The 72089-nt window shown below is 43.1% G+C and overlaps 3 protein-coding genes across 3 annotated transcripts; 2 read left to right on the top strand and 1 right to left on the bottom strand.

Moving 5' to 3' along the window:
• The first annotated feature begins 13667 nt into the window (after positions 1 to 13667).
• Positions 13668 to 16977, top strand: cdx4 (caudal type homeobox 4). The gene is made up of 3 exons (XM_041857818.1): positions 13668 to 14106; positions 15987 to 16132; positions 16249 to 16977. Exons 1-3 carry the CDS (start codon positions 13668 to 13670, stop codon positions 16477 to 16479), a joined length of 816 nt encoding a protein of 271 aa, XP_041713752.1. The 3' UTR covers positions 16480 to 16977.
• A 14579-nt stretch (positions 16978 to 31556) lies between these two features.
• On the top strand, positions 31557 to 40338 carry chic1 (cysteine-rich hydrophobic domain 1). The gene is made up of 6 exons (XM_041852563.2): positions 31557 to 31936; positions 33200 to 33254; positions 36325 to 36480; positions 36879 to 36935; positions 38476 to 38535; positions 38735 to 40338. Exons 1-6 carry the CDS (start codon positions 31794 to 31796, stop codon positions 38783 to 38785), a joined length of 522 nt encoding a protein of 173 aa, XP_041708497.1. The 5' UTR covers positions 31557 to 31793; the 3' UTR covers positions 38786 to 40338.
• Positions 40339 to 44023: 3685 nt separating this feature from the next.
• On the bottom strand, positions 44024 to 59282 carry lnx2b (ligand of numb-protein X 2b). The gene is given in 11 exon segments (XM_041852554.2): positions 44024 to 44860; positions 45284 to 45442; positions 45762 to 46002; positions 46276 to 46450; positions 47441 to 47545; positions 47547 to 47585; positions 47789 to 48226; positions 51500 to 51690; positions 52544 to 52728; positions 53683 to 54280; positions 58930 to 59282. Coding segments are annotated over 10 exon segments (2073 nt in total). The 5' UTR covers positions 54087 to 54280; positions 58930 to 59282; the 3' UTR covers positions 44024 to 44724.
• Between the last annotated feature and the right edge of the window lie 12807 nt (positions 59283 to 72089).

Here is a 72089-nt window from a genome sequence, read left to right as displayed (position 1 = left end):
CATTCGTGTCCGTGTCTACCGTTGTGTAAAGTTTTGGGTTAGTTTTGACAGTTTGAGTGAGTACGTCGTCAACTTATTCAGCCAGTTAGTTAGCTAGAATAGTTAGCATACTAGCTAGCCATTGCTCTCTGCCAACGAACCAACCCCTCCTCCCACAGCACGAACACACAGAGAGGCAAGCTAACGTTAACTAGTCACCCATGTCCCGAATTCCCTTGAACGACTCTGGTTACCAGTATGTAAAAACAAAACAAAAATAAATGTAAATGTAGGTTATAACTTACCCTTAGTAGCTACTGTTAGCTAGTTAAGTGCAAAGCTAGCAACTGAATCGATTCAGCCAGTTCATGTCTGTCCCAACGGAGAGAAAGCATCTCCAAATATTAAAGCTAGGTCATTCCAGCTATTGTTTAGTTAGCTATCCAGGTAGCAACAAGCTAGCTACATTTCGAGTACAGTAGCTACTAACTACCTAACATTAACGCTTCAGATAATGAGGTTAGAAAAACAGCTGAATGGTAGGTAGCTAGCTGGCATAATTACAGGTACTCTTAAGCTTGAAATAACATTGGAAACAACTATCCAATAGTTACCAGTAGCTACCCGCTAGCTAGCTAGCTTTATTGGTCCAGGTAGTGAGTTAGCTAGCCTCGTGCTTCACCGGGCTCAGCCAAATACAAAACGTACCTACAATAATTACCTATGATAACCTACAATAACTATCTAGATAAACTACCTACAATACCTAACTACAATACCTACCTACCTACAATCTAAATACATGGTTTAAGCTTTACTCGACACCATATAAGCCAAGCTTACCTCCCGCCAGAGAGAGACACAACCTCACCCGACGCTGTCCAGCCTGCAAAAATGGACATTAGACCGGTGGAAATCTGTCATTTGGTTTGATGAGTTCAAATTTGAGATTTTTGGTTCTAACCGCCATGTCTTTGTGAGACGCAGAGTAGGTGAACGGATGATCTGCGCATGTGTGGTTCCCACCGTGAAGCATGGAGGAGGAGGTGTGATGGTGTGGGGGTGCTTTGCTGGTGACACTGTCTGTGATTTATTTAGAATTCAAGGCACACTTAACCAGCATGGCTACCACAGCATTCTGCAGCGATACGCCATCCCATCTGGTTTGAACTTAGCGGGACTATCATTTGTTTTTCAACAGGACAATGACCCAACACACCTCCAGGCTGTGTAAGGGCTATTTGACCAAGAAGGAGAGTAATGGAGTGCTGAATCAGATGACCTGGCCTCCACAATCACCCGACCTCAACCCAATTGAGATGGTTTGGGATGAGTTGGACTGCAGAGTGAAGGAAAAGCAGCCAACAAGTGCTCAGTATATGTGGGAACTCCTTCAAGACTGTTGGAAAAGCATTCCAGGTGATGCTGGTTGAGAGAATGCCAAGCATGTGCAAAGCTGTCATCAAGGCAAAGGGTGGCTACTTTGAAGAATCTAAAATCTAAAATATATTTTGATATGTTTAACAGTTTTTTGGTCACTACATGATTCCATATGTGTTATTTCATAGTTTTGATGTCTTCACTATTACTCTACAATGTAGATAATAGTAAAAATAAAGACAAACCCTTGAACGAGTAGGTGTGTCCAAGCTTTTGACTGGTACTATATATATATATATATATATATATATATATATATATATATACACTACCAGTACAGTTTAAAAATATATGGCAAATAGAAATCTAATATGGATGGTGTTAAGAGATATATGGGTGGTATTCAGACCCTTTACTCAGTACTTTGTTGAAGCACCTTTGGCAGTGATTACAGCGTTGTGCCTAAGAATAGCCCTATACGAAACCCCCTCGGGCCTTATTGCTTAATCAATTTTACATTTATTGATAACCTAATCAAATACCATGGAAATGTAGGTGATGATAGGTCTCCATGAATCAGCAACCAGGAAAATAGGAGGGATGCTCAACAACAAGGTCTTAATCAAGAATAACTTTTTAATTGCTAAATAACGGGGTGAAAACAAGGACATGGGTCAACAGACGAGGGTGGGGATGGCATGGTTCCTGTTTTGTGGTTTCTGTTTCGCAAGCTACAATATTGCCTTTTCACTCTATAGCTGTCAACTACAGTGCATTCCGAAAGTATTCAGACCCCTTGACTTTTTCCACATTTTGTTAACCCTCAATCAACACACAATACCCCATAATGACAATGCAAAAACAGGTTTTTAGAAAATGTTGCAAATGTACCAACAAAAAAAACCCCGGAAATATCACATTTACATAAGTGTTCAGCCCTTTACTCAGTATTTTGTTGAAGCACATTTGGCAGTGATTACAGCCTCGATTGTTCTTGGGTATGACACAACAAGCTTGGCAATGCTGTATTTGGGGAGTTTCTCCCATTCTTCTCTGCAGATCCACTCAAGCTCTGTCAGGTTGGATGGGGAGCGTCGCTGCATAGCTATTTCAGATCTCTCCAGAGATGTTCAATCGGGTTCAAGTCCGGGCTCTGGCTGGGCCACTCAAGGACATTCAGAGACTTGTCCTGAAGCCACTCCTGCGTTGTCTTGGCTGTGTGCTTAGGGTCATTGTCCTGTTGGGTCTGAGGTCCTGAGCGCTCTGGAGCAGGTTTTCATCAAGGATCTCTCTGTACTTTGCTCCGTTTATCTTTCCCTCGATCCTGACTAGTCTCCCAGTCCCTGCAGCTGAAAAACATCACCACAGCATGATGCTGCCACCACCATGCTCCACTGTAGGGATGGTGCAAGGTTTCCTCCAGACTTGATGCTTGGTATTCAGGCCAAAGAGTTCAATCTTGGTTTCGCTTCCGTCTGGCCACTCTACCATAAAGGCCTGATTGGTGGAGTGCTGCAGAGATGGTTGTCCTTCTGGAAGGTTCTCCCATCTCCACAGAGGAACTCAGGAGCTCTGCCAGACCATCGGGTTCTTGGTCACCTCCCTGACCAAGGCCATTCTCTCCCGATTGGCCAGCTCTAGGAAGAGTCTTGGTGGTTCCAAACTTCCTCCGTTTAAGAATGATGGAGGCCACTGTGTTCTTGGGGACCCTCAATGCTGCAGAATTTTTTTCGACCCTTCCCCTGATCTGTGCCTCGACACAATCCTGTCTCTGAGCTTTACGGATAATTCCTTAGACCTCATGGCTTGGTTTTTGCTCTGACATCCACTGTCAACTGTGGTCCCTTATATAGACAGGTGTGTGACTTTCCAAATAATGTCCAATCAATTGAATTTACCACAGGTCGACTCCAATCAAGTTGTAGAAACATCTTAAGGATGATCAATGGAAACAGGATGCACCTGAGCTCAATTTTGAGTCTCATAGCAAAGGGTCTGAATACTTAAATAAAAAAGGTATTTGCAAACATTTCGAAAAATCTGTTTTCACTTTGTCATTATGGGGTATTGTGTGTATATTGATGAGGAAAATAATTAATTTAATCCATTTTAGAATAAGGCTGGAACATAACAAACTGTGGAAAAAGTCAAGGGTTCTGAATACTTTCCGAATGCACTGTAATTGACAGAGTGAAAAGAAGGAAGCCTGTGCAGAATAGTGCAAGAAGGCACTAAAGTAATACTGCAAAAAATGTGGCACAGCAATTAACTTTTTGTCCTGACTACAAAGTGTTATGTTTGAGGTAAATCCAATTCAATACATTACTGATTACCACTCTCCATATTTTCAAGCATAGTGGTAGCTGCATCATGTTATGGTTATTCTTGTAATCGTTAAGCACTGTAGAGTTTTTCAGGATAAAAAGAAACGGAATGGAGCTAAGCACAGGCAAAATCCTAGAGGAAAACCTGGTTCAATCTGCTTTCCACCAAACACAGGGAGATGAATTCACCTTTCAGCAGGACAATAACCTAAAACACAAGGCCAAATCTACACTGGAGTTTCTTACCAAGACGACATTGAATGTTCCTGAGTGACATAGTTACAGTTTTTACTTAATTTGGCTTGAAAATCCATGGCAAGACTTCAAAATGGCTGTCTAGCAATGATCAACAATCAACTTGACAGAGCTTGAATAATTTTTTTAAATAGGCAAATATTATACAATACAGGTGTGCAAAGCTTTTAGAGTCTTATCCAGAAAGACTCACAGCTGTAATCGCTGCCAAATGTGATTCTTACATTGACTCAGGGGGTTGAATACTTATCTAATCAAGATACAGTGAGCTCCATAATGCATTAGACAGTGACCATTATTTTGTTATTTTGGTTCTGTACTCTAGCACTTTGAGTTTGAAAGGATACAATGACAATGAGGGTGAAGTACAGACTGTCAGCTTTAATTTGAGGGTATTTTCATACATACAGTGAGGGAAAAAAGTATTTGATCCCCTGCTGATTTTGTATGTTTGCCCACTGACAAAGACATGATCAGTCTATAATTTTAATGGTAGGTTTATTTGAACAGTGAGAGACAGAATAACAACAAAATAAATCAAGAAAAATGTTATAAATTGATTTGCATTTTAATGAGGGAAATAAGTATTTGACCCCCTCTCAATCAGAAAGATTTCTGGCTCCCAGGTGTCTTTTATACAGGTAACGAGCTGAGATTAGGAGCACACTCTTAAAGGGAGTGCTCCTAATCTCAGTTTGTTACCTGTATAAAAGACACCTGTCCACAGAAGCAATCAATCAATCAGATTCCAAACTCTCCACCATGGCCAAGACCAAAGAGCTCTCCAAGGATGTCAGGGACAAGATTGTAGACCTACACAAGGCTGGAATGGGTGCGATTATTCGCAAATGGAAGAAACACAAAATAACTGTCAATCTCCCTCGGCCTGGGGCTCCATGCAAGATTCTTTGTCAGTGGGCAAACGTACAAAATCAGCAGGGGATCAAATACTTTTTTCCCTCACTGTATCAGATGAACCGTTTAGAAATTATTGAAGCTTTTGTACATGGTCCCCCCCATTTTCGGCCATCAAAAAACATTGGACAGTTTAACATAATGTAGAATAATGTAATCATTGTTAATATTTGGTAGCATATCCTTTGCATGCAATGACTGCTTGAAGTCTGCGATGCATCGACATCACCAGACGCTGGGTATCTTCCCTGGTGATGCTCTGCCAGGCCTGTACTGCAGCCATCTTCAGTTCCTGCATGTTTCGGGGACTTATTGCCTTCAGTCTCCTCTTCAGCATGTAAAATGCATGTTCAATTGGATTCAGATCCGGTCATTGACTCTGCCAGTCAAGGATTTTCCACTTTTTGGCCATCAAAAACCCCTTCGTTGCTCTACCAGTATGTTTAGGGTCATTGTCTTGTTGCATGATGAAGCGCCATCCAATGAGTTTGGAGGCATTTGGTTTTATCTGAGCAGATAAAATATTTCTGTAGAATTCAGAATTCATTGTTCTACTTCTGTCTGCAGTCACATGATCGATGAAGACAAGTGAGCCTGTTCCACTGGCAGCCATACAGGCCCAAGCCATAACACCCCATCCACCATGTTTCACAGATGAGGTGGTATGCTTTGGATCATGGGGATTTCTTTTTTTTCTCCACACTTTCCTCTTTCCATCATTCTGGTACATGTTAATCTTTGTCTCATCTGTCCACAATACTTTTTTCCAGAACTCTTGGGGCTCTTTTAGGTGCTTTTTAGCAAACTGTAATCTCGCCTTTCTGTTCTTCAGGCTTATCAGTGGTTTGCATCTTGTAGTGTACCCTCTGTAGTCCTGCTGGTGTAGTCTTCTACGTATGGTAGACTTTGACACATCTACACCTGCATCCAGGAGAGTGTTTTTGATCTGTAGGGCTGTTGTCAGGGGGGTTTTCTTCACCATAGAGAGTATTCTCCGGTCATCCACTACAGTGGTCTTCCTCGGTCTACTGGGTCTTTTGACATAATTGAGTTCACTGGTTGATTTTTTCTTGTTAATGATGAACCAAACTGTTGACTTGGGCATGGCCAGGGTTTTTGCAATGTTCCTGATTGATTGATTTTCATTTCTGAGCCTTATAACGGCCAGCTTCATTTGCATCGACCCGGCTGTCTTCCTCATGTTGTCACACCCCAACAACAACCTCCAAAGGCAATAGCAAAGTCTAGAATCAATACTATTCATCAACAGCTCTCCTGCATTCACTAACGACACAAATGAATACACCTGCCTAACGACACACATCTGTGAAGCCAATTTAACAAATACTTGTAGTACCTTAAAATGGGGGGGACCATGTACAAAGGTGCTGTCATTTCTAAACGGTTCATCCGATATGTATGAAAATACCCTCAAATTAAAGCTGACAGTCTGCACTTCACCCTCATTGTCATTGTATCCTTTCAAACTCAAAGTGCTAGAGTACAGAACCAAAATAACAAAAAAATTGTCACTGTCCAATGAATTATGGAGCTCACTGTATATTAGTGTTCTATTTTTAATTCATTCTTTACAAATGTTCAAATTGTTCTTCCACTTTGACATTACAGAGTATTTTGTGTAGATTGTTGACAATTAAATCCATTTGAATCCCACTTTGTAACACAACAAAATGTAGAAAAAGTCAAGGGGTGTGAATACTTTCTGAAGGATAGATAGATCTGGGAGAAATATGTAATATCCGGAATCCAGAACTGCTCTGCCAGTCAAGACAGAAACCAAATAAACCAAAGAAATGGAGTGGCGCTGGTCTTTCATAACAGAGCCTCTCAAATGAAAACATCCATCTTGAACGTACAGTGAAAAATTATTGTTGCCCCTCAAACAGCTTTACTCAAGGTCATGAAAATAGCACAGTATGTTGTTTGCCTGGTAATCTGAATATGACTAACGAAACAGCTAGACAGAGATGACCAAAAAATAAACATAAATCTGCCATCTGAAGTACCCAGGGCAGGATATGAGGAATGTGATGAAACATCAGTAATACAATGCGTTTACTGTAACTTACCCAACTATACCCAACGCAAAATTAGTGTATCCCCTCTGATGAGTCAGAGTTTGTGTGTTTCCCCAGGTAACACAATGGTCTGTGCAATAACACCAAAACGGACCTGTAAAAAAACCATCCCGTTGGCATCTAATTAAAGGGCCTCACCTATTGAGGTCTGTTTTCATTTCTTTCCTTTTGAAAATTGTTTTTATGAAAATACCTCCCTCCCCAGCATTCCCACTTCCACAGCTCCTTCCCAAGACAAACACAGCCCCCCATAGCAGAATGCTACATTAATCACTATAACAGAGGCGACACACTGAGGGCCTTCTGAAACCATGCCAAAACACATTCCCTTAATCAGGGGGAAAACAGCACAGATTGAAATCCTATCATGTGCATATTTGAAGCCATCCACCACACAATAATGCCCAATCACTACAAAAAACAACACAGGTTCCCCCCAAGCCCACTACTATACAATGCTATTCCGAGACCCCTTGCCCCAAGAAGGTGAACTGTAGGCCACGTCCAAACCTCCTCTCAACTAGAAGCAGAACAATGGGACGGATGCTGTTTCCACAGTCAGACTAGCTGGAGCTTCACCACACCTTTAGGAAGTATCACAGACCAAGGCAACAATAAGTACAGCTAAGTAAATAAAGACTACCCCGAAATTGGACTTGGGAACTCCAGGGGTGAGAAAGAAACACTGTGTGTTAAGACATTCAGAGTTCCAACAAACATTAGCAAGTTCCTCTCCCAACGGTAATGGAGGTTTGGGGGTTAAAGGGAATTTACATTAATTCACTTTTTATATTATACTGAAACTCCTCAAATATGTTTAGACTTCAGAGTGCAAGAGTGTTTCAAGGCAGAATGAGGTCCTCCCATTTATCATCTGATTCAGACCACAGAACCCCCCAAAAACTGTAATACTGTAACTGCATTGTCTTAAACAGACCTCCCCTGTTGCCTGACATTGAAGAGAATGGCCTGCAAATCAATACAAGGGAAAACAAGGGATGGGATTACACATGAATTCATTCATGAATGATGTGGTAATGTAAACCATACAAGACCGCTGCAAATGTTGCCACTGTTGCATTAGACCCAGACGAGTTGAGACTAAACCAAACTCTGCGAGTTCACCACAGATCTGAGGATGGCCTCTTGGTGCTGACAGACAACAGGAAGTTGTGATGTCCCAACCGACGCAGCCAGCGGGGTCCGGGAAACCAGGATTAGCGCCACAGTCTGCCACAAACATGTGTTTGTGCTCATAAAATGCCGCGTCATTCCTCTGAATTGATTATGGCAAAGTGGTCTCTGCATTTTTACCATGCCCCTTTGATGGTTTCAGCACTGCGTTCTTTCTGTGTTCTCTGCCCCTTTCTGATGCAGTGGTAACACGTGTGAGCTGGTTTCACTGAGCTTTTCATTTGAATGGCAGGGTCAGGGATAAATATGCAGACAATTCTCTCTTGGCCTAATGGTTGGCATACTTGTCAAATACATTTTCGGTGAGGACTAGGATGTTTTTGACAGATCTTGGACCAAATCCATCATGTACAAGTCCAGTTCAGACTGCAGTCTAATACACAGGCATTACATTGTTCTACTCGTCTGTTTTTCTAAATCTTTCTTTAAAAATCCTAATTGAACTAGAAATACCACAACACCCCCTGGTGGCTCTCCTGGGGGCAATTCCAGAGGGCACAGACGGAAGGGGTTAAAATTAGATTTTGCAGACTTTGCTCACAGCCGCCATTAAAAGCCATTACAATGAATTGGTTAAAACCCAACTCCCCAACGTATAACTCGTGGCTGCAAAAGGTTTGGGAACTGAATGAGACGGAATAAATAACACATTCACTTAGATTATAAAGCCCTACATTTATTAAAAGTTGGAGCCCAGTAATGGGACTATTAATATGCCATTTAGCAGACGCTTTTATCCAAAGCGATTTACAGTCATGCGTGCATACATTTTTGTGTATGGGTGGTCCCGGGGATCGAACCCACTACCCTGGCGTTACAAGCGCCGTGCTCTACCAGCTGAGCTACAGAGGACCATGAAATAAAGCCCCCCCTGCTCTTTTTGTTTATAATAATGATTATCTCTGGCTGGAAATGTTTTATGATTTCTGTTATGTTAATTTACCACCTTATATATTTTCACATATTTTACCATGTACCATGAACAGTACCAATCTGTACTCATATTTGTCTATATTAATCTGCTTTTTGAAAAAAAAAAGTAGAATCCTAATTGAACTATGTCCATCTCATCTCTCTAATGCACAACACATGAATGGAAAGGAACCTAAATAGAATGGGATCTTTGTTTTAGTTTATTTTTAAGAGCATTCAGTCTTGAAATGAGCATGCTCTACAGTGCATTTGTAGAACACATGCATATCATGCTCTGTTTTTCTGCATTCCCTTTAGCTTGTTGTCATTTTGTCATATCCAGCTCATTCTATCCTGAGCAACAATGGCCTAGTATTTAGACAACGCTATTTGATGGAATTCAATACTTGTAAAACTATTATTTACCACATTTGTCAGTAGCTTGTTTTACATGATGACTACAGCCTGTGAATAAGTTGTTTCTCTCACTTAAAACAGTGTACATTAAGTTTAATCAATCTATAGGTGACTAGGACATGAGTTAGTGGAAGTGCAGCTGTTGATACACATACAGTAAGTACATTGTGCTCTGAGAGGGATGTCTTCAGCTTGAAGTTTCCTGCACACGTTTCCTCTCTGAAAATCCTTTACTTCTTTAAAAAAGACATCTCCTGTCCTGTAGACACACAAAATGTTTATTGTAAATCTTATGATAACACACTGGGCTGTTTCAACAAGCTAGCAAACACCCTTTCCTGTTATCCCCTGAAGAAAATGATTGAAATACTTTAACCTGAGTTGGGCTTCAACAAGCATCCGGTTTGAACTTGAGAGTGCATGTGAAGATGTTACATCCAATCAACAAACTGAGAACCAGTGTCTCTTGCTCTATCAGTGACATATGGGTCAGTCAGAGCAGCATCTATAGAATTACTAGGTCACAAGGTCACAAGGTCATGTTTTAGCACTTATCCTGCAGTGAAGTCCTGTGGTCCATCTCAACATCTCTGGACTTATGCAACCAACAAAAAACTTGTGCTTCTCCAACCTCATGTCACTGCCTTTAGAATAATTTCTGGTCAATATTGTGATGGTTCGAGTTATGGAAGCAGAAACATACTTTAATATGAATCTATTGGACCTATGGAATTATTATTTTGAGACCACATTACTATATATTTTGTGTTTAATTGCCATAGTGATTTTGAGTTTACAAAGAGAGAAGAATCAAATGTGCAAAAAGGGGTTCACTCTGTCATCACCAGAGGGCAGTCACTGACAATAAGTAATGCAGTCACAGGACGCAGCACAAAGTACACTGCAGAAAAGAACAACAACGAGGCTATATACAAGGAGTACCAGTACCGAGTCAATGTGCAGGGGTACAAGGTAGTTAAGGTAATTGAGGTAATACAGTATGTACATGTAGGTAGGGGTAAAAATGACTAGGCAATCAGGATATATAATAAACAGAGTAGCAGCAGTGTATGTGAAGAGTGTGAAAGTGTTTCTATGTATGAGTGTGTGTGCGTGTGTTCGTGCGTGTGTGTGTGCGTGTGTGTGTGGCGTCAATATGCATGTGTGTGTGAGTGTATGTTATGTGTCAGTGTAGTATGTCAATAAACACCACTGCATACATTTTATATGTACATGTATTTATAACTAAACTCCTTACATAAATGTACAATCCAGTGGCCCAATAATATAGAAGTAACTCTGACACCTCCTGTAATTACACATTGTACAAACCTATGGAATGCACTTATCAAGGTACATACAGAGGGATATCAGCTGATGAGTTGGTTTCAGTAGGGGAAAAAACATATATGTAGATGTATTTAATGAAGATTCTGTTTGCTATTCTGCACTGGAATAACTTGTACACCACATAGGCCAACTGTAAAGCAATTCAGCTTGTATTGTAATATACACTCAGCACTTCAGAACTGTCAATGGCTCTGTAAGTGCCTTTGCTGAAGGCATCAGTGTTTTATGCACAAATTGCCAAACATACTATAGGGTGCACAGTATCTCATTCCCTGGTACATGGTGCCCTCTTGAGGAGACTACCTGGCAGTTGTTAGGGCTGGATTTAACCTCTGGTAGGCCACTAACTGGAGTTCTGTATCCATCCACAAGGGAGCAGTGGCTGTCAATTATCTCAGCTCAAATATCCTTCCACCAGAGCCTGGGGAAATAAGCAATTTTTTGGTTACAGTCAGTCAAGGCACCTGACCTGTGTCAATGTGGCTTTACTTTGTTTCGAGTTTTTTGCCTATTTAGTGTATGGTCAATGAGATTCAGAAGCCATACTTCACTTTGAAATATGAAATAAAATTCCTGTAAATGCAGTAGACCCAAATGGACAGATCTCTCTATCTGTAGCATATGTCCTCTGATTTTTTTTACATAAACCAAATATTTGCATTGCAAGGCACTGGCATGGTCATGGCTTCTTGATCACCTTTCCCACCCACCCAAAAAGGAAAACATGTCTCCTGTTCAATATCTGTTTCCTACCTTTAACACACAAAAAAGCACACTGGAGGTCAACCTTTATCTCCTTTGGGTTTATTTGACACTAGATGACTCCAACTGTCTGACTCCAACTGTCTGTTGTGAAAAAACTATTATCAGTCATATATAAAAACATCAAATGCTTTAAAATAAATAAATAGGCCTATTTGTAGGCCTAGTAAAGTACATGTGTTAATAGTAGGCCTGAGACTAGGCTTATGTTTGACAATTGTACTTCGATTCGTTTGGATTGTTTTACGATAGATATTGCAATTGATTTTAGACTTATTATGCCATCTCTTATGTAAAATAGGGACGGATAACAACTAAGATCATGCCTAATATATTGGCACGCACGGGCGTAAGACCACATTGTCGTTGAGCGGGTGTCATAGGTTAAACCGGAATTAGCTGTGAAGTGCGACCTTGAAGTGTCGAAGTGCGAACTAAAAGGAATGTGAAAAGTTCGCCTTGCTACAGGAGAAAGTCTCATCATACTTTCTACCTATTTTGCAAGTGAATATCTTTAACAAATACGATCAGCTTCCGAAAGCGTGAAACGTGTCTGGGGACATGGGAGACGTTGCCTTCCCATATTAGCAGGTTTAGCCCCAAATACATTATTCAACCAAAGTAAAGGAGAGTGTGGCGGTTGTGTTGGACCATCACCTGAACTGTAAATGAGGGTTTGGCCCGCGGGTGGTTTTATTTGTCCCACCAAGTTTTCAGAGCATAAAAAAAAAATGTTGGTTTTTTTTTGTTAGAATTTTCATTTTTGGACTCTAAAAACACCAGGAGATCAGCTCCAAGTTATTTTAATTTTAGAAATCTGTTCCCAAGTATTCCCATGCATTATATTATTATATATGTCATCATATAAGTCGCTCTGGATAAGAGCGTCTGCTAAATGACTAAAATGTAAATGTAAATGTAATTTTGTTCTGGCCCCCTAACCATCTGCTTAAGAAAAAAATAGGCCTGTTGCTGAATCTAGTTGATGATCCCTGCTGTAAATAGCCCCGTGTAGCTCAGTTGGTATAATAATATGCAATTTAGCAGACGCTTTTATCCAAAGCGACTTACAGTCATGTGCCCATACATTTTTACGTATGGGTGGTCCCGGGGATCGAACCCACTACCCTGGCGTTACAAGTGCCATGCTCTAGCAATTGAGCTACAGAGGACCACATAGCTCAGTTGGTAGAGCATGGCGCTTGCAACGCCAGGGTTGTGGGTTCGATTCCCACGGGGGGCCAGTGTGAGATTTTTTTTTTTTATGCACTCACTAACTGTAAGAGCGTCTAATAAATGTTTAATGCTGTTTGTTTTATTATTCTCTCACACAAAACTGAATGACATCAACACAATCAAGAAATTGACATCTACAATTGCACGTTATATAATAGCCTATATATATAATAGCCTATATAATAGCCACGTTATATAATATAATAGCCTACAAATAGCCTAGCTTATTATAGCACAGTAATAGTCCTGTATTAAAATAAGGCCAAGGCTGTCACATCTTTATTTCTAATAAAGAATAATGTATGCAACTTAATAGGCCTAAATAAAAAATATTGTTGAAAATAGAAAATATATTGCAAGCACACTTAAATTGGCCTGAGAGATATGTATAAGGCCTAACGTGTTCAGGAGCATATCCATTTAAGCATATTGTTTGTTGCAATTCACTTTTGCGATTATATTTTGATTCATGGCGCCAATATTTCAGAGTTGGGAGTGGAGTTTGCTCTTTTTGGGGTGATGCGTAAAACAGGCGCTAGAGGACAGTGGGTTTGGCAGCATTATTGACTCGTCATTTGAATGCAAATCTTCGGGATTTGAAGACTCTTCTGACGTCAGGAAGGAAGACCTTAGTATACCTTTACCACCACCACCACCTTGACAACAGAGCCACATCCTGTGAGAAAGTATCACGTCAGGAACTACTTCGCAATTCATTTTGGGGAGCACCATTGGACTACACACAACATAACCACAGCAAGAGGATTGTTATTAACATTTTTTGACGCAGTTGCAGGGCAACTATGTCCACTTGAAAGTCACTTTTGTCTTTTTTTTTCAAATCATGCATGTGGGATACCTTTTGGATAAAGAAGGCAGCATGTATCACCAAGGACCTGTAAGACGATCGGGCATCAACATCCCACCACAGAACTTTGTTTCCACGCCACAATATTCCGACTTTACTGGATACCATCATGTGCCAAACATGGATACGCACGCACAGTCTTCGGGGGCTTGGGGAGCTCCTTATGGCGCACCGAGAGAGGACTGGGGCGCCTATAGTCTGGGGCCTCCTAACACTATTCCTACGCCCATGAACAACTCCTCGCCAGGACAAGTTTCCTATTGCTCACCTGAATATAATCCCATGCACGCGCCAGGGTCAGCAGTATTGCAATCACCTCCAGATAATATTTCTGTTGCTCAACTTTCCCCGGATAGAGAAAGGCGCAATTCTTCTTACCAGTGGATGAGCAAAACGGTACAATCATCTTCCACGGGTGAGTAAGGTCACAAGCTTGAGCCAATAAATGCATGCCACTGTTAAAATCATTCGTGCAAGAGCACAGCATCAACTCATGCCAAACTACATCTTCATATTTTGCTAAGAAGAGACGAAATTGTTGTGTTTTTCTCTTGTGCTGTGAAATATGCTGGTGTTGGCTCATAAAAGTTGTGCAAGTGCAACAGGTAGTATTTAGAGAATTGATACAGTATAAAAAATAATTGCATAATTTAAGTGATAAAGCTCACCGTAAAAACGAATAACCTCATGCATAATGCGTAATGAGTGCATTTTGGTCGAATTTAGGAGAGATTCGTAAGGAATAAAAGGAAGCACTAACATTACATTATCTAATCATGTTTTAAATTAGATGTCACCAAAAGTACGCAGTTGCATGTAAAATGTTTGTATTAGGCACATTTTGAAAACTGTAAATTGCAACTTCAAAACAGAAGCGAAAGGAGGAAAATGATAGGCTCTAGATCGAATTTGTCGAATTCATTATTGACAATGCAACTGTAGGCCTACAATCGCGATACTAGTCTGATAAACTATGATATTAATTAAAACGTTAACATCTTAGTTATTTTCTGATACAGGCCTATAGCCTTATGGAGGAAACGATGAAGGTGTCAAGATCAGAAACGGCGCCAGGCGCACTTGTAATGCTAATTTCTCAACTCCCGTAAACTAGATGTGAGGTCTACTTTTCCTGCTACATTGTCTCAGGTTTTGAGGTTATCCGTCATATTCAGGCTGCGGCCTCTTTTAACACCTCATTTTACTTTGATATGCACCAAAGTGTCTTCATCGGCTCCCATTCTTCGCGTTCTATTGCCGGAAAGGGTGACGTTTTTCACAGCAAATAAAGAAAGGTCTTTGACGAATATAAACAAAGCTTTATAACTTGGCAATAAACCACAACATCTCTTAATTCTCTAGACATTAAATATGTAGAAAATATAACTCTTTACTTTAGGCCTATATTTCTCAATTAGACTGTTATAGTAACATAAACCTAAATTAACTCGTAGATGTCGTTTGATAGCTTATTAACTTGGCTATAAAACGAACCACTGTAATATCCAGAAAATATTTTAGCCTAGATGTATTGTTTTGTATTTTTATTATTAGGCTAGCTTATCAAACGTGTTGTCAAGTATTTAATTATAGGAGGCTATCCCTGGACTTGTCAAACGTATCAAGCATGACCTATGAAATCAACATGTTTCAATGTTGTTCAAAACGACTAATATTGTTGTCTACCTGATAAAAGTTTATGTATTTATAGTATATTGATCAACAAAAGCAACCTGATCCATGCTAGATAAATGTCTGAGATAGTATTGCCTTGTCACTCCTTTGAGTGTCCTGTGTTGCTTCTTAACACATCAATGGAGTTTAGGTAATATCTCTGAGACTCTTTGTTCTGCAGTTTGTTCAAAAAGTGAGATCAAAAGATCAGTGGCTCAATTTGCATATCTACCAACAAAGCAACACAATCTAGATTAACATGATAGCCACCACTTCAGTTGATAGAGCCTAAAGATGTTTCATACAAATTTTGAGATGTATTAGATAAACGAAGCATAAAGTTTAATAGGCATTTTGATAATTAACCTGTTGATTATCTTATTTCTCTAGTATTAAGCCCACTTGCTATAAATACTCAAAATTACTGCTTTAAAGGTGAATTTAAAACAAGAATGAACTTCGGAGTTTAAATAGCCTATTGCCCCTGTATTTATCAATAATTTGAAAACCATTAAAATTGCATTATTACTTTGCATCATATTCTATGTTCATTGTGACTAACCTATTTAAAAATTAGGCCTATGAAGCATATTGAATTCTCATAACTTCTCATAATTTCAGGCAAAACAAGAACGAAGGAGAAATACAGAGTGGTTTACACCGATCACCAGAGACTGGAACTGGAGAAGGAGTTCCATTTTAATCGTTACATCACTATCAGAAGAAAGTCAGAACTTGCAGGGAACCTTGGCCTTTCAGAACGACAGGTAGGTCTATACCGATTAATGATAGAGCATTAGGGCCCTAGACTTGACAAATTAAATGATGAATCAAATATAAAACGAAATACAAATTTTGACACATTTTTCTTTTACATTTACAGGTGAAGATTTGGTTTCAAAATCGCAGAGCCAAGGAAAGGAAATTAATCAAAAAGAAAATGGGATCTGATGGCAGCGGAGGATCAGTGCACAGTGACCCCGGTTCAGTCAGTCCTCAGCCGGTACCAGGCTCACTCAGTCCGTCGGATATTCACGGCTCTCTCTACCCACCCCCCGGAATGAACACCATGCCATCTATTAGGAACATACAGCAAGTTACTGTCACTCAGTAGAATCGAATTTGGACCATCCAACATAACTGAGCACTCCGACACGCTGAAAGGACAGTTCCGCAAGACTTGGCTCCCAATGGATTATTCAGACGTCCTGAAGCACATGTTGTGGATTACGAGAAGTCGAGAAACAAGATGATTTATAATTGCAAAGAAATGCTGGAGGCTCTTCAAATATAAATTTTATAGAATAGTTCTAATAATAAAATAAAAACATACAAAAATCAACTTATGGTTCAGAAATGTAGGCTTAATGCTTAACTTGTTTGTTTGTGTCTGAGTTATTGAGATAGGCAATATCATTTTTTATATGTGATTAGGTGTATAAGTGTTTGTTAATAAAATGAGAAATCAGGTAGGCAATACATTTTATTTTAAGTTTAACTGGACAGAAAATGCATATTATTCATTTGGAGCTTCTGTTTGACAAACTTTTTGCATTTCCTGCTCCAATTTGATTGCAAAGCACACTTCCTTAACCTTTTTCTACAGGGACAAGTGAGGCAGGTTTTAAGAGTGATACGGGTAGAACGTTTGTCTGATGGCAACGTTCAAAATGTAAATAAAATGTGTTTTTTACAATAACGTTATACCGTTTTCTACTTATTTCATTGACTGGAAAAGCATACTTTTGCAAAATTACAGGAATGTGAGTGTGCAAAGGCCTACTGTTTTCTAAAACACTATTGTTGATGTATATATTTGATATTTCACAACCATACAAATTATTTATCAAGAGCTTAATTCATTAAGCGATTACAGTGTACATGCTCTTAAATTGTTTATTACCCTTCTATTTCGTTTTCCAAACTATAAGGATGGGATTAAAGTAAATTCTGACTGCCCAGCATGTGTCAAAGGCAATATTTGATGATGATCTGTTATTGGCAGAGAGGTTTGGAACTCTCTTTCTTATTGGTCTATTAACTCATTTACAGCCTGGTGATGTCACCAAGCAGGCCAAAACTCCATCCCACCAAAACAGGCTGGTTTTCCCTCCCCACTCAGACCACTCCCAGACAGTCCTAGAAAAATTCTGTCTTGAGAATATGCTCTTTGCTAAGGAGCAATTTTTGTTTCTTTTTGACCATTTTAATTGAAAACAATCACAGTAAGGTACTTAATTGTTACCCAGAAATTATTTGATATTGAGATTTAAAAAATGGCTGCAATGGGCCTCTAAAATTGTCAAAAATAAACATAAATTGCTTCTTAGCAAAGAGCAATTTCTCATGCAAGAATTTTGCTAGGACTATTTGGGAGTGGTCTGAGTAGGGAGGGGAAAACTGAAAACGAGCTATTATAGATGCAGTAAAAAGGTCAATGGAACTCTGCCAAAACAATGGAATTGCCATGGAAACGCATGGAGGATAAGATACTGTGGGGGAAAGATCCCGAGTCTCCTCATTGCCCCCCAGCAAAATTAGCCCACATTTAGGCTATTGTTTATATGTGTATCTCACACTATGTTGAGGTAAAAATCTGAGTATAATGCTTGTATGGATGTCAACCCCAATACATGTTAATGTCATCGTCACCAATCAACTGCATTACAGTTAAAAATGACTGACTACCACCACCGATTTCTCTATACTAGCTATGCTATCAGCTTATACGAGCGGGAGTTAGCATTTGTCACTTCTTCTAAACCTGAAAAGGGACTACTTCTAAATGTTATGCAGCGAAAGCAACCAAATACATCAAAATCAGACTTTAGTAACCACATTGTGGAACTGTTACAATACATCAATCATGGCATATTTGATGAATATCCACTTTGTTAGATCAGATTTGTTGAATGTGTGCCAATCCAGCATCCCAATGGGCACACACTGGTTGAATCAATGTTGTTTCCACGTCATTTCAACGAAATTAAGTTGAAACAACATGGAATAGACGTTGAATTGACGTCTGTGCCCAGTGCAGTCCTTTCCTACTTCTATCCCCCACGGTCTGCGTTCCATTGACCTCTTTACTGCATCTACTGGCAGAGAGGTTTGGAACTCTCTTTCTTACAGATGTCACCAGGCAGGTCAAAACTCCATCCCACCAAAACAGGCTGAAATTCCAGGCAGTCTTTTCAAACAGCTCTTACACTAAAAGGGCATTATCATAATTTTCACAATTTCACAGTATTATTCCAACCTCATAGTGTGGAAATATAAAGAAAACACAGGAAAATCAAATTTTTGAGTGCAAAAATTAAATTGTTTTGTGAAGCTTACATTCAATTGCCACTCCCATGTTGCAATTAGTGGCTGATTTAAGATGAAATCGTCAACCTTGTTATGGTCAACCCTGTTACTTCATTTGGCAGTTAATAGGCACATACTATAGTCATATTTTATTCAACCTCTTGTTTTTTGTGAAGTTGAACATGTGCTCTTTATGACAAAAAGAAAAGGTACCAAATTGGTGGAATGACCCAGGGGCAATATGGGCATATGCCTAATCTATTTCCATGAAACACTATGAACACTATGTGAGTGTGTAGCAGAGGTGTCATGCCCATAGGGGGCACAGGGGCATGTGCCCCCTCTGATTTGCCCTGTTTAAATACAGTGCCTTCAGAAAGTATTCACACCCCTTGACTTTTTCCCCCCAAAATTTGTGTTACAGCCTGAAGTTAAAATTGATAAAATGTTGATTTTGTGTCACTGGCCTACACACAATACCCCATAATGTCAAAGTGGAATAATGTTTTTAGAAATGTTAACAAAAAAAAAAAAAATGAAAAGCTGAAATGTCTTGAGTCAATAAGTATTCAACCCCTTTGTTATGGCAAGCCTAAATAAGTTCAAAAGTAAAAATGTGCTTAACAAGTCACATAATAAGTTGCATAGAATCACTCTGTGTGCAATAATAATGTTTAACATGAGTTTTGAATGACTACTTCATCTCTGTACCCCACACATAAAATGATCTGTAAGGTCCCTCAGTCGAGCAGTGAATTTCAAACACAGATTCAACCACAAAGACCAGGGAGGTTTTCCAATGCCCCGCAAAGGGCACCTATTGGTAGATGGGCGATACAGGCGTCCTTCCTAACTCAGTTGCTGGAGAGGAAGGAAACCACTCAGGGATTTCACCATGAGGCCAATGGTGACTTTAAAACAGTTACATAGTTTAATGGCTGTGATAGGAGAAAACTGAGGATGGATCAACAACATTGTAGTTACTCCACAATACAGGAAAGGAAGACCCAGAGTTACCTTTGCTGCAGAGGATAAGTTTATTAGAGTTAACTGCACCTCAGATTGCAGCCCAAATATATGCATCACAGAGTTCAAGTAATAGAAAAATCTCAACATCAACTGTTCAGAGGAGACTGCATGAATCAGGCCTTCATGGTCAAATTGCTGCAAAGAAACCACTACTAAAGGACACCAATAAGAAGAAGAGACTTGCTTGGGCCACGAAATATGAGCAATGGACATTAGACCGGTGTAAATCTGTCCTTTGGTCTGATGAGTCCAAATTTGAGATTTTTGGTTCCAACCGCTGTGTCTTTGTGAGACTGAGAGTAGGTGAACGGATGATCTCCGCATGTGTGGTTCCCACATGAAGCATGTAGGAGAAGGTGTGATGTTGTGGGAGTGCTTTGCTGGTGACACTGCCAGTGATTTATTTAGAATTCAAGGCACACTTAACCAGCATGGCTACCACAGCATTCTGGAGCGATACGCCAGCCCATCTGGTGTGCGCTTAGTGGGACTATCATTTGTTTTTTAACACTACAATGACCCAACACACCTCCAGGCTGTAGAAGGGCTATTGGACCAAGAAGGAGAGTGATGGAGTGCTGCATCAGATGACCTGGCCTCCACAATCACCCAACCTCAACCCAATTGAAATGGTTTGGGATGAGTTGGACCGCAGAGTGAAGGAAAAGCAGCCAACAAGTGCTCAGCATATGTGGGAACTCCTTCAAGACTGTTGGAAAAGCATTGCAGGTGAAGCTGGTTGAGAGAATGCCAAGAGTGTGTAAAGCTGTCATCAAGGCAAAGGATGGCTACTTTGTTGGTTACTACATGATTCCATAAATGTTATTTCATAGTTTTTATGTCTTCACTATTATTCTACAATGTAGAAAATAGTACAAATAAAGAAAAACCTTTGAATGAGTAGGTGTGTCCAAACTTTTGACTGGCACTGTATATATATATATATATACAGTGGGGGGAACAAGTATTTGATACACTGCCGATTTTGCAGGTTTTCCTACTTACAAAGCATGTAGAGGTTTGTAATTTTTATCATAGGTACACTTCAACTGTGAGAGACGGAATCTAAAACAAAAATCCAGAAAATCACATTGTATGATTTTTAAGTAATTAATTTGCATTTTATTGCATGACATAAGTATTTGATACATCAGAAAAGCAGAACTTAATATTTGGTACAGAAACCTTTGTTTGCAATTACAGAGATCATACGTTTCCTGTAGCTCTTGACCAGGTTTGCACACACTGCAGCAGGGATTTTGGCCCACTCCTCCATACAGACCTTTTCCAGATCCTTCAGGTTTCGGGGCTGTCGCTGGGCAATACGGACTTTCAGCTCCCTCCAAAGATTTTCTATTGGGTTCAGGTCTGGAGACTGGCTAGGCCACTCCAGGACCTTGAGATGCTTCTTACGGAGCCACTCCTTAGTTGCCCTGGCTGTGTGTTTCGGGTCGTTGTCATGCTGGAAGACCCAGCCACGACCCATCTTCAATGCTCTTACTGAGGGAAGGAGGTTGTTGGCCAAGATCTCGCGATACATGGCCCCATCCATCCTCCCCTCAATACAGTGCAGTCATCCTGTCCCCTTTGCAGAAAAGCATCCCTAAAGAATGATGTTTCCACCTCCATGCTTCACGGTTGGGATGGTGTTCTTGGGGTTGTACTTATCCTTCTTCTTCCTCCAAACACGGTGAGTGGAGTTTAGACCAAAAAGCTATATTTTTGTCTCATCAGACCACATTACCTTCTCCCATTCCTCCTCTGGATCCTCCATATGGTCATTGGCAAACTTCAGACGGGCCTGGACATGTGCTGGCTTGAGCAGGGGGACCTTGCGTGCGCTGCAGGATTTTAATCCATGACGGCGTAGTGTGTTACTAATGGTTTTCTTTGAGACTGTGGTCCCAGCTCTTTTCAGGTCACTGATCCCTCACCTTCCTCATGATCATTGATGCCCCACAAGGTGAGATCTTGCATGGAGCCCCAGACCGAGGGTGATTGACCGTCATCTTGAACTTCTTCCATTTTCTAATAATTGCGCCAACAGTTGTTGCCTTCTCACCAAGCTGCTTGCCTATTGTCCTGTAGCCCATCCCAGCCTTGTGCAGGTCTACAATTTTATCCCTGATGTCCTTACACAGCTCTCTGGTCTTGGCCATTGTGGAGAGGTTGGAGTCTGTTTGATTGAGTGTGTGGACAGGTGTCTTTTATACAGGTAACGAGTTCAAACAGGTGCAGTTAATACAGGTAATGAGTGGAGAACAGGAGGGCTTCTTAAAGAAAAAACTAACAGGTCTGTGAGAGCCGGAATTCTTACTGGTTGGTAGGTGATTAAATACTTATGTCATGCAATAAAATGCAAATTAATTACTTAAAAATCATACAATGTGATTTTCTGGATTTTTGTTTTAGATTCCGTCTCTCACAGTTGAAGTATACCTATGATAAAAATTACAGACCTCTACATGCTTTGTAAGTAGGAAAACCTGCAAAATCGGCAGTGTATCAAATACTTGTTCTCCCCACTGATTATATATATATATATATATATATATATATATATATACTACCAGTACAGTTGAAAAATATATGGCAAATAGAAATCTAATATGGATGGTGTTAAGAGATAGATGGGTGGTGTTGAATGGAGTTGAAGGATGGGACTAATAACAACTAACAACAACTAATAACAACAAGATAACTAATGTAAAGCATACTGTGTCCATAATAAGTATATAGGTTATAGGTTGAGAGCTTTTGTGAAAGAGCACAGTTAGAAAGATATGGCATATAGAAGCAAACCGGATGGACATCATGAAAATGATCGGAGAGGTTGAGGGTAGAGGAAGTTCAGGAGTAAAAACAAACAAAATAGAATATTTGTAAAATTGACTGTGTCCATAAAATGTATATAGTATATATAAGCTGGAAGTAGAGGCCTAAGCATTGTTGTTCACTAGATTACTCCAATTAGGGAAGGGGTGGTGGGGTTGGAAAGTAATAAAGGGAAATATATATTTTTAAAGGATATGTATATATATATATGTATGCATATGTATTTATATGTATGTATGTGTATATGTATGTATGTGTATATGTATGTGTATATTTACATTTTACATTTACGTCATTTAGCAGACGCTCTTATCCAGAGCGACTTACAAATTGGTGCATTCAACTTATGATAGCCAGTGGGACAACCACTTTTTTTTATGGGGGGGGTTTGTAGAAGGATTACTTTTATACTATTCCAGGTATTCCTTAAAGAGGTGGGGTTTCAAGTTTCCACCATTGGGGTGCCAGAGCAGCGAATAGCTTTGACTGGGCTGAGCGGGAACTGTGCTTCCGTAGAGGTAGGTAGGTGGGCTAGCAGGCCAGAGGTGGATGAATGTAGTGCCCTCGTTTGGGTGTAGGGTCTGATCAGAGCCTGAAGGTAAGGAGGTGCCATTCCCCTCACAGCTCCGTAGGCAAGCACCATGGTCTTGTAGTAGATGCGAGCCTCAACTGGAAGCCAGCGGAGGAGCGGGGTGACATGAGAGAACATGGGAAGGTTGAACACCAGACGGGCTGCAGCGTTCTGGATAAGTTGTAGGGGTTTAATGGCACAGGCAGGGAGCCCAGCAAACAGCGAATTGCAGTAATCTAGACGGGAGATGACAAGTGCCTGGATTAGGACCTGTGCCGCTTTCTGTGTAAGGTAGGGTCGTACTCTGCGAATGTTGTAGAGCATGAACCTGCAGGATCGGGTCACCGCTTTGACGTTAGCGGAAAACGACAGGGTATTGTCCAGGGTCACGCCAAGGTTCTTTGCACTCTGGGAGGAGGACACAATGGAGTTGTCAACCGTGATGGCGAGATCATGGAGCGGGCAGTCCTTCCCCGGGAGGAAGAGCAGCTCCATCTTGCCGAGGTTCAGCTTGAGGTGGTGATCCAACATCCACACTGATATGTCTGCCAGACATGCAGAGATGCGATTCGCCACCTGGTTATCAGAAGGGGGAAAGGAGAAAATTAATTGTGTGTCGTCTGCGTAGCAATGATAGGAGAGACCATGTGAGGATATGACAGAGCCAAGTGACTTGGTGTATAGAGAGAATAGGAGAGGGCCTAGAACTGAGCCCTGGGGGACACCAATGGTGAGAGCACGTGGTGCGGAGACAGATTCTCGCCACGCCACCTGGTAGGAGCGACCTGTCAGGTAGGACGCAATCCAAGAGGAACTTATCAAGGCGTCAAGCTCATTGATGAACTCTCCAATGGAACCTGGAGGGCGATAAATGATAAAGATGTTAAGCTTGAATGGGCTAGTGACTGTGACAGCATGGAATTCAAATGAGGAGATAGACAGATGGGTCAGGGGGAAAAGAGAGAATGTCCACTTAGGAGAGATGAGGATTCCTGTGCCACCGCCGCGCTGACCAGATGCTCTCAGGGTATGCAAGAACACATGATCAGACGAGGAAAGAGCAGTAGGAGTAGCAGTGTTTTCTGTGGTAATCCATGTTTCCGTCAGCGCCAAGTCGAGGGACTGGAGGGTAGCATAGGCTGAGATTAACTCTGCCTTGTTGGCTGCAGAACGGCAGTTCCAGAGGCTGCCGGAGACCTGGAACTCCATGTGGGTCGTGCACGCAGGGACCACCAGATTAGAGTGGCAGCAGCCACGCGGTGTGAAGCGTTTGTATGGCCTGTGCAGAGAGGAGAGAACAGGGATAGACAGACACATAGTTGACAGGCTACAGAAAAGGCTACAATAATGCAAAGGAGATCGGAATGAAATTAACTAAACATCTGGGAAAGTGAGAGAGCGGGGCCTCCCTCACTTACGTTTCACTGAAACACTCAAATATAACTCTCCCAACTTCCACTTTAGAAATTATAATTGTTGTAAACTACATCGGTTCAATGTTTTCTAGGAATAGACTCTAACTTAGTTTATTCAGTTAGCTAACTTGGTACAGTATTCTTCCGTGAAAACCGCCCAGGGCACCGTATCCTACGCCATAGCTAACTAGCATGCTAGGTTCCAATAACACGGTTTAGCACCAATACTCGGTTACAACAAACTACCAATAGTGTGTTAACACGCTAAACAGATCATTTGTGTCCGTGTCTAATGTTGTGTAAAGTTATTGGGGTTAGTTTATATATATATATATATATATATATATATATATATATATATATATATATATATATATATATATTTGCGAGAGAAAAAAAAACATATGAGGGATTGGAATTGATGCAGACAATTACATTGATGGAAGTTACAATCTATTTGCAATATTAAAGCTGATCTACCCCCTAAAAAAATATATTAAAAAAAATAAATGTTGGTAGCGGTGCACTGAATAATTATAGCTAGTTGGCTAAGCTCTGATCAGCATGGATCTCCGAAAATGGCTGAGCACTGCCAAGAGCAAATAAACTGAGGACCACCATGTCGAGATAAATGCCAAGCTCACCACCCAGCCTGCAGGCCTGACCACCGAGGTTGATGAGCCAAGAATCAAATGCCCACCCCCCACAAAGCCTGCTGACCAACAAGATTGAGAAGAGCCAGGGCCTAGCAACATCAGCAACAAGCACCTGCACATCCGTTACCCCAGCAACTAGCACCTGACGACCTGTTGAATCTAACCAAAACGGAACCAGTGGAAGCAGAGTTTGTTGTGGCTTGCACATTCTTGCAAAGTGAAATCGCAACCACAGCCAGCAACAACAAATGGACCCCACTCAGTGTTCTTCAAAGATACAGCAAGCCTTTGTCAGCAATATCGACTGTGCTGTTGGCACTGAAACATGATTAACATTTTTGGGGCATCTACAGCAATGTGCGAAAATTCGTTCTCCACCCTGAAGAACATATTCCGTGAACACAGACTCTGAACACATCAAAGAAAAGCCCAGCTTGGCCAGCTGGCATTTGAGAGGGACCTGACAAGTAAACTTCTCTGGGAAGGAGAATGTAATCAGAAACTTCTCATAAGGTTCAACACAGCATCGAGGAGGCTGCAACTCGTCTAAATGGTAAGCTACAACCTTTTTTAATGTAACCTTTTTGAATGTAATGTATAGTTTAGGCCTTTGCTTTTTACTTCAATGCATATTTTAGATGTATCTGTGATTCTTAATGTCATTACTTCATTTTGCGGGTCTAATTTCTATTCATAGATATTTAGCTTTGCATTATTTGATTGGTATAGGGACAATGACCAATGTAGCCTAATTGGTTGTGCTGTGAGGTGAACCCTGGCACAGTGCTCCTGTTGTCCTGCTTGTCCACTCCGGTGGTGCTGAAATTGGCAGTACATCTTACATTATCCTTTCACCGTGCTGACTGGCGGTAGCCTTCTGTCCATGGTCCTGAATCGATGGTTATGGTGTGTGCTGTTTTAATTAGTGCATCTTGGGCTACCAGTCTTTGTGAGGCTTCTGTTCAACATGGCGTGCTTTCTTGTGGCAAAATGACAGTTGTGTGTATATGGATGCATTTCAGATAGGCCTCCATTTTGTTACATTTTGTATGTCGCACTAGTAGGACCAATACCGTGTGTAGCCTACTAAAATAAGTAGGCAAATGTTCACTCTGTTATCATTCATTTCCATTACACAGTCGTTGTGTGGTAGGCTACTGTAAAACCGATGTCAATACTATGAAAACGACACATAGCCTACTTTTTCACCCCCTCCCTGCTCTCTTGCTATAGAGTGTGTGTGTGAAACTCTCCCACACAGAAAATATTGCGCACCTGGAGAGGTGGCGGCTTGGTTACGTTCAATGCGAAGATAGCATAGTGTCACATATTTGACAGAAATATAGCCTATAGTTCTAATTATTTAAGTTTAAATCTGTACTGTGCATAAATCGCTCTGCCATTTCCTGGTTGCTAAAATTTTAATAGTTCGCCTAATTTCAGTTTATGTGACAAAACAAGCATGTATAGTGTAGAGAATCATTGTACCATCTAAACCGCTGTGAAATATGTTTTCCATAACCCAAAATATTGTATTTTCAGCTGTTTGAAGCTGGTGTACAAAACTGAAAGTAAAAGACAAAAAAACGAAAATGTAAGAAGGGGAAGAATAGAAATTGCGCACATAGAACATATCTACTGCTTCATAAACTTGCTTTCAATTAGAATGATATATCTATAACTCACATTTCTATGTGAATTTGGTGGGTCGCACAAAAAGTTACATATTACAGCTTTAAACTATGAAGCCTGCAAGAATCTTTGATAGCCTAGTGGTTGGTGCTCATTCTGTCGAGTTGATCTGTGCGTGTTGGTAGTCGCAAATTATGTGTAGGCCTACCGCAGCTACAGCTGCATTTCAGATACACATGTATGTCATAGTGCGGCACATACAGTGGGGAAAAAAAGTATTTAGTCAGCCACCAATTGTGCAAGTTCTCCCACTTAAAAATATGAGAGAGGCCTGCAATTTTCATCATAGGTACACGTCAACTATGACAGACAAAATGAGAAGAAAAAAATCCAGAAAATCACATTGTAGGATTTTTTATGAATGTATTTGCAAATTATGGTGGAAAATAAGTATTTGGTCAATAACAAAAGTTTCTCAATACTTTGTTATATACCCTTTGTTGGCAATGACACAGGTCAAACGTTTTCTGTATGTCTTCACAAGGTTTTCACACACTGTTGCTGGTATTTTGGCCCATTCCTCCATGCAGATCTCCTCTAGAGCAGTGATGTTTTGGGGCTGTCGCTGGGCAACACGGACTTTCAACTCCCTCCAAAGATTTTCTATGGGGTTGAGATCTGGAGACTGGCTAGGCCACTCCAGGACCTTGAAATGCTTCTTACGAAGCCACTCCTTCGTTGCCCGGGCGGTGTGTTTGGGATCATTGTCATGCTGAAAGACCCAGCCACGTTTCATCTTCAATGCCCTTGCTGATGGAAGGAGGTTTTCACTCAAAATCTCACGATACCTGGCCCCATTCATTCTTTCCTTTACACGGATCAGTCGTCCTGGTCCCTTTGCAGAAAAAACAGCCCCAAAGCATGATGTTTCCACCCCCATGCTTCACAGTAGGTATGGTGTTCTTTGGATGCAACTCAGCATTCTTTGTCCTCCAAACACGACGAGTTGAGTTTTTACCAAAAAGTTCTATTTTGGTTTCATCTGACCATATGACATTCTCCCAATCCTCTTCTGGATCATCCAAATGCACTCTAGCAAACTTCAGACGGGCCTGGACATGTACTGGCTTAAGCAGGGGGACACGTCTGGCACTGCAGGATTTGAGTCCCTGGCGGCGTAGTGTGTTACTGATGGTAGGCTTTGTTACTTTGGTCCCAGCTCTCTGCAGGTCATTCACTAGGTCCCCCCGTGTGGTTCTGGGATTTTTGCTCACCGTTCTTGTGATCATTTTGACCCAACGGGGTGAGATCTTGCGTGGAGCCCCAGATCGAGGGAGATTATCAGTGGTCTTGTATGTCTTCCATTTCCTAATAATTGCTCCCACATTTGATTTCTTCAAACCAAGCTGCTTACCTATTGGAGATTCAGTCTTCCCAGCCTGGTGCAGGTCTACAATTTTGTTTCTGGTGTCCTTTGACAGCTCTTTGGTCTTGGCCATAGTGGAGTTTGGAGTGTGACTGTTTGAGGTTGTGGACAGGTGTCTTTTATACTGATAACAAGTTCAAACAGGTGCCATTAATACAGGTAACGAGTGGAGGACAGAGGAGCCTCTTAAAGAAGAAGTTATAGGTCTGTGAGAGCCAGAAATCTTGCTTGTTTGTAGGTGACCAAATACTTATTTTCCACCATAATTTGCAAATAAATTCATAAAAAATCCTACAATGTGATTATCTGGATTATTTTTCTCATTTTGTCTGTCATAGTTGACGTGTACCTATGATGAAAATTACAGGCCTCTCTCATCTTTTTAAGTGGGAGAACTTGCACAATTGGTGGCTGACTAAATACTTTTTTTCCCCACTGTATCTTTCTTGTGTTCTTCTGGGTGCTTTCGTAAATTCAATTTGGAGTGTCAGAACGCGCTCATAGTGTGCTCTGGGCGTTTGTAAATTCAGAGCGTTGTCAGATTGTCCATTCGTAAATTCAGAGCATTTTGCTCTCGGGGTGTTAAGAGCGCACACTGGACGCTCTGGCGGAGGAGTAGGGTTGATCCGAGCGTTCTGACCTCACAACGGCAGTCAAGCAACGTTGGCTAACTTGCTAGCTACTTCCAGACACAAATGAGAGAACACCTCACTCTGACCATTTTACTCCCCCTAGCAGAGCTGGTTTGGCTTTCATGTTATCCAGAGCGTTGGTGACTGTAACTGTGCTGCTGGCAGCAATTTAATTACGCTTTTTTTGCTAACAACACCGGCCATATTCAATGGGTATTGAGCCTTGTAAATGCATCAGTTATTCTGCGCTCTGGCACACTCAGACGAGAGTGCGCTGAAATCGGAGTAGACAGACAGAATTAATTTACGAATGCACCCCCTATAAAACGACAGTTGTTGATGTGTAAGGCTACATTTCAGATACATTTTTGTACACTTGAACAGTAGTTGGAGGACCAATCTACCTTGTTTTAATAGGGCTCTAAAGCAATACTAGTTGTGTCCCCCCATGGATTTAAAATGCCCTCTCAGGAATGACATCCTGGAGCAGGGCCTGCAAAAAGCAATTTCAAGCCATCAATCAAGTAGCTAGCTTGTCTAACTATCTTAGCTGGCATGCCTGCTGGCAAGGTTGGTAGACTTCAGAAAGCAAGCAATTACTAAATGTACTGAATAAAACTTACATTCCTTTCAATCTTTTATGCAGATTTTAGAAATGATGCAGAGAAGCATATTTCGTTTCTTTAAAGGCCCAGTGCAGTCAAAAACATGATTTCCTTGTGTTTTATATATACTGAACAAAAATATAAATGCAACATGCAACAATTTCAAGGATTTTACTGAGTTACTGTTCATATAAGGAAATCAGTCAATTGAAAAAAAAACATTAGGCCTTAATCTATGGATTTCACATGATTGGGAATACAGATATAAATATGTTGGTCACAGATACCTTTAAAAAAACGTAGAGGCAAGGATCAGAAAACCAGTCAGTATCTGGTGTGACCACCATTTGCCTCATGCAGCACGACACATCTCCTTCGCATAGAGTTGATCAGGCTGAGGAATGATGTCCCAGTCCTCTTCAATGGCTGTGCGAAGTTTCTGGATATTGGCAGGAACTGGAACATGCTGTCGTACATGTCGATCCAGAGCATCCCAAACATGCTCAATGGGTGACATATCTGGTGAGTATGCAGGCCATGGAAGAACTCTGACATTTTCAGCTTCCAGGAATTGTGTACAGATCCTTGCGACATGGGGCTGTGCGTTATCATGCTGAAACATGAGGTGATGGTGGTGGATGAATGGCACGACAATGGGCCAGGATCGCGTCACGATATCTCAGTGTATTCCAATTGCCATCGATAAAATTCAATTGTGTTCATTGTCTGTAGCTTATGCCTGCCCATACCATAACCCCACCGCCACCATGGGGCACTCTGTTCACAACATTGACATCAGCAAACCGCTCTCCTGACAAATTCTCTAAAATTACGTTGGAGGCGGCTTATGGTCGAGAAATGAACATTCCATTTTCTGGCAACATCTCTGGTGGACATTCCTGGAGTCAGCATGCCAATTGCACACTCCCTCAAAACTTGATACATCTGTGGCATTGTGTTGTGTGACAAAAATGCATATTTTAGAATGGCCTTTTATTGTCCCCAGCACAAGGTGCACATGTGTAATGATCATGCTGTTTAATCAACTTATTGATATGCCACACCTGTCAGGTGGATGGATTACCTTGGCAAAGGAGAAATGCTCACTAACAGGGATGTAAAGAAAATTGTGCACCAAATCTGAGAGAAATATGCTTTTTGTGCGTATGGAACATTTCTGGGATTTTTTATTTCAGCTCATGAAACATGGGACCAACACTTTACATGTTGTGTTTATCTTTTTGTTCAGTGTATATTTCCACACTGTGAGGTTGGAATAATAGTGTGAAATTGAGAAAATTATTATAATTTTAGTGTAAGAGCTCTTTGAAAAGATCACCTGAAATTTCAGCCTGTTTTGGTGGGTTGGAGTTTTGGCCTGCCTGTTGACATCACCAGGCGTAAATGAGTTAACCAGACCAATAAGAAAGAGAGTTCCAACCATCTCTGCCAATAACAGCTAGTTTTTAGTTTACCCCTCCCCACTCAGACCACTCCCAGACAGTCCTAGCAAAAATTTTGCTTGAGAGAAATTGCTCTTTGCTAAGAAGCTATTTTTGTTTCTTTTTGACCATTTTAATTGAAAACAATCACAGTAAGGTACTTAATTGTTACCCAGAAATGATTTGATATTGAGATAAATACGGCTGCTTTGGACCTTTCAAAAAATAACCAACACTCAGGAGGATGCAGATAGCTGAAGAAGTATGCTTAGATATGCAGAAAAATTAACATATTTTGAACATAGAATTCAGCATAATGATTATGGCTCTAGATTGCAGGAAAAATATGTTTCAGGGTTTTGGAAAATGCTAAATTCTCCAACTTCCGGACTGGGGGCTTACATACTTTGTACCCCCAGATTTTTGGGTGCATGACGCCCCTGATGTGTAGCCTGCTATTGATATCTGTATTATTAATTAGGGAAGCCTATTTTACTTTATTCTTTCAAAATGATAAGCTTAGGTGATATTAAATTATATCCATCACTTTTCCAGACACACTGCGGCACTCCAACACAGGGCTTATGAGAATGGGCGCCGAGGCTGAGTTTGGTCAAATCATGACTTCTGTGATCTTCAGGTCGGAAAGTCGAAGCTCTAGAAAGAGGCCCGAGTTCCCGAGTTGGAATTCCGAGTTGGATGACGGTTCATAAGATTTTCCCCAGTCGGAACTAGTTTTTTTCCCAAGTTCCCAGTTGTTTTGAACACACTGAAGTCGGATGTCGGAGATTTCAGTATTTCCAGTTCCGAGATCCCAGTATTTTTGAACGCGACATTACTGGTTGTTGACGTCATGCTGGCAGCGACGAAGACGTCATGAGCGTTTTACCACCCAACATGGCGGATTTTGATACCATCTATGAGTTAGACGAGGAAGATGAACGTGTAGTGAGTGAAGAACACCTTGTTAGATATTGCCCAGAACCTGTGATTATGCGAGGGGCCGGGCACATCACCGTGTAAGCAATTCAAAGCGCAGTCATCATGATTCGTTATGTTGTCCTGCCTCATCAGCTCGCTAGCTAGCCTGCCAACAAAAATGCCTGCTATGAAATACAATTTACTACTAGGCCGTGGCAATAACAGTCAACTGTGTGGTCTTATAGTAGGACAAAACTGTTACCTTTGTCTTTATTGATGAGGCTATGGTGATCTATTGCGTACCTGCTATTCCTGCTTTATAGTTTACTAGCTAGTTCGCATAACTATAGTTGTGCGAACTAGCTAGCTAACGCTTTAGCTAGCTACACTGGTTGTCAGCAAACTAGCCTGACAAGGCATCTGCTGTAACAAAAATGACAAGCCAACATGACAACTACTGTAACTAGTGAATATTTTTGACAGGGCTGGCTTATTCAAATGGTGGTGATGAACCAATAGTATTTCCAGCAAGCTTGCTAGCTACCATTCATAGATTTATCATTCTGTGTTAAGATACTCCCTGCTTAAAGCTAGAATCAATTTTGAACTTGGCTATAAATGTATGATATAGCGTTACCCATTAATTATTGAAGAATTTAACTTATAAATGCCTCATGAGTTTAGTTCAACTGTTGTACGCCATCAGAACGCAAAATAAGCTTTGTTTGTAAACAATGTAGCTAAATGTAAACAAACACTGTATAGCCGCAAACATGGTTAAAACTGTAATTTTGATATCATGGATGGTCAGTCCTTGCATCCATAGCTCTGTCTATGCATTTGAGAGTGCTTACATTTCCCCAGGCCCATCCCTCAGCTTTTTACCAAAATAGAGGTGGTGTACCTGCTTTGTTATTGTTTTAACTGCGGATTCTAGCTTTAACAGCTATGGACACAACAAAACATTATTACTTTGCCAAATGATAACGCAATAATAGTCAAGTATACTTCCTCTAGTGTCTACAACGGCATTATGCATATGATGTGTCCTTGTCATCCTATTGAATTGTCTCAACAGGGGAAGCTATTCACATAATGAAACAAATTACAGCTTATTCAGGAAATTCATTTTTTGTTTGTTTTGCTGTCTAGACATTGTAAAGTGTTAGGTACTAGGTCTACATTTTTCTAGGTATTTATATTTATTTGTAGAGAGTTCAAAGTGTTTGTTATTTTGTCCCCATTAAAAACCTTGCCAGGTTTCCCTTGTGACAGCCAACAGTCACAGTACAGTACTTTTATAAATGTCCAATGGAAAGTTTGTTTAATCTCTTTACCATTTGTATGTTTCTTTTTGACAGGTTTGGCTTAAGCAACAAATTTGACACAGAGTTTCCCTCCGTTCTCACGGGAAAGGTACAGTAGCCCAATTCATTAGTATCGTCTCATGCACTTCTCCAAAGCAATGTTTTGTGCTTGCCAAATGATTTGGATTGGGATGCGAATTAAGCAATTTAAGCTATTATGGTGGCTCCATTGTTCTATTTGCCCTTTGACAAATCAGACAATCCCTGAATTACCTCTGTCAAGTTTCTTAAGTGCTTTTGATCTGATGGAGCAACACACCACGGTGCATCCAAAGCTGAAGTGAAGCTCTGTCAATGAGTAAGCCGTCTTTGGAGCCCAGTTGGTCAGGGGTCCAGTGTTTCGGAGGACACAGCTCCAGGTGATAAAATAATGAAATAAAGACTGTGCCATGCACAAGAAAGGGCAGCTTCCTGGGTCAGACACTGCAACACAAAAAGGCTGAAGGGATAAGAGCAGGCCGAGGGAAGTGCAGGGCAATAAAACGTCTCTCCAGTATTGTGACCCATGGTGACATGATGGAAGAGGTCACAATTATGATGATTGAAGGGTGCAGATCAGCAGGCCCTTATTCCTATTCTGTTTGCAAAGAGACCTTTGCATCCTGTCATAAAAGATTACGACCCCAGTTTTATGGTGTACAGACCCAGAGAGGAATTAGCATCCATTCATGTTGTTTGTATGGCCGCTGCCACAGGCACTGAGCTTATCTCTCCCTTTAGTCCCTCTCTGCCGTGAATAGACAAGAGATTGGTTAGCAAGTTGCAGTCGTACTAGTGAGAGATCCGATCTCTGGATAGCATCTCCAAATATCTAGGCCACCTGTTTGTTTTCTAAGGCTGTTTGATCCTGTAGACTACAGTACAGGTTTTTCCTTTTTTTTAAATGTGTGGAATTTTGCAGGAAATGGTTGCCTTTCTCCTACTTTCCCTTTCAGAAGTCTGTTTTTGGTTCATATTGCTGAGCAATTAGTGCTTTTTGAGGTCGTTTCGATTCAAACAAAATAATCACGGTTTACGATTTTGATTTTAAACATGAAATGCACTATGCATTATGTGGGTTGAATGCTGCAACAACACAGAATAAAACAATTATAAAGTCCCATGATGGTAGTGACTGCCCATTACTGCTTATCACTTATTAACCAGCATTTATTCACATTACTTTACTTTAATAAAATATTGTATTTATTTTATTTGATTACTTTATTATTTCATTCCAAGTCATCATCTCATCTCTAAAGAGCTGCTGCCTATGCTGTCTGACAATATCAACATTTTTGTAGTTCTTCAAAGTATACTGAACAAAAAAGTGTTAGTCCCATGAGCTGAAATAAAAGATCCCAGAAATGTTTCAAACGCACAAAAAGCTTATTTCTCAAAAATGTTGTGCACAAATTTGTTTACATCCCTGTTAGTGAGCATTTCTCCTTTGCCAAGATAATCCATCCACCTGACAGGTGTGGCATATCAAGAAGCTGATTAAACAGCATGATCATTACACAGGTGCACCTTGTGCTGGAGACAATAAAAGGCCACTCTAAAATGTGCAGGTATGTCACACAACACAATGCCACACGTTTTGAGGGAGTGTGCAATTGGCATGGTGACTGCAGGAATGTCCACCAGAGCTGTTGCCAGAGTATTTAATGTTAATTTCTCTACCATTTCTCTACCAACGTCGTTTTAGAGAATTTGGCAGTCTGTCCAACCGGCCTCACAACCGCAGACCACGTGTAACCACACCAGCCCAGGACCTCCACATCCGGCTTCTTCACCTGTGGGATTGTCTGAAACCAGCCACCCGGACAGCTGATGAAGCTTTGGGTTTGCATAACCGAATAATTTCTGCACAAACTGTCAGAAACCGTCTCAATGAAGCTCATCTGCGTGCTCGTCGTCCTCACCGGGGTCGTGACCTGACTGCAGTTGCTCACCTTCGATGGCCACTAGCACGCTGGAGAAGTGTGCTCTTCACCGATGAATCCCGGTTTCAACTGTACCGGGCAGATGGCATTTTGGTGAGCGGTTTGCTGATGTCAACGTTGTGAACAGAGTGCCCCATGATGGCGGAGGGGTTATGGTATGGGCAGGCATAAGCTATGGACAACAACCACTATTGCATTTTATCGATGGCAATTGGATTGCACAGAGATACTGTGATGAGATCCTGAGGCCCATTGTCGTGCCATTCTGTTTCAGCATGATTCGGAAAGTATTCAGATCCCTTGACTTTTTCCACATTTTGTGACATAGCCTTATTCTAAAATGGATTCAATTGTTTTTTCCCCTCATCAATCTACACACTACCCCATAATGACAAAGCAAAAACAGGTTTTTAGACATTTCTGCAAATTTATTAAAAATATCAAAACTTAAATATCACATTTACAGAAGTATTCAGACACTTTACTCAGTACTTTGTTGAAGCACCTTTGGGTATGACGTTACAAGCTTGGCACACCTGTATTTGAGGAGTTTCTTCCATTCCTCTCTGCAGATCCTCTCAAGCTATGTCAGGTTGGATGGGGAGCGTCGCTGCACAGCTATTCTCAGGTCTCTCCAGAGATGTTCGATTGGGTTCAAGTCTGGGCTCTGGCTGGGCCACTCAAGGACATTCAGAGACTTGTCCCGAAGCCACTCCTGCGTTGTCTTGGCTGTGTGCTTTGAGTGTTGTCCTGTTAGAAGGTAAACCTTCGCCCCCAGTTTGAGGTCCTGAGCGCTCTGGAGAAGGTTTTCATCAAGGATCTCTCTATACTTTTCTGCGCTAAACTATGAAGAATATTGGCCTGTTGGAAACTCCCTACTACATCGCACAGTTCGGGCTTGATCTGATTTAGCTCTAGAGAAACTGCGCATCGAGCTCACAGAAAAAACCTGAATGAAATAGAATTCCAATAATTTAACCGATATCAGTCAATTAGTCATTTAATAACTGACATTTTGGTTAATTGCTCAGCACTATTGCTTCAGATGAAAAACTATTTCAAGCTCAAATGATTGAAAACAATTATGAGCTGATTTGTCTCGGAGAGAATGACCAATTACAAAATTTCAACCACATTTCCTCTGTCTGACTCTTCCTATCCATGTCTTCCTCCCTTCTCCCCCTTCTTCTCCAGGTGGCTCCTGAGGAGTTTAAAACAAGCATCAGCAGAGTGAACGCTTGTTTGAAGAAGAACTTGCCTGTCAATGTGAAGTGGCTTCTTTGCGGCTGCCTGTGCTGTTGCTGTACGGTGGGCTTCAGTCTGTGGCCCGTTATATGCCTCAACAAGAGAGTAAGTCTCAATCAGCTCTCGTGTGATGTGTGCTGCACAGTCCCACTACCTAAGTCCGCAGGCCCACTCATTACTCATGGGCTAGTTTACAAATCCAACCGTATTGGTCTTAAGGGGGCAATAGGGCAATAATAACCTGTGTGTAAAAATGGTACATTGCACCACTGAAGGCCAGTCCAGCTGAAGGGTACGTCACTGAAAGGTGGTGCCTCGACCCAGTGTTATTCTAAAGTGGAAATTACAAGCTGGTAAAAGTACGAGTTCAGTCCATAAAAATGTATCTTTGTCACATAATACTGTGGTTGCTGTTATTATCATTTGTAAAAGAGTGTGAAGTCAAGGTAATTACTAGAAAATATTTCAATCTTGCATGTGCATATGTGCTCCTTTACCAACAGGCAAACAGATCTATTCAGAAGTTGTTGGAATGGGAAAACAACCGACTATATCACAAGGTAAGAACAAATTGCATATTAGCACTTGTCTGAAAGACCATAACAGTTATGTCATTTGTGAAGGGTTAAAGATGCAATCGTTAATGGTGAAACAGCGATGTCCGTTTGCGATATTACAACAAAGACGTTACTGCAAACAACGAACACTGTTTTTTCCTAACTGACATCACACGCGCGATAGAAGAGCACAATATGTACTGCAATATTTTTGGCCATGCTGGAGGACGCTCCCTCAGCTCGGAAACAAAAACAATAACAGCGGGGTGGGGCGGTCAGTGGTACTGTTTCCCCCTACTGCGCATTCCGTCTTTAAGCGATGTTAAAGTAGCAGGGTTAAAGTCCGGAGACTGAGATGGCCATTGCAAAATGTTGATTTTTGTGGTCAATTAACCATTTCTTTGTGAATTCTGATTAGTGCTTGGGGTTACTGTTTTGCTGGAAGATCGACTTGTGGCCAAGTTTCAGCCTCCTGGCAGAGGCAACCAGGTTTCTGGCTAAAATGTCCTGGCACTGGGTAAAGTTCATGATGCCGTTGACCTTAACAAGGGCCCCAGGACCAGTGGAAGCAAAACAACCCCATAACATCAACGATCCACAACCATTTCTTACAGTCGGTATGAGGTCATTTTCTTCATATGCTTCTGTTTTTCAACACCAAACCCACCACTGGTGTGCATGGCCAAAGAGCTCTTTTTTTTTTTGTCATCTGACCATAGCACCGGTTCTAATCCAAGTGCCAATGCCGTTTATCAAACCCCCAGGTGCTATGGTCAGATGACATGAAAATACAGTGGTGGGTTTGGCGTTGAAAAACGGAAGCATATGCAAAAAAGAACCTCATACATACTGTAAAATGTGGTGGTGGTGCATCAAAATCCACAAAGAAATGGTTAATTGACCACAAAATCAACATTTTGCAATGGCCATCAGTCTCCGGACTTGAACCCTGCTACTTTAACATAGCTTAAAGATGGAATGCGCAGTAGGTGGAAACAGTGCCACTGACCGCCCCACCCCGCTGTTATTGTTTTTGTTTCCGAGCTGAGGGTTGAATTGAAGAGGGCAGTCCATAAGCGCAGACGAAGGATATGAAGGATCTGGAAAGATTCTGTATGGAGGAATGGTCTAAGATCCGTCCCAATGTGTTCTCCAATCTCATATAACATTTTAGAAAAAGGCACAGTGCCGTTATCCTCGCAAGGGAAGGGTGCAGGAGAATTGAAAACCGCGGCCTATATTCTGACCCCTATCTTTTTTTAGATGTTTTTGTATTACGTGTTAAACAAATCTATTTCATTGAGCAATCGTATAAGTATAAAATAATATAATCTTCCAATTTTTGGACCATACAATATCACTCAGTATTTGTTTTATAAACCTTTATCAAGGTTGCCAATAATTATGGACCACACTGTAGTTTTAAAGCCTTTCCTAAATTCCCCTCACACTAGGGGATATCTCAGACAGATTTGTTAACCAGATGGGATGTGGGTGTCTGTGCGGTGTTAAGTCTGTCCTTACTTTCACCTCTTCTATTTAGCTGGGCCTGCACTGGAAACTCAGCAAAAGGAAATGTGAAAGCAGCAATATGATGGAATATGTAAGTATGATGCATTCATGCTCCCCTAAAGCAGAATATGATTCTTGCCAACATATTATGGAGTATTACAAATCTCAAATCGCAACAGACGCAAAATATATGGTCATTTATGCAATGTACAATAGAGCAGTGCCTACTGGAAAGATTCATTTCTGAAAGAAAAGTGTAAAATGAAATGAATTAACTTTTCCCTCCACAGGTAATTCTTATAGAATTCTTACCCAAATATCCTATATTCCGACCGGACTGAGCTGAGGAGGCTGTTGGGAGACCTGCAGTGTGGGCCCTTGACTCCAATCCGTAGTGCCTTGTATATATGTTGGAATGAGGGTCTGCACCGGTGTCTAGAGATGTCCCTTACAACTCCCAGTACCCTGTACAATAGAAATTGCAACACTGTCACTTTGCTTTAGAGCAGATTTTGCACAGTTCCTTTCGAAGTATAAAAATGCCCCCTTTTGTTGTGTAATACAACTAGTGATTGAACAAAAATATATTGTTGAAAAGTGCATTTATCCCAAAGAGCCAACATCAATCGAGCCTATGTATCATATCAGTATTGCTTTGGAAAGAATTGGACACCACCTAGAGCATCATTGCCTTATGTAAAACAATAAACCATTTTATATATAAGACCGGAGGAGACAAGCATTTTGTAGCCCACCAAGTTCAAATTCTGGTTATTGGGGTTACTTTCCTCAAATCAATTCTTCTTTTTAACAAAAAGTAGATGGGATGCTTGATTTGCCTAACATACTATTTAACAGCATCATGTGTTTCTTTACTTTGGAAATGACCCTCTGTACAGGAGAACTTACAAAACGAACCTGTAAATATGTTAGGATAAACTGTACAGTGGAATGCTGTTGTTTACGTTGTTATTTAGATCTTTGATTTGTTTTGCCAAGATAATGCTGTACCATAGTTTTGTTTATGAAAGATGTCTCTTACCAGTTTATATGGACCTGTTTACCTAGTAAGCCATATCATTTACAATGTATGTGATGCCAGAGTTAGGACAGAAAATTGCACTTAAACTTGTCAAAATGTCAGGATTTCAGAGGATGGTCAAACTGAGGTTAGGAGTAATTTTACAATGACACTAGTGATGCATGTTATTTGTGTGGTTTTGCCAACTAAGGAGAAAAAGGTAAAAGTGTCATCCAGTTTAGCGTGAGATGGCTACTTATCTTTATGATGTACTGTTGGAAACAAAGACTCCAACTTGGTACTACCATGTCAAATTTTTTGTCAATCTTTTTATTGCAGCTTTGTTCATTTTATCGTTTTGTATTTTCCTATAATGTGTTTTGTCCTTGTTGTTAAAAAACACATACAGCCTAGAGAACATTACATATTGAAATAAATGTTTCCTTAGTTATTCATTTTGTTCAGAGTTAGGGCTCTATTCAATCCGCATCGCTGAAGTTCAGCTTTACAGCGTGATTGAAATTTAAAGGCAATGTTCCCACTTTAGTGGAGACAGCATTCACAGTAAACACTGCATATGCCAGCTCAATCTGAAATGACCTTTGAATTTCTATCGCGGAATATGTAACCCTTCAGCTTTACAGATTGAAGAGAGGCCTTAGTGTTGTGTCCTTCACTTGTAGCTGAGAGTTTTGCTGCGTTATAGTGCCACTGGAATGTTCGATGAACCACAGTCAGAGAACTGGTGTACTGGTTGACATATGCTCACTTGTATTGTGGAGTATTGGCCCTGTTACAGAGTACTTGTAAATGTTTGTCATGACAACTCAATCCCTATGGAAAGCTAAAATAAATTGTTGATTTTGAATTTTCTCCCAGAGTCTTGATGTTTGTCCAACTGAAAACCACATGCTAACTGTTGACATGCTTACCTTACTGCCATATGGTAAATAATTCAGTATCATTTGTTATACAGATCATCTTATTTCATCTGTGGTAATGTACTTTACCCACAGCCTGCTACTGAAACCTGGCTGTTTGTCATGTTTAACAAGGTGCTGAATCGTTAACTTAAGATGGCCTGTAATTACTTGACACATTTGGAATACTATTACCATAAATAGCTAGCACTTTTAGGGCATGGAACTGTGGCCCCTGAGTTTGTGGCCAAAATCTAATAGGTTACTATATCACAACCCCCATACATACACTGGAGTGGTGGGCTTCATTGTAATGAGTAGAGGTTTGTTTTATAGACCCCCTTTGTTCTTGGCTTTATTGTTCACATTGTCCTGTTGGAAGTTGGGATGAGGGAATAAGGTCTAGAGCACTCAACTCTGGACCTCAAAGCCAGTCCCACTTCATCTTTTCATTGTTGCTCTCTAATCAGGGACTGATTTAGACCTGGGACACCAGGTGAGTGCAATTCATTATCAGGAAGAACAGAAAACAAGCAGGCGCCGGACCTCATAGGGTAAGAGTTTAATACCCCTGGTCTACAGGATCAAGGGAAGTTGGCTTACTTTACTCTACCCCTACTGTATTAAGCACCCCTCCAATCTAACGGAGTACCACTTTGGGTTGTGTAACTTGTAGCATCCTTTGCAAAAGCATAATGTTAATGTCAAAGATCATACACAATCAATTGAGGGGAGTTTGACCATGAAGAGGTGGAGATGGGTGAATGGGTCTCTCCTTCCCTGTCCTCCAGAGGGCAGACTGACACACCACGATGGGAGAGGAGCTATGAGTGTGATGTAGTGTACAGCTGGTCTAACCATTTTGGATTCATGTAATTTAACTCTTGGTTTAATCTCTGTCACATCTCAGCTAAATTGTCTTTTTGAATAAAACCCTTATACATTTCCAATTTTCCTGATACCAGTATGAGACGAAGAAGTGTGGGCCAATATTCACCCACAAACATGATTTAAATGCTATCACATATTGAGTGTTGAAGTTAATTGATTGTACTTGCAATCACATTATTATGTAACAAATGCATCACATTACTTGTGGGGAAAGAGAGGGATTGATTTTGCTACGGTCCTGCAGCATCATCTAACCAAGAATGTTGGTCTCATTTCAACTGAAACGCTTGCATTTTAGGTATTCAATGATCGAAAGCTAAGGGAATAACTGTTTCTGTCAGTGTCTCCGTATGCTTGCACAACAGCTGTTTCTCAACATCCTCTGCAGGTGCCAGCAACCACCCATAACTCCTGATTATGTTTTCATTAGGTTGCAGTAATGATACGAAACAAGAGACAAGTATAAGCAATTTATTTATCAATATAGATACTAATATAACTGTTTCTAACCAACCATTTCATCCCTTATATTTTTGACTGAGCTGAAATTGAGGCCCTGACCCTTGCTGGAAATCCAGGGATGATTTAAAGCTGTCATGGAGTCCTCTGCTGCTTGCTCTGTGACTCCACCGTCCTCATTTCCATTCTTCCTAAAGCTCTCCTGTGGCCACACGCCTGGCCCACTCCCCCTCATGCCACTCCAGATGACTGATATCCCCCCAGCCACAGTACAGCCAACAGTAAAGCAAGGCCCATTGAGAGGATAGCATGACAGGCACTAGGCCCCAGAGCCTGTGGAGGAACAGACATGGAGGAATATACTTGTTTTTTTTAAAGTGCTGGACTTTAAAACACACTCAATCCCATCTTAGATGCTTTAAGTGCTTTGTAAATATTATGTATAAAATACAAAAGACACAGATATTATTTGAGGTTTTAGAACATTATGAAACTGGGGATGGTCCATTACACAGGATAAAATGCCTACACTTCTCTTAAATATTAAACTATACAGAGGGCTTCCATCACATTCACAGTGTTTTATGACACCCTGAAAAGAATAGTGGAATTAAATCTAAAACTCCAACTAAGGCCAGCAGCTCTGATCTCCTCCTGTGAACATTATAACTAAATTGTGCTAAATAACATTGAACAGATCGTCCCTCCACTTTCTCATTGGTAAGAAAATGAGGTGGGAGCTTTAAGAAAAAAATAAGGTTGTGGCAATTAAGGCAAGTGTTCGAACTTTGATTTGTCCTTCAACATGTACAAGGCACCCACATTAATCAAAGACATTCGGTATGAGGCATTGCACAAAAATGTAAGAGATTATTACAGTACAGTTAGGAAATAAATCATTCATAAAAACCAGAAGCCACTAGAACATCCTAGTATATATATGGATAAAACAACACAGTATCTGTTATAATCTAAAGGCTGAAGGTGTTGGAGAGGATGGGTAAATGTGACTTTGGCATCTTTCTACATAGTCAACTGTCACCCTTTCCTAATCAATTTGGTATATTAAATCAATTTTCTTATTTAACTGTGGAATTATAGAGATATGTTTCATAGCCTAAAATAGGCCCTTTTCACATGAAATTTGAAATCTACAAATATATCCCAGCATTGGATAATTCAAATCATCATTAACAAATATGGGGGGAAAAACAAATGGGCATTGAACAGGTAAGCAAAATCTGCTAAAAACTAATGTTTAAAGCGTTCAAGACAGGGTAAAAACAAGAATTCCAAAACAGTAAAGATCCTTACATTTTACCCTTAAAGATGGAATCCGCAGTAGGGAAAAACAGCGCCACTGGCCACCCCACCACTGCTGTTATTGTTTTTGTTGTCAAGCTAAGGAGTGTCGAGCAGCATGGTAAACAATATTGCAGTACATGCCATTCTATCGAGCGTGCAATGATGTACGAGGGGAAAAAAACAGTGTTTGTTGTTTTTAGTAACTTCGTTGTAATATCGCAGATATACACTCACCTGGACAGTTTATTAGGTACACCCGTCTAGTACCGGGTCAGAGCCCCCTTTGCCTCCAGAACAGCCGGAATTCTTCGGGGCATTCTACAAGGTGTCGGAAACATTCCACCGGGATGTTGGTCCATGCTGACGCAATGGCATCATGCAGTTGCTGCAGATTGGACTGCGGTACATGCATGCTGTGAACAGGCCGTTCCATCTAATCCCAAAGATGGTCTATTGTGTTGAGGTCTGGGGACTGTGCAGGCCACTGAAGTAAACTGAGCGTTCTGAGATGCCATTCTGCACACCACTGTTGTACTGCGACGTTATTTTTGTCTGTTTGTGGCCCACCTGTTAGCTTGCACGATTTTTGCCATTCTCCTTCGACCTCTCATCAACAAGCTGTTTTCTCCCACAGGACTGCCGCTGATTGGATGTTTTTTGTTTGTCACACCATTCTTGGTAAACCCTAGACATTGTCGTGCGTGAAAAGCCCAGGAGGGCGGCTGTTTCTGAGATACTGGATCCGGCGTGCCTGGCACCGACGATCATACCACGCTCAAATGTCACTTGTTTTGCCCATTCTAACGTCCAATCGAACAGTAACTGAATGCCTCGATGCCTGTCTGCCTGCTTTATATAGCAAACCACAGCTACATGACTCACTGTCTGTAAGAGCGATCAATTTGTGAACGGGGTGGTGTACCTAATAAACTGGCCAGTGTATACACACACACATATATACATGGATGTGGCTGTTTCGACCATTAAGGATTCCAACTTTTAATAGTTCATTGATTGTCAATTCATCCTTCACCCTGATAAACCCAATTTGTTCAGCCAGACAATCAATGGCCCTTTTGAGTAACAACAACAATAACCAAAGCAGTGAAACAAATCAAATGTGAAATTCAGTCACACTAGTCAGCTAGAGCAATGTGCAAATTGACAATCTATATTACAATCCACATCAGAAGAGATTATCTAGTGAAATTAACAATAAAATCGGAGAAGTAACCATCTTTCCAAGAATGTCACAAATGAGATTCTAGGGTGTTGTGTGCAGAGATGACAAGAGGCTCAGTGGAGACAGGAGCAAGGCAGGGTGTGCGTCTGTGTGTGTGTGTGTGTGTGCGTGTATCTTCGTGTGTGTGTGTATCTACACCAGGCTCCCCGGCCAGGACACCACAGTCAGTGGAGACAGGAGCAAGGCAGGGTGTGCGTCTGTGTGTGTGTCTATCTGTGTGTGTATCTTCGTGTGTGTGTATCTACACCAGGCTCCCCGGCCAGGACACCACAGTCAGTGGAGACAGGAGCAAGGCAGGGTGTGTGTGTGTGTGTGTGTATCTACACCAGGCTCCCCGGCCAGGACACCACAGTCAGTGGAGACAGGAGCAAGGCATGGGGTGTGTGTGTGTGTGTGTGTGTGTGTGTGTGTGTGTGTGTGTGTGTGTGTGTGTGTGTGTATCTACACCAGGCTCCCCGGCCAGGACACCACAGTCAGTGTGACTTTATTCTTCTGCAGCTTGAGCATGGGTATGAGGGACGAGTTGTTCATGCCCACCGTGGTGGCTCCGTTCACAGCTACAATCTCATCACCACACCTGGAGACAACACAGAGGGACAGTCCGTAAACATGGGGCACAGAGATGGGCACAATACATGTAACACAATGACCTACCCTCCACCATAATCATTCTCCTAACAGCTGTGCAGTAAGGTCTAAATATGATGGCCTTCTACAGGGGAATCACATCTAATGAGCACTGGATCCCAGGCTGGCTCCATCTCTGCTCTCAGTTTAATTAAATGGTAAAACCAGGTATTTCTGTTAAATCCTGTCCTTGGGGAGGCAAGTTTGCACAAAAGGGAGTACATGCCTTATCAAAGAACAGGGCAGACTTACCAAAACATAACCCCCTTCTCACTGCTCCTACACTTCTTCAACCTCCCAGATAGTAACCACATGTGTTTTCTCACTGAGGTTTATGATAATAAACTAGCACTGCCAGTGTGAAGCAACTCACTTGAGGCGTCCGTCGAGGTGGGTGGGTGTACCAGGCACGATGGTCTTGATGAAGAAGGGCTGCTGTCCATGGCTCTCCTCGTAGCCGCCCACAATGCTGAAGCCCCAGCTCTCCTGATTGGTCTTCAGCAACACAATGTCACGGCACCAGTGCATGTGACTGTAAGGAAGAGGAGAGGAAGTTACGCTCAAAAGTGTCTGTGTGATTTCATAAGCACAAATTTAAGACCTCCATGTTTTAAATGGCCGCCTGAAACAAGTGATTTTCCGATGCAACAGACTGTGCAAGCATTATCACTCTGTTCAGAACATTATCACTCTGTTCAGAAACTAATATTGTCTGCTAGTATCGTCCGACTACAGAAGTGTTGAGTACAAGCTGTACTCATGACACAGATGGATTTGAAGGAATGCAAAGTTGAGGTCATGCAAACTTGAGGCGAGTTATTTTCCAACCAATGATTAGTGTGTGTGCTTACCTGGGCAGGCCCAGCCAGCGGGTCCACTGTGGGGCCCAGTTGGCGTCATCCTCCCTTGGGTTCTCCACAGATTCCATGGCCTCCTTGGCGGCCTCCCCCTCGTCCTCTGGCTCCTCTGAGATGGTCTGGATGACCCTGAGGACCACTTGGGCCTGAGCCGTCTGAGCCTTCAGCACCGACACCGCCTCATTGTAGGTCAGCTGGGTCAGATCCACGCCGTTGATGCTCAGCAGGACATCCCCTGGGCAACAGAAACCAGAACCATGTCAAGAAAAGCTAGCCTCTGCATGCAAAGCTGGCCTTACTTCAAAAGGTCTTCCCGTTAAATGTGCAAGAGGTATGCATTGTCTACCCCTTCACTAACAGAATTATCCCCTTAGGCATTTAAATCTGAACATTAGCCATGCTACATGGGGTCAATGTATGGAATGAAAACGGTCATGTCCTATCAAAACCATGACTGATAATGGTCACTGGTTTGGTGGTTGTATGAAAGCATTTATCCCAAGTGTACCTTTTTTGATAGTGCCGTCTCGGTGTAGGCAGCCGACAGGCTGGACACTGGTGATGTAGACGGGCAGGCGACTGCGGCAGTCCCTCCCCCCAGCGATGGTGATGCCCAGGGAGAGTCTTGGCTCCTTCTTCAGACTCACCGTCTTCTCCTGGCTGGAGAAGCCCCCTGGAGGATCCTGGGAAACACCAGGAAGAACACTTCATTTGCTTTCCATTGATGAGGAGCAGTAGGCTATTTAGATTTACTTCCTGTTCTTAAGACCAAAACGACTTCTTAAGAATTATTTCTGGTCATCATAGAAAAGACTGCCATCAAAGAAAACTAGCACTATATGCCTAACTCGGCATTCCTTCTCGGCTATGCTGCCCATCATCTTCCCCTCTCCATTTCCTAGAACTGAGAAGGATCTTTTGACCTAATTGATTCCTCGTGAAACCGCTTGTCCAAACCAATGTAAGCAGCAACATCTCAGATGCAGCTGCGGACTCAAACCCAGAGGATCGACACTCGGCTCTCTGGTGCACGTGTCGAAATCCACAGCTCCTTATTGTTTTGCTCTGGAGTCTGTAAACCTTCAGAGGGGGCTGGGGAGGGGAGGAGGAGCGCCCTCCCTCTTCCTCCCCCCAGCAGGGAACCCTTCACCACCAGCAACACTCAAAGCCTGGGCTCTGCAGGTGAAAGCTAACCATCACCGGCTTTGATCCTCTGCCACCCGAAGCTATAAACAAACAAAACGTGGTAGTGGCCCCGCAGCGGCAGAGGGAGGCAGCACTCTGGGCCTTTTGATCAGGAGTGAGCAGGCCCCGGAGAAGGGCTTTTATCTCTGGACCAGGGACACGTGTCGGTCTGCTCCCAAGGCCCCTTTCACCTCTGTCTGAGTGAGGAGGGCTCCTGTGGAAGTGCTAGGTAGCCTGGACTGGTGACAGAGGGCTGGGATGTGACTGATCGATCGTGGTGCCATGATTACATTATGTAAACATGACAGGCTTTTAGGATCATGTGTGCACACACTAACATTACATTACATTTGAGTCATTTAGCAGACGCTCTTATCCAGAGCGACTTACAGTTAGTGAGTGCATACATTTTTCATACTAACATACACTAACTGAGATATACAGCAGTTTGTAGTAAGTTCTAAACATTGGGGGAGGAGATTGTTTACCTTCATGTAGGTGGAGGGGCGTCTGAAGTACTGGGGTTCTGGAGCCCTCCTGGCCACTCGGCCCTGCCCCGCTCCACCGCTGCCCCCCTCCTCCTGGGGCTCCCGGCTGCCTCATCACCACAAAGTTCACCCGCACCTCACTGGCCTGCAGACACACACACATTATACACACACATAGTTCAGGCCTCACATTCATTACACAGCCAGCAAATATACCCTGGGAACCTCTGCTAACATGAAAGTCAATGTTTCCGTAAGAGATTATAATGAATCCTATTTCCATAATGTCTCGTGCTTTGGTCTCCATGAAATAGCCGTGCTGTAACTTGTCTACTATAGAAGACATACCTGTATGATCTGTGCTGCGCTCTCTGGGGTGCCGTGTCTCAGGTCCTGCCCGTTGATTGCCAGCACCTTGTCATTGTTGCATAGTTTCCCGTCCTTGGCCGCCAGCCCCCCCGCCAGCAGGTCCAGAATGAAGATCCCCGTCTCGTCCGACTTGCGGATCAGTTTGATGCCCAGCGGCTCCGAGCGGTCCCTCTTCACCAGCGTCACCTGGATCACCGTACCCTGGCTGTGGGCGGTGCCGTGGGGACTGTGAGTGGGAGGGGAGGCGGTGGCCGTGATGGTGGAGGGGGGCGTGTGGTGCTCGAGGCCAGGGCGTTGCGGGTGACGGGGGTTGAAGCCCTTCTCCTGCATGACGATGAGTCTGAGCAGAGGGCATGGCCGCCGCAGCGCGGAGATGGCCCGGCCGTGTGGGATAGACGCCAGGCTGACGTCATTCACCTAGAAACACAACACCACACGGTCAGCAACACTGTCAATGATACAGCAGCCCTCTGGAACACTGCAGGTGGACTAAATATACACAGAGTATTGACAGCTGTGGGAAGTGACTGGTCCCTGCGCTGATGGATAGCCAAATTAAAATACTTTCTCCTGATCAAGATATAATTATGTAGAACAATACATCATAGGATGGAGGTGTAACTCTAGTTCCTTTTAAACTGGTATTGATTGTTTGGCCTCATGGAATCACCGTTTTTAACAATAAGAAAATCAATAGAAGTAGACATACAACTTTGAAAAGAGTAAGAGCTGTGCCTCCATCTTTGACATGTACAGCCAAAAACCACAGGTACCTCGACTCATGTTGGTCGATGCATTGTATTGATGCATTGTATTGAGGCATTGTATCGACCTTTGGTAGAGTAGGTGTAAATAATTGGACCCATTTTAGACCAATTCCAGCTTTACAAACCTAATCCGAGAGAAGCCCTTCTTAAAATCAATACATCGACTCAGGGGGAAGCGAGGGATTCAATTTCAACAAATTAGGAATGCAATCTCCGCTCTGTCACACATATCTCTTTACAGCCACTAGCTGTCCACAAAGGACCCCAAAAAGTGAGCAGTTATACAGTGGGGAAAAAAAAGTATTTAGTCAGCCACCAATTGTGCAAGTTCTCCCACTTAAAAAGATGAGAGAGGCCTGTAATTTTCATCATAGGTACACGTCAACTATGACAGACAAAATGAGATTTTTTTCCCCAGAGAATCACATTGTAGGATTTTTTATGAATTTATTTGCAAATTATGGTGGAAAATAAGTATTTGGTCAATAACAAAAGTTTCTCAATACTTTGTTATATACCCTTTGTTGGCAATGACACAGGTCAAACGTTTTCTGTAAGTCTTCACAAGGTTTTCACACACTGTTGCTGGTATTTTGGCCCATTCCTCCATGCAGATCTCCTCTAGAGCAGTGATGTTTTGGGGCTGTCGCTGGGCAACACGGACTTTCAACTCCCCTCCAAAGATTTTCTATGGGGTTGAGATCTGGAGACTGGCTAGGCCACTCCAGGACCTTGAAATGCTTCTTCACGAAGCCACTCCTTCGTGCGTGGATTTGGGATCATTGTCATGCTGAAAGACCCAGCCACGTTTCATCTTCAATGCCCTTGCTGATGGAAGGAGGTTTTCACTCAAAATCTCACGATACATGGCCCCATTCATTCTTTCCTTTACACGAATCAGTCGTCCTGGTCCCTTTGCAGAAAAACAGCCCCAAAGCATGATGTTTCCACCCCCATGCTTCACAGTAGATATGGTGTTCTTTGGATGCAACTCAGCATTCTTTGTCCTCCAAACACGACGAGTTTAGTTTTTACCAAAAAGTTATATTTTGGTTTCATCTGACCATATGACATTCTCCCAATCCTCTTCTGGATCATCCAAATGCACTCTAGCAAACTTCAGACGGGCCTGGACATGTACTGGCTTAAGCAGGGGGACACGTCTGGCACTGCAGGATTTGAGTCCCTGGCGGCGTAGTGTGTTACTGATGGTAGGCTTTGTTACTTTGGTCCCAGCTCTCTACAGGTCATTAACTAGGTCCCCCCGTGTGGTTCTGGGATTTTTGCTCACCGTTCTTGTGATCATTTTGACCCCACGGGGTGAGATCTTGCGTGGAGCCCCAGATCGAGGAGATTATCAGTGGTCTTGTATGTCTTCCATTTCCTAATAATTGCTCCCACAGTTGATTTCTTCAAACCAAGCTGCTTACCTATTGCAGATTCAGTCTTCCCAGCCTGGTGCAGGTCTACAATTTTGTTTCTGGTGTCCTTTGACAGCTCTTTGGTCTTGGCCATAGTGGAGTTTGGAGTGTGACTGTTTGAGGTTGTGGACAGGTGTCTTTTATACTGATAACAAGTTCAAACAGGTGCCATTAATACAGGTAACAAGTGGAGGACAGAGGAGCCTCTTAAAGAAGAAGTTACAGGTCTGTGAGAGCCAGAAATCTTGCTTGTTTGTAGGTGACCAAATACTTATTTTCCACCATAATTTGCAAATAAATTCATAAAAAATCCTACAATGTGATTTTCTGGATTTTTTTTCCTCAATTTGTCTGTCATAGTTGACGTGTACATATGATGAAAATTACAGGCCTCTCTCATCTTTTTAAGTGGGAGAACTTGCACAATTGGTGGCTGACTAAATACTTTTTTTCCCCACTGTATTACTGCTACCAAGGCAGCCAGTAGAGGTGAGATGAGTGTTTTCATTCCAAATGTGTGATTGGTCAGCCCAGAGGAAGAGATGGGCTCAGGCATTGTCATGCACCCCTGCCATACAGCTGAGGGAGGAGAAATCCAAGGAGGAGAGAGGGAGCAGGATTGTGGGAAGAAAGGAAGCTGTATCTTTGTGAAAGCCCTTTCAAAGATATACTATCTCTGTACCCTAGTTCTACCCTCTGGATGGAAACCAGGTTTGAGTTTATTTTGGATTTTTACAGGAACAGTGCACATTAAATCAAAGTTTCAGTAAATGTCCCTGGGCAAGTTATTAAAAGCAATTACAATACAGACAGACAATGAGCACATGCAGAGCAACATAGGACAAGCAACACGGAGCACGCAGACAGACAGAGCAACATGGAGCACGCAGACCATCAAGCGAGTGGACTCATGTGTTGAGACTTCACCAGACACCCTCACCACTAGCATTTCATCTTGCTTAGCCTTTTGGCTAATTTACAACCAGGACCATAGCCAAAAGGTCACTAGACTACGTGTCATAATCAGCCCTTTCTGTCCAAGAAAAAGAAAACATTGAAGAAAACTAGACAGAGCCTGTCTGCAATCATGTGAACTTTGGCCTTCCAGAAGATGGGGCTCGGCCTGAAGGGGCTCGGCCTGAAACAGTGTTTCATGGGCCTGCTTGGACAACAGAGCTCTGCCACGCCTGTTACCATGGAGCCAGAGACCCGTTCATCCCGAATATCTGCTTCCCCACCAACAAATGCCTCTATTTACTGAGGATCATGGGAACCAAAGGGAATAGGGTGTTTGTGTGGAATATCCTGACTGCATAGGTCAAAGCTTCTCATAAAGCACAATCTTCACAAAGTGCAGCCATTACCATCGTCAAGGTGGTCATTTGAAAGTATACGGCTACAGCACTAAAGCTACATAAGAGGATGGGAAGGAGGGTAGAGGACTGAACATATTTTTCAGGTGACCTATCCCTCTATTATTTGCAGTGAAGAACCTGTCTCACCTCCAGAATGTGGTCCCCTGGGGCCAGCCTGCCGTCACGGGCCGCCAGTGAGTCACGGATGATCTCCTGGATGACTATGTTCCCCAGGGGCGTGTCCTTTCCTCCCACAATACGCAGGCCCAACTCCTGCTCTTCCCGAAACATCTCCACCACGTTGGCCTCGGCCACCAGGCTGGACCGCAGGGGGGTCTCTGTGGGGGGAGAGAAGGGGGCAGACAAGGGCATGATGATTTTGGAGGTACATGTTTACATAAACAGAGACAAACAACCTGACGCGCGCACACACACACACCGAGATTCATATATGCTCAAACATATATCAATGGTCCATGGTTGCCTGTTATTGTGTGTGCAATGCCAACACACACCCCTGGTTCTGATTCATGTAGGGCGAGTGGCAACCTATTCCCCAAGAATCACTCATGATGAGCTAATCATTTCTGTGATAACAATCACCAGTATTGCCAGGTAACTTTGTTTTGATGGACTTTGTTCCACAGTACTGGATTACAAAATGTCAGGAGGGGTTCTAAGTCTAGACCAGACAGAGGTTAGGTTGATACCAGAGGAGGCTGGTGGGAGGAGCTATAGGAGGACAGGCTCATTGTAATGGCTGGACTAGAATGAAAGGAACGGAGTCAAACACATGGTTTCCATATCTGGTTGATACACGTTCTGAAGGTTCAGACGAGGATTTGGCCTGAGTGTCTGAAATCCTAAGCCCCCAGCTAAATGATCAGCACTCCTCTTCTCCAGGTCTGACAACGCTCTTGCCAGGGATGGCCACATCAAAGGGGCTTTGGGTTTTCCCTAAAGTTAACACAGCTGACAGACTGTTTCCTGTCCCGTCCTTTCCCCAGGTGCTTTCCCATTCTTAAAAAGTATCGTCTTTTTTCAATGGGAGCTCACTGCTATTCACTTAGACTGACAGACTATCATTATCATCCACCTATAATCAGACTTCAGACATAGTGACGTTAGTGTGACGTCTATCTGGTTTGTGTTGCGGGCGGAGTAGGACGTGAGTGACGTGTGACATCTTACCGTCCTCACTCTCTTCGAAGGCAGGGTTGATGAGGCCAGGCTCGGGCAGGACGCCCCGGGTGGGGGTACGGGTGTGTTTGGTATCAACGCCCGACTCCCCCTCACCCCTGTTCCCCTTAAGCTCATTCCAGGGGGGTCTCTTCCTCCTCTCTGCCTCCTCCCTCAGCCTTCTAAAAACAGGACATCTGAAAGAGGGAGGAGAGGGAGAAAGAAGGAGAGAGAGGAAAAGAGTGAGAGAGTTAGATCAACAATCCTCCTTTTAATTAACCCTCATGACATTCATCCAAAGCTGTCCATGAAGGTAACCTAAGATATTGTGAGTGAGCACACACCACCTACATTTCTTTAGATTCTGTGTGACCAGCAAAAAAGGGAGTTCAATCAATGTTCATTTATTTGTTTCAGTGAGGAGGAGGAAAATTCTAAAAAGCTAGAGGTGTGGGAAATGGGAATGAATAGATTTAGTGACTGGTGAGGGAGTCAGAGAGAGTGAGACTATGAGAAGAGGAGAAGAGCTATGCAGATGAGGAGGTTTTTTTACTGCATTGCAGGGAGACTGAGGGGGGGACAGGTCGAGTGTGATTAAGTCAGAGAGAGAGCTACTGCTGCTGGTCCTGCTGTCTGAACTCTGCCTCCTGTCTGTTTGCACTGGACGGATGGCAGCAGCATGACCAGCTATCACAACATAACCTTTACCCACTACTGACTGCGTCATAGCTGCTAGCTAACCACTAAGACGATAAGCACCATACCACATTGGCCACGTGAGGAAAGGGAAGGCTAATCCACAAATTACAAAGATCTCGGGGATATGACATTTGAGACTGAACCTCTCCTTTGAGTCCAGGCACTATGTAATAAAAGTTATTTCATGGGAGACTCTAAACCTGATTGACTTATGTTCTGTGAATCCATGTTAGGTTAACATTTGACCCATTAACTCAAAATGTATTGCTAAATTCAGGCATAGGAAAATAAATAGACCAGTCAAATATAAACTACAGCACACAGACAGGTACTATTTTGGCTTACTTACTCTTGTTGCAAAGCAGACATTTTAAGCTCAACTAAACTTTCCCATCTCCATCTCCCTCTTCCCCGGCCCATCACCCCGGTGCCCCGGCCATAACCCTCTTTACCTGTTGTGCAGGTGGGGCTGCAGCTCGCAGCGCTGCATCTGCTGCTGGCACTCAGCTTGGTGTGGGCAGAGCACGGTCAGCTTGTCCAGCAGGTTCCTGACCAGCAGGCTGGAGGGCCGGCACTGGTGAAGCTGCAGCTGCTGGCGGTCCACAGGACAGAAGTCCTGCTCCTTCAGGAAGCTGCTGAGGCACTGGAAGCAGTAGGTGTGTCCGCACGGCGTGTCCATGGGCTGCAGCAGGGGCTGCAGACAGATGTGGCACACCAGCTCGTCATCTACCTCATCCTGGTACTCGTACAGGTGGTTCTCCTGGCCCCCCTCGTGCTGCTGGCCACACTCCTTGCACATCTTTGCCCATGTCAGGCCAGCACTGCTGCTGCCACTGGGGACCATGGGCTCAGTCATGGCCACAGGCTGGAGTACCTAGCTAGCAAGTCCAACTTCCTTTGTTCCACTGTCCTACTTCCTCTGTGCCCTCCTCTCCCTGAAATGATATGCTTCGTTTATTTCATAAGGGGGCAAACATTCCAAAGTTAAGGTGAGGTTAAAACCCTGATCCACCGCGTGTCCTCTCCTCCTCATGTCTTCATCCTGGATTTCTGTTGAGGGGAGCACAAAAGAGGTCTGCCGTTAGAGTTGGGACTTTTCCTACTCATATCGACTGGCTCAACAGGAAATGACAAATCCACAGAGCGGCAACAATATGGAGGCCGCAGCAGCTGTTTCCTCTCAGACGGTTTCCTGAGGGATTGAAGGAATTCTACTTTCGGCTACGTGTCACTGTGCGCTTCATTAAAATGGGTAAACCCCCATGAAATTAGCTGAGAAAGGGCCAAAAGTGACTAAAAGTAAAAAACGTGCTAATGGGAAGGAACAGACATGGCACTAGAAGAAAATGAGAACTGAATGAACTGGGCAGAAATGCAATCCCCATCACTAATGACCCCCTCAGCAGAGGTTCCTATCTCTCTGTGAGGCATCTAATCTCTCCACTAATTCCCTGTCTTTAGCAGAGGCTGATTATAAATGCATTCTTCGCTTTTAGCAACATACTCTACACATGTGCAAAGAAAAGGAGCTGATTTGTAAGCTTCAATCAAAACTCTTGTCAAATGTATCGTAAAACCAGCAAACTGCAGCACAAACAAACAAGTATACATGAGTGTGGCGTGAACATCTCACAAAGTACACTGAGGAGGAGTACCTAACCAACATTACTGATGCAAATACAGAGCTGTTTGCGTGCCACCTTTTCTCATCCCCCTTTGTCACATGATAAAAACCCAGCCAACAGAATGATGTACACAGACCAGCTTCCCTGCATTCACTCACCAGTCCCTGCACTACTCTCTGACCCCAGTCGAGCGGTCAGCAAGGCAAAAGAGCAGACTGATTCTGTATCTTGTTTGTCATTAGCTTTGTTCCACCTACCTGAGAAGCTGATATCAGCTTTGCCAGGGGCCCCAGCCAGGCGGCAGCCACCGCATGCAAACAAGAAACTCAGAGCCAACAGCTGTGCTAGCTGCCTGCAGACTGACTGAAACCAGAGCTCTACATCCCCGACACACAGTCAGAGGATCTGTGTGTGTGTGTGTGTGCCCAGCACTGCACCGGCTGTGTGGCAAACTGAGGGGGAGTGGTGTGACTAGGCTGGGGGGGTGGGGACTCAGACTGCTGATGTTGCACTAGCGCAGGCAAAACACTGAGGCCAAACCCAAGGCTGAGCAATTACACCAAGGCAGTAGTGTACACACACACACACACAACCTGAGGTCAAACAGGACAGCCCACTCTCTCACCGCCTTTCTTTCTCGTTACTCAAGTGATCTTGTAATGGATAAGGGTCACGGAGCCCCACTTCTTTGGGAATTCACATGACCAGACTCAATGGCTCTACAAATATTCAATCTGACCTGAGATTACTTCAGAAGATGGATGATGAAGTCAAGTGTGTCCCATAATTGGAATTCTGTGTAAAACAAAACAAACACTTGACTGGAGTAGATGGAATGCCTCCTTATCAGCACATGCATGTTTAGACTTGCCTGGCCGAAACAGAGATTAGCCTAAATAAAATTCCTCCTAATCTTTGGTATGCATATTTGTCATAGCATAAAAGCACATAGTCTATAAATGTTTAATAGGAGAGAGCTGGACAGAGAATGTGGCGGAGTGGAAGGGTCCTTTGAGTTTCATTGAGGATGCAGCATGGGTAGTTATTAAAGGCAGTGGGCTGCTGAGGAGCCAGGCAGGCAGGGACCTTGGATGTGAGACTAGCGACCATACAGCATCCCCTGATTAATTCTACTGCCTTTACACGTCCCCTGGTTCTACGTAGGCCTTTCCTTGGTTCTTCTTTCAGAGGATAGCTTTATTAAGTCTGTTCAACTACTTATCGCCTAAAAGGGCATGTTCTCATGTATAACCCATTTAATGTTCCATTGACCTTTAATGTTTAATTATATTAATCAATGTTTCATATCATATAACAAAGACATGAATCATATATTTTAATCAATGGTTTCTAATGCCTGGAGGAAATAACTAGGAGGAAACTGCTTTGAAAATAATTCCCAGTGGTATTGATGTCTTCAGTCAATCATTATCCCGGGCTAAACATGCTTTGATAGCAGTGGTATGCAATGCTATACATTGTAACGTTGGCAACGTTGCATTGTTAAGTACTGAACTTTTCATGTGTAGTTCTGGTATAAGGCGTGTTCTAAAGATGACAAGGTGACCTTAACGGGGGAAATACCTCAACATCAATTTGTAATCATGTGACATTCAAAGCTTTCTAGGAAAAATGTCTTGGCTCAACATTAAAGATTAGCCTTCCATGTGCAGGTGGCATTGGAACAGTCACTCATAGCCAGGTGAGCTTTTAAGTCAAACAGGACTGCCAGCTGTTCACTTACTGTGGTTATGACAGACAATAACCTCACCTCACCAATGTTTCCATTGTGTCTCCACAACAGCAGAGGTGAGTCACATTTTCCGCACACCCTCGTTAAAAGTGAAGGCAGGTAAATCCATGAGGCAGACAGAAAAGAGAGATGTATTAGATCAGCTAAAAGGGGGGTGTCCTGACTGATTTGATTGTCCGTTATGATTGACTGAAAGTGAAAATACAGGGAACGCCAAAACAGTATACTTGCCCCCTAAAGTTCACATTGCTTCATAATCTACCCACTCCCTTTCTACACCAGACAGTTGTATGATTGCTAGCCAACCTGAAGCCTTGAGCATGGTACCCATTGGTGCCACAGTCTCCACTACAGAAACCCATCCAGGCTAAAGTCACAGGCTGTAATCCTCCCACTGTTCAGCAGCAGACCACTGTCAGAAAAGTACACACCACAATGGGCTCCAGAAACAAGGCATCAACTTCTGATCAGGAATATCCATCAATTAATAGAGATATGGCCTCCATAGTCATTGGTCACATAAAGCTCCTTAGGTCTGCTATTCAATACAGAGAGAACGAAGAAGAAAAGCAGTAATTATGATCCATTATTCAAAGGAACGTACCTCTTCCAAACCAAGTACCCCTATAGCCTATGTCATTTGACACAAACAACCTCTTGATTTAGGCTCTTGGGAACATGACACCAGTTTCCCATGGAGCAGAGCTCACCACTAACAATAAAACAGTCATTAGCCAATAGTCACTACCACCTCAAGATCAAATAGGACTGTCTGAACTTGACATGCACATCCAAGCAATATACACTCAGTGGCCAGTTTATTAGGTACACGAAAATGGTTCGCTCCTACAGACAGTGAGTCATGTGGCCGTGGCTTGCTATATAAAGCAGGCAGATAGGCATCAAGGTATTCCGTTACTGTTCGATTGAACGTTAGAATGGGCAAAACGAGTGACCCAAGTGACTTTGAGCGTGGTATGATCGTCGGGACTAGGCGCGCCTGTTCCAGTATCTCAGAAACGTCCGGCCTCCTGGCCTCTAGGGTTTACCGAGAATGGTGCGACAAACAAAAAACGTCCAGTCAGCGGCAAGTCTGTGGGCGAAAACAGCTCGTTGATGGGAGGTCGAAGGAGAATAGCAAGAATCGTGCAAGCTAACAGGCAGGCCACAAACAGGCAAATAACGGCGCAGAACGGCATGCACAACTCGTTGGTCCGTGTCACAGATGGGGTATTGCAGCAGACGACCACACCGGGTTCCACTCCTATCAGCTAAAAACAAGAAGAAGCTGGTCCATTGGGCACGTGATCACCAACACTGGACAATTGAGGAGTGGAAAACGTTGCCTGGTCCGACGAATCCCGGTTCCTGTTGCATCATGCTGATTTCAGAGCCAGGATTTGGCATAAGCAGCATGAGTCCATGGCCCCATCCTGCTTGGTGTCAACAGTACAGGCTGGTGGCGGTGGTGTAATTGTGTGGGGGATGTTTCCCTTGCACACATTAGGTCCCTTGACACTAATTGAGTAATGTTTCCATGCCCCGAAGAATTCAGGCTGTTCTGGAGGCAAAGGGGGGTCCGACCTGGTACTAGATGGCTGTACCTAGTAAACTGACCACTGAGCATATATTGGTTGTATGAGCAAATCTTCTGTTACCTCTCTATTCATATGATGTGCCATTGCAATACTCAGTATAATTTCAATAATCACTGTCAATGACATGGCTTTGTACTATAGAATAAAACCTAATCATATTCTATAATTCTACATCATTCACCAGAAAGTGCCCACTTCTAATGCCCGACACACAGGCTTTAGCACTATGGTGTTACTGTAGAAAAGAGGCCATCATTGAGGGCTGGTCTATTCCTTGGTCAGAAACCATAAATAATCCAATGTCCCCACTGACACTGACAGCTGATGACGAGGTTAACAACCGAGCAAACTTTCCCCCTTCATTCAAATATGCATTGCACACATGCGTGGTAAATCCATTGAGTGTCACTCCTCCTATACATTTTATGGCATATTACTTTGTTTACTCACGTCACTGGAAAATAATGCTGAGAATTCCGCACTCTAAAAACAAACTTCTTGACCATATTACTTCTCACCTTCAACAACACAACCTGAGATATGTTAGGCTTTAATTGGTTGGAATGTGTTAGACTAAACTGTATCTTCATACACTTATGTTAATGGTAGGCTGTATAAAATGTGTGAAAATACACCTAAAAAGTGTAACACTATTTGACGAGAGAATAGAATATACAGGAGCCGAGCCATCGAGATGGCCGAGACTGAAACTCGTCTTCTTACCTGTGTGAAGGGCTTTTTCCGGAATAATAAAACAAAGACGGTCGTGAACTCGTGCTATGACTAAAGTAGCCTATAGTATCGACAAACTCCGATAATAAAGCGAGAAACGATTAATATAATCGTATACGTTACATGTCTAGGTGAATAATACAGCTCATTCTTCACAGGGCGCCGACTCAGTTGTTGTTAGACGTACAGGTAATATTCCTAACTTCGAACAACAAAACAACTATCCTAGAATCTGACGTCTCTAGAGGAAGTCCATGCAGGTGATATTCAAACTAGGCAGGTTACTTTCCAACACCCCACGTGGATTGCGTGATTCACTGCATAGGCATTCATTCATCCTTTAATTATTGAACACTTGGCCTATATGTGTCATAATCTGCATTTCACGATATTTTACAATGGGCAGTCCCTTCTTCAGTTTCGGTTTTTACATAGTAGCAGCCTACACTACCGGTCAAAGGTTTTAGAACACCTACTCATTCAATGGTTTTTCTTAATTTTTTACTTTGTAGAAAATTAGTGAAGACATCAAAACTATGAAATAACACATATGGAATCATGTAGTAACCTAAAAAGTGTTAATCAAATCAAAATATAAAGATTCTTCAAATAGCCACGCTTTGCCTTGATGACAGATTTACACACTCTTGGCATTCTCTCAACCAGCTTCATGAGGTAGTCACCTGGAATGCATTTCAATCAACAGGTGTGCCTTCTTAAAAGTTAATTTGTGGAATTTATTTCCTTAATGCGTTTGAGCCAATCAGTTGTGTTGTGACAAGGTAGGGGGGTATACAGAAGTCCATATTATGGCAAGAACAGCTCAAATAAGCAAAGAGAAATGACAGTCCATCATTACTTTAAGACATGAAGGTCAATCAATACAGAACATTTCAAGAACTTTAAACGTTTCTTCAAGTGCAGTCGCAAAAACCATCAAGCGCAATGATGAAACTGGCTCTCATGAGGACCACCACAGGAATGGAAGACCCAGAGTTACCTCTGCTGCAGAGGATAAGTTAATTTTAGTTACCAGCCTCAGAAATTGCAGCTAAAATAAATGTTTCACAGAGTTCAAGTAACAGACACATCTCAACATCAACTGTTCAGAGGAGACTGTGTGAATCAGGCCTTCATTGTCGAATTGCTGCAAAGAAACCACTACTAAAGGACACCAATAAGAAGAAGAGACCTGCTTGGGCCAAGAAACACCAGCAATGGACATTAGACCAGTGGAAATCTGTCCCTTGGTCTGGTGTCCAAATTTGAGATTTTTGGTTCCAACCGCCGTGTCTTTGTGAGATGTGGTGTGAGTGAACGGATGATCTCCGCATGTGTATTTCCCACCGTAAAGCATGGAGGAGGAGGTGTTATGGTGTGGGGGTGCTTTGCTGGTGACACTGTCTGTGATTTATTTAGCACTTTACCAGCATGGCTACCACAGCATTCTGCAGCTATACGCCATCCCATCTGGTTTGGGCTTAGTGGGACTATCATTTGTTTTTCAACAGGACAATGACCCAACACACCTCCAGGCTGTGTAAGGGCTATTTTACCAAGAAGGAGAGTGATGGAGTGCTGCATCAGATGACCTGGCCTCCACAATCCCCTGACCTCAACCAAATTGAGATGGTTTGGGATGAGTCGGACCGCAGAGTGAAGGAAAAGCAGCCAACAAGTGCTCAGCATATGTGGGAACTCCTTCAAGACTGTTGGAAAAGCTTTCCAGGTGAAGCTGGTTGAGAAAATGCCAAGAGCAAAGGGTGGCTATTTAAAGAATCTCAAATATAAAATATATTTTGATTTGTTTAACACTTTATTTGGTTACTACATGATTCCATATGTATTATTTCATAGTTTTGATGTCTTCACTATTATTCTACAATGTAGAAAATAGTCAAAATAAAGAAAAACCCTTGAATGAGTAGGTGTTCTAAAACTTTTGACCGGTAGTGCTATACTGTAGCCTATGAAGTAATAAACACATTTTGGCAAAGATTTTATTTTAACTAGCAAAATAAACAGGTAATGTTAAATTAAAAGTGAAGACTATTTTATGTTAAATTAAAAGTGAATACCATTTTTCTGCTAGTAGCCTACAATGTAATTATCAATTAAGGATGAATTGAGGATGAATGATCAATTGAGGATGCTTAAAGACTCCAGAGTTTGTGTAACAGTTTTATGAGAGAAAATTGTAACTATGTGCATTTCAATTGTAATTACATTATCAGTTTCTCTCAACTCTCCTTGCATTAGATGGTGAGAAAAGTGACACACAATACAGTATTTGTAAGCTATGTTTTCCCTTCAGTTTCTCCCTTCCCTGATTTATTGGTAAGACTTATATTGAATACAAAGGAGCCATCTGAATGGTGCCCAATAAAGTAATAATACTTGCTTTGGGACCCTACCAGTTAAAAGGCTTTTGACACATGAACAGTGTTAGCTTCATACCCCCTGCAGGATGGAAGGGAAGTCTCTGCATCATAAAACCTCTCTGTTAGGGCCTGTTCCCCTGTGATTTATAGGCTTGCTAAGGAAAAGCTACAGCCAAAGACTGACATGTTGTGCCCACTGGATGTGTAACAACGCTTCTATCCAGGAAATGTCTACATTTTAGTCATTTAGCAGACGCTCTTATCCAGAGCAACTTACAGGAGCAATTAGGGTTAAGTGCCTTGCTTAAGGGCACAGACACATTTTTCACCTAGTCGGCTCGGGGATTAGAACCAGCGACCTCTCGGTTACTGGCACAACGCTCTTACCCATTAAGCTACCTGCCGCCGTCTAGTGTCCTACTTCTCTCAAACCTTAATTCACTGTCAATATCATGTATTTCTGAACAGTTTTATGATAACATCACAGCCTCCTCAGAAAACATTTATAACACTGTTATTAATTGTAGCGTAGATCATTTTTTGTTTCTTACCACCAACAGATCCAATGGAAGAGACCTAGATATCTAAATATTTAGAGATTTACGCGATAGGGTACAATTGCAATATCCAGGAGCAGGAGGTATTCAATTGTAAGTCACTGTGAAGACCACCGGAATTGAACAGAGCCCCTTGTTAAGACTGTCACATTGCTTGAATCTAATGAGCTTTGATGAGTAAGAGTGACACCATGTGGTCAATTGTAGCATGACTAACACAAGTTAATGACCAAGTGTTGCTGTTTTGCACTGAACCAAGGAAGGGTACCTCTCTAAAGGATATTTTGGTTGAACATAGGATATTTTGGTTGAACATTTGGTCTTTTTGAAGGTGTTATACATTTTCACAAGTTACTGCGAGACTGAAAGTTGTTATGCACAAATTACTGCATGACTGCAAGGTGTTATGAGGACTAAATGGCAATCTTATTTTATTTGAATGAATTCATCTGTTTTGCTGCTATTAAAAAGCTCTATGATGAACCACACCAAAACCCACGGGACAATAAATCTGGCATGGCAGCTGACGGGAAATGCTGGAAGTAAAGAGAAGGTGGTAAGGAGGGAAGAAAAAAGAAAGAGACAAGATAAACAATGCAACACATCCTCTCTCTCTCACAGAAATTAGCCACGGCCCTCTGTTTGAGCTAGGGGGCCCACAAACAAGAATGAAGCTGTTTGTCTTTCCTGAGATCGGTAAACATCCTCAACACAAACACTTTCTTGGCCGCACCGCCAGCGAGAGAGGAGAAGCTCACACCGTCAGGTAGGGCAGCTGCACTCTCACTCCACCAGGGCCTTTGATGTCTTTAGGACAAAGCTGATCATTAAGGGCCCTTACATCTTAATCCTTTTAAGTGGAGCTTGGCTGTTATAAATTGATACGCCACGTCTGTAATGGGATACTGTACGTCTTTTAAACGGGCCAAATAGAGTACACAGAGCACAAGTCTATCTGGTTCTGTCAGTTACTGTTAAATGGTGTTACATATGGAGTTAAGGGAGATTTGTAGGCTGGCCTTAGTGGCCTATGAATTTGCCTTTAGATTAGGGCAGTAAAATGCAATGTGTACTGTTGTATTCAGAAATGTACGCTCCGAAGGAAAGAAGATGGTAGAATGTGAGTGATTCTGTCTCTAGACTGTTTTACACATAGGAGGATGTCTGCACACACACACACACACACACACACACACACAGACCTAGGCACAGGTGCAGGGAATATCTCTCTATTGCTTAACTGTTGCTAGGGGGAAACTGAGGGCACATTAACTTCACATGCAGCCCCCTACCCCCGCTCCTCCTCCCCTACCCCTGGGCTAGACAGCAAGGCATCTGTTTCAGGCCACAGCTTGCACCCCCGACCCCAGGCTCTGTCTGGCCTCCACATGCAGGCCCTAAATCAGTGACCACAGAGAGACTACAGAGGTCACCCCCCCTCACCCCCCACATGGCCATATTGTGACGTTCAAGTGTCGCTTCAGACTAGTGGTGTGTGGAGTCGGCTCCTGACTCGTGGACCGTGAGACAGAAATACTGCCTTCATTTCCTTGTTCTTGACATTTTTCGACGTCTGTTTGTGTGTTTCTCCTCCAGCTTTATGAAGACCTATAGAAAACAATGTAGTCATTGTTCATGCAGAGAGGTTAACCTATACTGTGGAAAGTTGTGTGCATACCGTGTTAAGCATAATCCTTTTGGTGCACAGAGCCCCTAAAGAATTTGCTGTTACAGTGTGTGTGTTATGAGAGAGAGAGAGAGAGAGAGAGAGAGAGAGAGAGAGAGAGAGAGAGAGAGAGAGAGAGAGAGAGAGAGAGAGAGAGAGAGAGAGAGAGAGAGAGAGATGTGTAAAACCTCACTCTCCCTTAATTTGACCAGTGACCCAGGAGTATGCCCTGTGTAATTGTTTGCTGTCCTCAGAGCCTGCTGAGGGGCCCTTAGAGTGCTTGTTTGTACCTGTCATGTCGCTCTGCTCGTCCGCCCAGCATGTCACTCTGTTACCCCTCAGAGATTGCTATCAAGTAATATCCCTCTCCTCCTCCCTTCTCAATGCAGCCTCCCTCACAGCACTGTGTTGACCTGAACTGCCCACGCCGCTCCTAGTGGCACTTTGACCTTTTCCTCCTCTTATCAATATGAAGGGCTTGCCTGGATAAGGTAAGCAGTCCCTCCTAAGGAGTGAGGGTGCTGCCCTTTCCAAACTAAATAGACTCCTTCTCCGTATTTATTTGGACAGTGAAGCTAAAACGTTTAATTTGGCTCTATACTCCAGCATTTTGCGTTTGAGATCAAATGTTTCATATGTGGCGACTGTACAAAATGTTGTTGATCCATTTGCAGTTTGTTTTGGTTGTGTTTCGGATTATGTTGGGCCAAATAGAAATTAATGGTAAATAATGTCATAAATGAGAAAGTTACAGAGGCATACATTTCATACCCCCCAAAACATTTTGGGAGGATATGATATTTGTGCCTCTGTAACTTTCTCACTCATCATTATTCCCTAATCATTCATGATTATCTGTAATAATGGTAGCATCCAGTAGTGTTCAGAAACATATTATATTCTTATTTACAATAAAAGTGACTCAAAAATGACACAATACATTATTTACCATTAATTTCTATTGGACACAACATAATCCGAAACACAACCAAAACAAACTGTAAATGCATCCAACAATGTAGTCATTGCGTGCTAGGAATATGGGACCAAATACTAAACTTTTGACTACTTTAATACACTATAAGTGAATTTGTCCAAATACTTACGACACCTTCAAATGGGGGGACTAGATACATAAAGTGCTTTCATTTCTAAACGGTAAAACAGATATGTACAAAAATACCCTTAAATAAAAGATGACATTCTGTACTGTCACCTCATACAAAATGTTTGATCTCAACTCCAAAATGAAGTAAGTAGCCTTGAGCCAGAATGGCTCATAGGAGCAGGAGCCTATCTCCTGTTTCTTTAGCTTGAGGCAGCTTGATGTACAAGTACACCCCCTGGACAGGACACTAGTCTATCGCAGGGCCTTACCCCAAATCTCCTTAATGCTGAGTGCCAAGCAGATGCATCTGGTCCCATTCTTTGTCTTTGATATGACTCGTGCCGGGGATTGAACTCCCATCCTTCCAATCTCAGGGAGGACACTCTAACCACCAGGCCAAATAAATACAGAGGGGAGAGTAGTTGGGCCTATATTTCATGTTATCTGAGAGGCTATCTTAGACCGGTAAGGCCTGAGGGGGTGTGGTAATGTACCATGGCTAAGGGTTGTTCTTATGCACGACGTAACGCGGAGTGCTAGGACACAGCCCTTAGCTGTGGTATATTGGCCATATATCACATACCCCCGAGGTGCCTTATTGCTATTATAAACTGGTTACCAACGTAATTAGAGCAGTAAAAATACATGTTATGTCATACCCATGGTATACGGTCTGATATATCACGGCTTTCAGCCAATCAGCATTCAGGGCTCGAACCACCCAGTTTATAATTTACATTCTATAAGTACAATTAGAGCTTTTGACATGTCTCTCACTTTGACCATGCAGATTCAAGGAAGACCCAGACGTGATCTGCCCTACCATGCCTCTCTACCAGATGAACTCAATGCATTTTATGCATGCTTTGACAATAACAACACCTTGCCGTGCGCGAGGGCCCCCACCGACCCAGAGGACAGTGTGATCTCGCTCTCCGAGGTCGATGTGAGTAAGGTCTTTAATCAGGTTAACACTCGCAAGGCCACGGGGCCGATCGGTATTCCAGGGCGCGTTCTCAGAGCATGAGCAGAACAGCTGGCAGGCATATTCACGGTCATTTTCAACCTCTCCTTGTCCCAGTCTGTAATCCCCACAATAACTCTAAGGCTTCATGCCACAATGACTACCGCCCTGTAGCACTCACATCTGTAATCATGAAGTGCTTTGAAGGCTGGTTATGGCACACATCAACTCCATCATCCCAGACACTCTAGACCCATAGACGACGCAATCTCAATTGCACCACACTGCCCTCACCCACCTAGATAAGAGGAATACATATGCTAGAAGGCTGTTCATTGACTACAGCTCAGCGTTCAACACCATTGTCCCCTCCAAGCTCGTCACCAAGCTTAGGACCCTGGGACTGAACACCTTCCTCTGCAACTGGATCCTGGACTTCCTGACGGCCACCCCTAGGTTGTGAGGGTAGGCAACAACACATCCGCCATGCTGACCCTCAACACGGGGGACCCACAGGGGTGTGTGCTTAGTCCCCTCCTGTACTACCTTTTCACCCACGACTGCGTGGCCATGCACGACTCCAACACCATCATCAAGTTTGCTGACGACATGACGATGGTAGGCCTGATTACCAGCGACGATGAGACAGCCTACAGGGAGGAGGTCAGTGATCTGGCAGTGTGGTGCCGGGTCATTAACCTCTCCCTCAACGTCAGTAAGACCAAGGACCTGATCGTGGACTACAAAAAATGTGGGGGGAGCGAGCACGCCCCCATCCACATTGACAGGGCTGCAGTGGAGCGGGTCGAGAGCACGCCCCCATCCACATTGACAGGGCTGCAGTGGAGCGGGTCGAGAGCCTCAAGTTCCTCGGTGTCCAAATCACTAAGGACTTAAAATGGTCCACATACACTTGCACAGTCGTGAAGAAGGAGTGACAGCGCCTCTTCCCCCTAAGGAGGTTGAAAAGGTTTGGCATGGGCCCTCAAATCCTCAAAAGGCTCTACAGCTGTACCATTGAGAGCATCTTGACTGGCTGCATCACTGCTTGGTATGGCAACAGCACCGCCCTGGATCGCATGGCGCTACAGAGGGTGGTGCGGACAGCCCAGTATATCACTGGGGCCGAGCTCCCTGCTATCCAGGACCACTATATCAGGCGGTGTGAAAGGAAGGCCTGGAAAATCGTTAGACTCCAGCCAACCAAGCCATACACTGTTCTCTCTGCTTCCGCATGACAAGCGGTACCGGTGCATCAGTCTGACAACAACAGGCTCCTGAACAGCTTCTATCTCCATGCCATAAGATTGCTAAATAGCTAACTAAATAGCTAACAAAATGGCTACACAGACTATATGAGTTGACCCTATATATTTGTTTTTTTGCATTGTCTCTATGCACACTCTCAGGACTCTAAACACACACACATACATACACACTTACACACACACACACCTAACATGCACACACATTTATACTGACTCTACACACACGCACACACACACACACACACACACACTCACATACAATCATCTTATTCGCTGCTGTTACTCTGTTTATCATATATCCTGATGCCTCACCTTACCCCTATACATATCTACCTCTATCACTCCAATATCCCTGCACATTGTAAGTATGGTATTGGAACTGACCCTGGAACTGACCCTGTATATACACTACCATTCAAAATGTTGGGGTCACTTAGAAATGTCCTTGTTTTCCATGAAAACATACATGAATTGAGTTTGAATAGGAAATATAGCAAAATGCATAGGAAATGTAGTCATTGACAAGGTTAAAAATAATGAATTTTAATAGAAATAATAATTGTGTCCTTCAAACTTTGCTTTTGTCAAGGAATTCTCCATTTGCAGCAATTACAGCCTTGCAGACCTTTGGCATTCTAGTTGTCAATTTGTTGAGGTAATCTGAAGAGATTTCACCCCATGCTTCCTGAAGCACCTCCCACAAGTTGGATTGGCTTGATGGGCACTTCTTACGTACCATACGGTCAAGCTGCTCCCACAACAGCTCAATAGGGTTGAGATCCGGTGACTGTGCTGGCCACTCCATTATAGACAGAATACCAGCTGACTTCTTCTTCCCTAAATAGTTATTGCATAGTTTGGAGCTGTGCTTTCGGTCATTGTCCTGTTGTAGGAGGAAATTGGCTCCAATCAAGCACCGTACACAGGGTATGGCATGGCGTTGCGAAATGGAGTGATAGCCTTCCTTCTTCAAGATCCCTTTTACCCTGTACAAATCTCCCACTTTACCACCACCAAAGCACCCCCAGACCATCACATTGCCTCCACCATGCTTGACAGATGGCATCAAGCACTCCTCCAGCATATTTTCATTTGGTCTGCGTCTCACATTTACATTACATTTACGTCATTTAGCAGACGCTCTTATCCAGAGCGATTTACAAATTGGTGCATTCACCTTATAGCCAGTGGGATAACCACTTTACAATGTTTATTTTTCTTTGGGGGGGTAGAAGGATTACTTTATCCTATCCCAGGTATTCCTTAAAGAGGTGAGTTTCAAGTGTCTCTGGAAGGTGGTGAGTGACTCCGCTGTCCTGGCATCGTGAGGGACCTTGTTCCACCATTGGGGTGCCAGAGCAGCGAACAGTTTTGACTGGGCTGAGCGGGAACTGTGCTTCCGCAGAGGTAGGGGGGCCAGCAGGCCAGAGGTGGATGAACGCAATGCCCTCATTTGGGTGTAGGGACTGATCAGAGCCTGAAGATACGGAGGTGCCGTTCCCCTCACAGCTCCGTAGGCAAGCACCATGGTCTTGTAGCAGATGCGAGCTTCAACTGGAAGCCAGTGGAGTGTGCGGAGGAGCGGGGTGACGTGAGAGAACTTGGGAAGGTTGAACACCAGAATGGCTGCGGCATTCTGGGTGAGTTGTAGGGGTTTAATGGCACAGGCAGGGAGCCCAGCCAACAGCGAGTTGCAGTAATCCAGACGGGAGATGACAAGTGACTGGATTAGGACCTGTGCCGCTTCCTGTGTAAGGCAGAGTCGTACTCTCCGAATGTTGTAGAGCATGAACCTACAGGATCGGGTCACCGCCTTGATGTTAGCAGAGAACGACAGGGTGTTGTCCAGGTTCACGCCAAGGCTCTTCGCACTCTGGGAGGAGGACACAACGGAGTTGTCAACCGTGATGGCGAGATCATGGAACGGGCAGTCCTTCCTCGGGAGGAAGAGCAGCTCCGTCTTGCCAAGGTTCAGCTTGAGGTGGTGATCCGTCATCCACACTGATACGTCTGACAGAGATGCAGAGATGCGATTCGCCACCTGGTTATCAGAAGGGGGAAAGGAGAAGATTAGTTGTGTGTCGTCTGCGTAGCAATGATAGGAGAGGCCATGTGAGGATATGACAGAGCCAAGTGACTTGGTGTATAGCGAGAATAGGAGAGGGCCTAGAACTGAGCCCTGGGGGACACCAGTGGTGAGAGCACATGGTGCGGAGACAGCTTCTCGCCACGCCACTTGGTAGGAGCGACCGGTCAGGTAGGACGCAATCCAAGAGTGAGCCGCGCCGGAGATGCCCAGCTCGGAGAGGGTGGAGAGGAGGATCTGATGGTTCACAGTATCAAAGGCAGCAGACAGGTCTAGAAGGACAAGAGCAGAGGAGAGAGAGTTAGCTTTAGCAGTGCGGAGAGCCTCCGTGACACAGAGAAGAGCAGTCTCAGTTGAATGACCAGTCTTGAAACCTGACTGGTTTGGATCAAGAAGGTCATTCTGAGAGAGATAGCAAGAGAGTTGGCTAAAGACGGCACGCTCAAGAGTTTTGGAGAGAAAAGAAAGAAGGGATACTGGTCTGTAGTTGTTGACATCAGAGGGATCGAGTGTTGGTTTTTTGAGAAGGGGTGCAACTCTCGCTCTCTTGAAGACAGAAGGGACATAGCCAGCGGTCAAGGATGAGTTGATGAGCGAGGTGAGGTAAGGGAGAAGGTCACCGGAGATGGTCTGGAGAAGAGAGGAGGGGATAGGGTCAAGCGGGCAGGTTGTTGGGCGGCCGGCCGTCACAAGTCGCAAGATTTTATCTGGAGAGAGAGGGGAGAAAGAAGTCAAAGCATAGGGTAGGGCAGTGTGAGCAGGACCAGCAGTGTCAGTTGACTTAACTAACGAGGATTGGATGTCGTCAACCTTCTTTTCAAAATGGTTGACGAAGTCATCCACAGAGAGGGAGGGGGGGGGGGGGGGGGAGGATTCAGCAGGGAGGAGAAGGTGGCAAAGAGCTTCCTAGGGTTAGAGGCAGATGCTTGGAATTTAGAGTGGTAGAAAGTGGCTTTAGCAGCAGAACAGATGAAGAAAATGTAGAGAGGAGGGAGTGAAAAGATGCCAGGTCCGCAGGGAGTCTAGTTTTCCTCCATTTCCGCTCGGCTGCCCGGAGCCCTGTTCTGTGAGCTCGCAATGAGTCATCAAGCCACGGAGCTGGAGGGGAGGACCGAGCCGGCCATAGAGAGTCAAAGGATGCAGAAAGGGAGGAGAGGAGGGTTGAGGAGGCAGAATCAGGAGATTGGAGGGAGAAGGATTGCGCAGAGGGAAGAGATGATAGGATGGAAGAGGAGAGAGTAGCGGGAGAGAGAGAGCGAAGGTTGCGATGGCGCATTACCATCTGAGTAGGGGCAGAGTGAGTAGTGTTGGAGGAGAGCGAGAGAGAAAAGGATACAAAGTAGTGGTCGGAGACATGGAGGGGAGTTGCAGTGAGATTAGTAGAAGAACAGCATCTAGTAAAGATGAGGTCAAGCGTATTGCCTGCCTTGTGAGTAGGGGGGGACGGTGAGAGGGTGAGGTCAAAAGAGGAGAGGAGTGGAAAGAAGGAGGCAGAGAGAAATGAGTCAAAGGTAGACGTATGGAGGTTGAAGTCCCCCAGAACTGTGAGGGGTGAGCCATCCTCAGGAAAGGAACTTATCAAGGCGTCAAGCTCATTGATGAACTCTCCAAGGGAACCTGGAGGGCAATAAATGACAAGGATGTTAAGCTTAAATGGGCTAGTGACTGTGACAGCATGGAATTCAAATGAGGAGATAGACAGATGGGTCAGGGGAAAAATAGAGAATGTCCACTTGGGAGAGATGAGGATTCCTGTGCCACCACCCCGCTGACCAGATGCTCTCGGGGTATGCGAGAACACATGGTCAGACGAGGAGAGAGCAGTAGGAGTAGCAGTGTTTTCAGTGGTAATCCATGTTTCCGTCAGCGCCAAGAAGTCGAGGGACTGGAGGGTAGCATAGGCTGAGATGAACTCTGCCTTGTTGGCAGCAGAACGGCAGTTCCAGAGGCTGCCTGAGACATGGAACTCCACGTGGGTGGTCCACCAGGTTAGAGAGGCAGCAGCCACGTGGTGTGAGGCGTTTGTATAGCCTGTGCGGAGAGGAGAGAACATGGATAGACAGAGGCATAGTTGACAGGCTACAGAAAATGGCTACAATAATGCAAAGGAGATCGGAATGAAATGAACTAAACATCTGGGAAAGGAGAGAGCGGGGCCTCCCTCACCACAACACCCAAATATAACTCTCCCAACTTCCACCTCAGAAACTATAATTGTTGTAAACTACACCGGTTCAATGTTTTCTAGGAATAGACTAACTTAGTTTATTCAGCTAGCTAACTTGGTACAGTATTCTTCCGTGAAAATCGTCCAGGGCACCTAGTCATAAGACGCCACAGCCAGCTAGCATGCCGGACTCCAACAACACGGTTTAGCACCAATACTCAACAAACCACCAGTGTGTCAACACGCCAAGCAGATCATTCGTGTCCGTGTCTAACGTTGTGGGTTAGTCCCGACAGCTTGAGCGAGTCCGTCATCAACTTATTCAGCCAGTTAGTTAGCTAGAATAGTTAGCATACTAGCTAGCCATTGCTTTCAGTCAAAGAAGAAACCCCTCCTTTCACGGCACGAACACACAGAGAGAGCCAAGCTAACGTTAACTAGTCACCCATGTTCCGAATTCCCTTGAACGACTCTGGCTACCAATATGTAAAAACAAAACACAAATGTAGGTTATAACTTACCCCTAGCAGCTACTGTTAGCTAGCCAAGTGCAAAGCTAGCCACTGAATTGACTCAGCCAGTTCGCGTCTGTTCGCTAGGTCGTTCCAGCTATTGTTTACTAGTAGCTATCCAGGTAGCAACAAGCTAGCAAAATTTCAAGCACAGTAGCCACTTACTACCTAACGTTAACACTTCAGACAATGAGGTTAGAAAACAGATGAATGGTAGGCATTGTTGTATGTAATTATTGTAGGCAGCCAGCTGGCGTAATTACAGGCACTCTCAGGCGTGAAACAACTATCCACCGTTGCTAATAGTTGCCAGTAGCTACCCGCTAGCTAGTCCAGGTAGTGGGTTAGCTAGCTAGCTTAGCTAGCTAGCTTCGTGCTTCACCGGGCTCAGCCGAATACAATACTAACCTACAATAATTACATACAACAACCCACGATAACT

Source organism: Coregonus clupeaformis, chromosome 3 (assembly GCF_020615455.1).
Source record: "Coregonus clupeaformis isolate EN_2021a chromosome 3, ASM2061545v1, whole genome shotgun sequence".
NCBI classification, from domain to species: Eukaryota; Metazoa; Chordata; class Actinopteri; order Salmoniformes; family Salmonidae; genus Coregonus; species Coregonus clupeaformis.
This window is presented reverse-complemented; position numbering and strand designations above follow the sequence as displayed.

Excerpts from the sequence above, each read along its gene's own strand:
- cdx4 (XM_041857818.1), top strand. The coding sequence starts at position 13,668 with ATGCATGTGGGATACCTTTTGGATAAAGAAGGCAGCATGTATCACCAA. Across the intron at positions 14,107-15,986 it reads GGTACAATCATCTTCCACGG|GCAAAACAAGAACGAAGGAG; the intron begins GTGAGTAAGGTC and ends TCATAATTTCAG. Across the intron at positions 16,133-16,248 it reads TTGGCCTTTCAGAACGACAG|GTGAAGATTTGGTTTCAAAA; the intron begins GTAGGTCTATAC and ends TTACATTTACAG.
- chic1 (XM_041852563.2), top strand. The coding sequence starts at position 31,794 with ATGAGCGTTTTACCACCCAACATGGCGGATTTTGATACCATCTATGAG. Across the intron at positions 36,481-36,878 it reads TTATATGCCTCAACAAGAGA|GCAAACAGATCTATTCAGAA; the intron begins GTAAGTCTCAAT and ends CTTTACCAACAG. Across the intron at positions 36,936-38,475 it reads ACAACCGACTATATCACAAG|CTGGGCCTGCACTGGAAACT; the intron begins GTAAGAACAAAT and ends TCTTCTATTTAG.